The sequence below is a fragment of the Gopherus flavomarginatus genome, chromosome 12, assembly GCF_025201925.1.
Source record: "Gopherus flavomarginatus isolate rGopFla2 chromosome 12, rGopFla2.mat.asm, whole genome shotgun sequence".
NCBI lineage: Eukaryota > Metazoa > Chordata > Testudines > Testudinidae > Gopherus > Gopherus flavomarginatus.
Window position 1 is genome coordinate 17,787,278 of NC_066628.1, and position 72,089 is coordinate 17,859,366.

At 42.4% G+C, this 72,089-nt stretch overlaps 3 protein-coding genes across 3 annotated transcripts; all 3 read right to left on the bottom strand.

The window, feature by feature from the left end:
* Positions 1-11,987: 11,987 nt before the first annotated feature.
* LOC127032544 (olfactory receptor 5V1-like) lies at positions 11,988-12,920 on the bottom strand. The gene has a single exon (XM_050919848.1). It carries the CDS (start codon positions 12,918-12,920, stop codon positions 11,988-11,990), a length of 933 nt encoding a protein of 310 aa, XP_050775805.1.
* A 13,296-nt stretch (positions 12,921-26,216) lies between these two features.
* On the bottom strand, positions 26,217-27,170 carry LOC127032104 (olfactory receptor 10A7-like). The gene has a single exon (XM_050919140.1). It carries the CDS (start codon positions 27,168-27,170, stop codon positions 26,217-26,219), a length of 954 nt encoding a protein of 317 aa, XP_050775097.1.
* Positions 27,171-46,815: 19,645 nt separating this feature from the next.
* LOC127032539 (olfactory receptor 5V1-like) lies at positions 46,816-47,748 on the bottom strand. The gene has a single exon (XM_050919843.1). It carries the CDS (start codon positions 47,746-47,748, stop codon positions 46,816-46,818), a length of 933 nt encoding a protein of 310 aa, XP_050775800.1.
* Between the last annotated feature and the right edge of the window lie 24,341 nt (positions 47,749-72,089).

Sequence of the window (72,089 nt, forward strand, 5' to 3'; positions counted from 1 at the left end):
AGTAACATTTTTTCTCTCTGTACTCCTGTGATGCTTTTAGTACCATAAAATGGAGAAGATATTTCACTCCAAAGGGGTCTGTTTGGGCTGTAGGGGAATATGCTCTTGCCAATACTTGCCTAATACTTTACATTTTGTGTGTGTCTACACAGTCAGGTGGGGGTATGATTCCTAGCTCACACAGACGTACCCATGGTAGCTCTTTTTCAGGTAGCTGACTCAAAATAGTAATGTAGCTGCTGTAGTACAGGACGTGGCATATGTCGGCATGAACTAGGTGTGCCAAACCTTCGGATAGAGTTCAGGCCAATTTTTTGTCAGTGAAACTAGTCTGTGCCTCTGATACTACTGCTACACTGCTAATTTCGTAATGCTAGCTCCAGGAACTGGGAATCACATCTCTAGCTCATAGTGCAGACACAGCCATTAACAGTCAATGTGTTAAAGGCTGTAGCTTTCTGTACTTGAGGAGCACTGGAACCAGTATTAACAGGCTGGATCACACTGAGGGAACCATATACAGACACACAGGAGAATCTGAGCAGTCCAATGGAATGCAAATCAGACAGATTCTGTCCCTGTAATTTAAGAGTGAAGCCAAACTAATTTAGCTTCTAGTGAAGTATGAGATTAAGTATGTGTGCGCGGCTCTTGTAGGAGCTGTCCAACAAGTACCAAAGGGTTTTTCTCTGGTTTCCAAGTCATCACATCACAGCTCAGACCAAGGTCATCGCCTGATTCTGAGTCATTGTTTTCTCCAGTTTGACTCTTTAAAGAGACCTTGACTAGGTAATCAGCCAGAGAATGGCTATCTGCTCAAAGTGTAGCTTCAAAAGGGATGGATTCTAGGTGGGTCATTTGCATAATATTCACTCCCATGAATTTCCTTGAAAATCCACTTCTCATGAATTATCCCCAAAAGTCCTTTGAAGTCCCCAATATCTCCCAGCAATTGCCTTCCTTTTAAGGAAGCTCCACACAATCCTACAACAGTACACAAACATCTGCATTTTTAATACAATGATGTCATAAACAGATAAGAAAAGTTAATAGCACAGAAGTACTTTATATCTCTTTGACTGTAAATGGTTAACAAGTTCAGTGTGCCTGGCTGTCACCTGACTAGAGGACCAATCAGAGGACAGGATACTTTCAAATCTTAAGGGAGGGAAGTTTTTGTGCTGTGCTGTTACTTTTGGTTGTTGTTCACTCTGGGGGCTCAGAGGGATCAGATGTGCAACCAGGTTTCTCTCCAATCTCTCCAATACAGGCTCTTATAAGTTCAGACTAGTGAGTACTAGGTAGATAAAGTGAGTTAGGCTTATGGTTGTTTTCTTTATTTGCAAACATGTATTTTGTTGGAAGAAGTTCAAATGTGTATTTGGCTGAAAGGAGTTCAGATTGGTATTTTGCTGAAAGGATTTTAATTTGTACTTGTATACTTAGGCTGGGAGGGTGTTCCCTGTGTCTATAGCTGAAAGACCCTGTACCTATTCCATTTTTAAAAAATTTATAAAGATAATTTTTACTGTTTTTTCTTTCTTTAATTAAAAGCTTTTCTTGTTTAAGAACCTGATTGTTTTTTTTAATTCTGGTGTGAGACCCCGGGGGACTGGGTCTGGATCCATCAGGGAACTGGTGGGGAGAAAGGAGGGAAGAGGGTGAGAGAGGCTGATTTCTCTCTGTGCCAGGATTACTGTCTCTCTCAGGGAAAATCTGGGAGGGGAAGAGAGAAGGAGGGGGGAAGGTGCATTTTCCTCTCTGTTTTAGATTCAAGGAGTTTGAATCTCAGTGATCTTCCAGAGTAACCCAGGGAGGGGAAGCCTGGGAGAGGCAACGGTGAGGGAAAGGGTTTACTTTCCTTGTGTTAAGATCCAGAGGGTCTGGGTCTTGGGGTTCCCCGGGCAAGGTTTTGGGGGAACCAGAGTGTACCAGGCACTGGAATTCCTGGTTAGTGGCAGCACTACAGGTCCTAAGCTGGTAATAAAACTTAGAGGAATTCATGCTGGTACCCCATCTCTTGGACGCTAAGGTTCAGAGTGGGGAATTATACCATGATATGGTGTGCAGTCTGTGGGATAGATAGATAGATAGATAGATAGATAAGATAGAATCCAAAAGCCAGTGAGGTTTTTATTTCTCTCCCTGCTAGCTATCTGCAGGCTGACTGAGAGGTTTGGGTTTAGAAGCAAAAGCCAGTAGGATTTTTTCTCTCTCTTTTCTCTCTGCTAGCTATTTGTAAGCAGGAGAGAGGGTTTTTAAAAATAAATAAACAGTCAGATTTTTTTTTCCTTTTCTCCTTTCTGGTTGTGCAGAGAGACTGCCTGAAGGCAGAGGCATTAGAGTTTAACAAGGATCTTTGTTAAACAAAGGGACTCCAGTTGTGAGTCACCATACACCAACAAAACACATTTGCAAATGAAAGGTTTCCTTTTGTTCTAGTTTTATTCGGGAAAGCTTGTTAGAAAGACTCCGTTGCTTGGCAACAGAGCAGGCAGCAGAGGAACAGTAATTCAGACAGTAAACCAGCAGAGAGCACCCCAACACAAGAAAGCAGGAACCATGACTACCAAGGATGCCCTGAAACAGGAGCGAGCAAGATTGGGAGCAGAGGAACAAATTAAAGATGCAGAGCACAAGCGAGATATGGAAAAAAATACAAGAACTAGAGATAAAACAAAAAGCGATGGAGCTAAGAGAAAGAGAAAAGGAGGCTGCCCACAGGAGCAAGTTGGAATTCCTGAGGGAAACCCACCGGCAGGCCCTGGAATTAGAAAAGGCTAAGCAACAGAACCCAGCCAATCCTAACAACCCTTCGCCAATAATTGTTCCGCAGCACAAGAAATTTCTCACCTACAAGGCAGGTGATGACACTGAGGCCTTCTTAGAAAATTTTGAAAGAGCCTGCCTTGGGTACATCTCTGAAGACCAGTACATGGTAGAATTGAGGCCACTGCTCAGTGGACCCTTAGCAGAGGTGGCGGCTGAAATGCCTAAGGAGAAAATGAACGATTATAAACTTTTTCAAACCAAGGTCCGATACAGAATGGGGATAACACCAGAACATGCCCGTCGGCGGTTCAGAGCCCTAAAATGGAAACCATATGTGTCATTCCCCCGACACGCCTACCACATTGCAAAGAATTATGAAGCCTGGATATCAGGAACAAAGGTTAACAATCTGGATGAGCTCCACCTCCTGATACAAATGGAGCAGTTCTTAGATGGTGTTCCTGAAGAAATAGAAAGGTACATCCTAGATGGGAAACCCAAAACGGTAACTGAGGCGGGGGAGATTGGAGTCAAATGGATGGAAGTGGCAGAAAAGAAAAAAGCTACTACAAGGGGAGCGACTACCCCATGGGGCACACCGACAATAAACCCTATCACCGAGGGCAACCCAGGACCCCACCTATAACCCAAGGAAAGCTGCCGATGCCCTATTCTCTCACTTCACCAATCTCCAGTAACCCACCTCGGCCCAGTGACCAGTCAGCTGGGCGATGCTTCAAGTGTAATGAACTGGGACATATAAAAGGCCAACTGCCCTAAGAACCCCAACCGAGTGCAGTTCATTATATCTCCATCACTCCAAAGATCCCCAGGCCCAGATGCCTCTCAAACACCCTCGGAGCGAAGGGAAATTTTGAGAGTGGCGGAAAGAAGGTTATCGCGTGGAGAGACACGGGGGCACAACTGTCAGTATCCACCAATCCTTGGTGGACCCCAAATTCATCAACCCAAAGGCTCAAGTGACAATTTTCCCCTTCATGTCCAAAGCGGTAAACTTGCCTACAGCTAAACTGCCTGTCCAATACAAAGCCTGGTCAAGAATGTGGACATTTGCAGTCTACGACAATTATCACATCCCCATGCTACTGGGGGAAGACTTGGCCAATCAGGTAAAGTGGGCCAAGAGGGTGGGAATGGTTACACGCAGCCAATCCAGGCAAGCTTCCAGACCCATCCCTGTTCCTGAGCCATCCACAGGGGCCCTGTCTGTGTTAGCAGAGACCCAGACAGAGGTAGCGGACCCGGATCCCCTGCCAATGACTGCAACAGCCACAGTACTTCCAGTCCCAGACCTGGACCTGGAAACACAACCAGCACCAGAACCATTGCCAGCACTGATGCCAGCGCTTGCAAATGCATCTTCAACCCCAATGCCAGAGGGCGCCAGCGAGTCTGAACTGGCAGAAACAGCAGACAACCATACCCAAGAGGCTCAGCCAGAGCTTGAAATACCACCTGGTGCACCAGCGGAGAGCGGTTCACCAGCCACGAAAACAACCTCATCACCTACATCGCTTCCGGAGGGACCAAGCCCAAGTCCACAGTCTGAGGAAGAACTGGTGTCTCCAGGCTCCAGGAAACAGTTCCAGACTGAGCAGGAAGCAGAAACAGATAGCTAAGGGTTAATGTCTCTTTCACCTGAAGCACCTGACCAGAGGACCAATCAGGAAACCGGATTTTTTCAACTTTGGGTGGAGGGAATTGAGTGTCTGAGTCTTTAGTCTTTTGTCTGCCTGCCTGCTTTCTCTGAGCTTTGGAGAAGTAGTTCTACTTTCTAATTTTCTGTTTCTAAATGTAAGGACAAAGAGATCAGATAGTAAGTTATATGGTTTCTTTTCTTTGGTATTTGCATGAATATAAGTGCTGGAGTGCTTTGATTTGTATTCTTTTTGAATAAGGCTGTTTATTCAATATTCTTTTAAGCAATTGACCCTGTGTTGTATCATCTTAATACAGAGAGAACATTTGTACTTATTTTTCTTTCTTTTTATATAAAGCTTCTTTTAAGACCTGTTGGAGTTTTTCTTTACTTCAGGGAAATTGAGTCTGTACTCACCAGGGAATTGGTGGGAGGAAGAAATCAGGGGAAATCTGTGTGTTGGATTGCTAGCCTGATTTTGCATTCCCTCTGGGGGAATAGGAAAGTACTTTTTGTTTCCAGGATTGGGAACGGAGAGGGGGAGTCCCTCTGTGTAGTTTCACAGAGCTTGTGTCTGTGTATCTCTCCAGGAGCACCTGGAGGGGGGAAGGGAAAAAGGATTATTTCCCTTGGTTGTGAGACTCAAGGGATTTGGGTCTTGGGGTCCCCAGGGAAGGTTTTTCAGAGGGACCAGAGTGCCCCAAAACACTCTAATTTTTTGGGTGGTGGCAGCAGGTACCAGGTCCAAGCTGGTAACTAAGCTTGGAGGTTTTTTCATGCTAACCCCCATATTTTGGACGCTAAGGTCCAAATCTGGGACTAGGGTTATTACAACAGCCTTCAGAAAGCTTGGGCGGCGGCACAGAGCACCCCACCGCCTCTCAGCTCTTCTAACCGATCCCAGTTTGTTATAGAACAAGGACTTTTATATAAGGAGACTCTTTCTGATGGATACCGGGAAGACTGGCATCCACAAAAACAGTTGGTGGTTCCAACTAAGTACAGGGGGAAGCTCTTAAGTTTGGCCCATGATCATCCCAGTGGCCATGCTGGGGTGAACAGAACCAAGGACCGGTTAGGGAAGTCCTTCCACCGGGAGGGGATGGGCAAGGATGTTACCAAGTATGTCTGGTCTTGTGAGGTGTGCCAAAAAGTTGGAAAGCCCCAAGACCAGGTCAAGGCCCCTCTCCAGCCACTCCCCATAATTGAGATCCTATTTCAGCGAGTAGCTGTGGATATTCTGCGTCCTTTCCCAAAAAAGACCCCCAGAGGAAAGTAGTACATACTGACTTTCGTGGACTTTGCTAGCCGATGGCCGGAAGCAGTAGCTCTAGGCAACACCATGGCTAAAACTGTGTGCCAGGCCCTAACAGACATTTTTGCCAGGGTAGGTTGGCCTTCCGACATCCTTACAGATTCAGGGACTAATTTCCTGTCTGGGACCATGAAAGAACTGTGGGAGACTCATAGGGTGAATCACTTGGTTGCCACTCTGTACCACCATCAAACCAATGGCTTGGTTGAAAGGTTTAATGAAACTTTGGGGGCCATGATACATAAATTCGTGAATGAACACTCCAATGACTGGGACCAAGTGTTGCAGCACTTGATCTTTGCTTACAGGGCTGTACCACATCCCAGTTTAGGATTCTCACCGTTTGAGCTTGTGTATGGCCACGAGGTTAAAGGGCCATTACAATTGGTGAAGCAGCAATGGGAGGGGTTTACACCCTCTCCAGGAACTAACATTCTGGATTTTGTAAGCAACCTACAAAACACCGTCCGACACTCTTTAGCCCTTGCTAAAGAAAACCTAAAGGATGCTCAAAAAGAGCAAAAGGCCTGGTACGATAGACATACAAGAGAGCATTCCTTCAAGGTGGGAGACCAGGTTATGGTCTTGAAGGCGCAACGGGCCTATAAGATGGAAACATCATGGGAAGGGCCATTCACAGTCCAAGAGCGCCTGGGAGCTGTTAACTACCTCATACCATTTCCCAATTCCCCCCTAAAGCCCAGAGTGTACCACGTTAATTCTCTCAAGCCCTTTTATTCCAGAGACTTACAGGTTTGTCAGTTTACAGCGCAGGGAGGAGATGACGCTGAGTGGCCTGACGGTGTCTACGATAAAGGGAAAAGTAATGGTGGTGTGAGAGAGGTGACCCTCTCTACAACCGGGAAAGGTCTGCAGTGGCAACAGATCAAGAAGTTGATGCACTCTCCTGTGAAAGTTCCCTAAAATCAGCTGGTTAAAAATTGTCCTCACAATGTGAAAAATCTTGTCGTTTTACTTAATTAGTAGCATATGTAAGGATGCATGTGTTTATTGATCTGTTTATTTTAAAGTTCTAGGGAGAAATCACTGCCAGTGTACTTCTACACTGTCAGCAATTTGGGGGGCGTGTCATAAACAGATAAGAAAAGTTAATAGCACAGAAGTACTTTATATCTCTTTGACTGTAAAGGGTTAACAAGTTCAGTGATCCTGGCTGTCACCTGACCAGAGGACCAATCAGAGGACAGGATACTTTCAAATCTTGAGGGAGGGAAGTTTTTGTGCTGTGCTGTTACTTTTGGTTGTTGTTCACTCTGGGGGCTCAGAGGGATCAGATGTGCAACCAGGTTTTTCTCCAATCTCTCCAATACAGACTCTTATAAATTCAGGCTAGTGAGTACTAGGTAGATAAAGCGAGTTAGGCTTATGGTTGTTTTCTTTATTTGCAAACGGGTACTCGGTTGGGAGAACTTCAAATGTGCATTTTGCTGAAAGGAGTTTAATTGCGTATTTGGCTGAAAGGAGTTCAAATTTGTATTTTTGCTGAAAGGATTTTAATTTGTACTTGTATACTTAGGCTGGGAGGGTGTTCCCAGTGTCTATAGCTGAAAGACCCTGTACCTATTCCATTTTTTAAAAATTTATAAAGATAATTTTTACTGTTTTTTTCTTTCTTTATTTAAAAGCTTTTCTTGTTTAAGAACCTGATTGTTTTTTTTTAATTCTGGTGTGAGACCCCAGGGGATGGGATCTGGATCCATCAGGGAATTGGTGGGGAGAAAGGAGGGAAGAGGGAGAGAGAGGCTGATTTCTCTCTGTGCCAGGATTACTGTCTCTCTCAGGGAAAATCTGGGAGGGGAAGAGAGAAGGAGGGGGGAAGGTGCATTTTCCTCTCTGTTTTAGGTTCAAGGAGTTTGAATCTCATTGATCTTCCAGGGTAACCCAGGGAGGGGAAGCCTGGGAGAGGCAACAGTGAGGGAAAGAGTTTACTTTCCTTGTGTTAAGATCCAGAGGGTCTGGGTCTTGGGGTTCCCCGGGCAAGGTTTTGGGGGAACCAGAGTGTACCAGGCACTGGAATTCCTGGTTAGTGGCAGCGCTACAGGTCCTAAGCTGGTAATCAAACTTAGAGGAATTCATGCTGGTACCCCATCTCTTGGACGCTAAGGTTCAGAGTGGGGAATTATACCATGTCAAATGAACTGCAAAGAGATGAAACATAATTCAGTTAGATATGTTCAGGATGTTACAGGACCTTGTCATATCTGTCACAAGGCCACTCTTGTAATATAGTGAGTGTCTGAACCTCTTGCTGCGCTTACTCAACTCCCATCTTTTTACAACCTTATTCCCATCTACATGGGGTTGACTGTTTGCATCCTTCTTTTCCATTCCAGTCTGTCTTGAATGCTATTCTTTTTAAAACTCTGCAGCTAATCGTATGACATCTATCCATCTAAGTTCTGGGTCTGCGAACCCTTCCCTTACCCTCCATTTCTAAGCTAAACTCCCTGTTTCCTATATAGTCTGATTTTCTTTTCACATGGCCAAACCATCTATTCCTGGACTCCCTCAGCTTTTCTATAACTTTTAGCATCTTCACATTTCCCTTACTTCATTCATTCCAAACATGGTCAATCCATGTAACTCCAAGCACCCATGTTTACATTTTCATTTCCATTGTATTCAAGATGTGCTCCTGTCTGTTCCTCAGTGCCCAGAATTCAGAGTCCTCTGAAAGTGCAGGCCTAATTAACATCTTGCTGATCTCACTTTTCAATTTGGTAGGTTTAGTGAAATTACAAATGTGCATATAAATAGGCATATAACACCCAATCCAGCAAAAGCTTTTACTCCTGTGAATGTTGTAAACATGAATAATTTTATTGAAATTAAGTATGAGTATGGACTATTAGCATGAGTGTAAATCTGTCTGCAGATTTGAGACTTTGACATGTTAGATGACAGAAATCCTCTGGTGGCTGCCACCTGATGTGCCAAGACTACTTCTACCCCTGTCTTCCCCACCAGCCTGGGACCCCAGCACCCTGTCTCATTGAGCCAGACATGCCCGTCTGCTCCAACACAGACCCAGGGTCTGAATTATTTGCCCCAAAGCTCCAGGTCTACCTGAAAGCAGCTTAGAAAAGTCTTCTTGCTTTTAACACTCAGATGCCCAACTCCCAATGGAGTCTAAACCCAAATAAATCCATTTTACCCTGTATAAAGCTTATACAGGGTAAACTCTTAAATTGTTCGCCCTCTATAACACCGATAGAGAGATATGCATGCTGTTTGCCCACCCAGGTATTAACACATTCTCTGAGTTAATTAATAAGTAAAAAGTGAGTTTATTAAATACAGACAGTAGAATTTAAGTGGTTCCAAGTAGTAACAGACAAAACCAAACCATCAAGCAAAATGAAATTAAGCCCACAAATCTATGTCTAATCAAACTGAATGCAGATAATCTCACCCCCAGAGATGCTTCAGTAAGTTTTTTCCTAAAACTGGACACCTTCCAGGCCTGGGCACAATTCTTTCCCTTGGTACAGCTCTTGTTCCAGCTCAGGTGGTAGAGGATCCTTCATGATGGCTCCACTTTTTCCTGTTCCACCCATTTATGTATCTTTTGCATAAGGCAGGAATCCTTTGTCCCTCTGGGTTCCCATCTCTCCTCACAATGGAAAAACACCAGGTTAAAGATGGAATCCAGTTCATGTGTCATTATCACATGTCACCATAAGACCCCAAGCCTTCCTTCCTCCCAGCCTGGCTCACAGGAAGGCTTGCCTACAAATAGAGCCATCTACAGTCAATTGTCCTGGTTAACGGGAGCCATTAAGATTCCAAACTACCATTAATGGCCCACGCTTTGCATAATTACAATAGGCCCTCAGAGTTATATTTCATATTTCTAGTTTCAGATACAAGAGTGATACCTTTATACAAATAGGATGACCACACTCAGTAGACAATAAGCTTTGTAACAATACCTTTTGCATGAAGCATATTCCAGTTACTTGATATTCACCCATTAGCATATTTTTATAAAATCATATAGACTGCAATGTCACAGGGATCATACAGAATGTAGATTAGTTTCAGGTGCTCTATAAGTGGAAGTTTTGTAAGCCTCAGTTGGAGGTCTGAATGCAGACAGGATGTAGGAGTATGTCCATTTAGTCTAAACATTCAAGTGCATGCAGTATCACGTCTCTAGATCAGACGAGATTCACAAAAACAGAGAAACGAAGAAGCCCATTCAGTGGAGACCTCCTTCTTTCTCTCTGTAGGATTTTCGTAAGGTGAGGGTGATGGTTTGGACTAAGCGACTCTTGGGAGGGTGTTCTTTGCATGTACTGATGGCATGAAGATGGCAAAATTAGACAGTGAAACTTTTTTTCCTACACATTACATTTTTTATCTTAATGTAGCGAAATTTAGAAAAGGTTTAGATACAAATATTTTGGGTTACTATAATTCATTCTGAAAACATATTCTAAAGGGATATTAAACATGTTTTAGACATTAAGCCAATGTCTATTTATATACAATTCTACTGTGAGGAGCTGAATATACCACAGCTCTCTACTGTGAAACTTTCTGATCCTCTGGTTCTAGTCACTGTTAGAAACAGGATACTGAGCTAGATATGGCTGTCAGCTTGGTCTCAGTTCTTATGTTCCCATAACACAGAATGTCAGAATTGAGCAATTCTCTTCAGCAACATCTGTGACCCACGAAGATCCCAAAGTAGTTTCTGTGTATTAATTTGGATCCATAAACAGGCCCAAAGTATCCGTATAACTCAGTCAATATCCCACATTAAACTGTTTTAAACAAGGTTCAGAGTTTGGTATGCAGAGACATCACTCTTCTTAGTACCTTGCCAAACATATCATTAAAAATCCCATTTTATAACCTTTTATTAAAAATACAGACAAAGGCTGCAAAACAGTTAAAGCATTTGAAATGTAAAATATAAAATTGGGCTTTCATTTTAACTTCACTTGTTCCCTTTTTCTTCTGCTGAAGACAGTTTTTTTTTAAAAAAAAAGAATTAGATAAATTCACGTAGGATAGGTCCATCAATGGCTTTTAGTCCAGATGGCCAGAGAGGCAACCCCCTGCTCTGGATGTCTCTAAACCTCTGACTTCCAGAAGCTGGGATTTGACAACAGGGGGTGGATCACTCAATAATTGCCTGTTCTGTTCATTTTTCCCTGTGAAGAATCTGGCACTAGCCCCTGTCAGAAACAGGATACTGTGCAAGATGGACCACTGGTCTGATTGACAATTTGACCTGGAATGGTATACCATTTGTTCTTGTGTCCTAACGTCATGATAGGTGATTCCCTAGCCAATGGGAGAGGATGAGGAGAAGGGTGTGTTCTAAACCTCACCTCTGTCAGAGTTCAGTCTCCGATGTCCCCTGGAGCAAGACACCTCCTTCTGTTTAGAGGGTTCCCAGGTGGGAATCCTCTAACTGCCCTTAAGGCATTTTTTAACAAAAAACTGGGGTAGGGAAAGGAAGAAGGAATTAGATAGAGGAGATTACTCAACTTTTATCCCAATGTTCAGGGTAATCACCTGGGATGTGGGAGGGCCATGCTTCAAGTGCCTGATAAAGAGACAGGATTTAAACAGGGGATCTCTCCCCACCCATGTGAGTGCTCTAACCATGGGGATATGAGATATGCTCATAGGGGTCTCTCTCTTGCTCTCCTGTTCAAACCTATGTTCTTTTGTGGATCTAGTCCTACTGAAAAATAAAGCTATTGGCTCCACTATTTATTATAATTAATTATTGAAAAAAAAATCCATGAGATTTTAATAGGGTAAAGTACAATAAGATAGCTATTTAATATCAGTTGTTTCAACAAATTAGTCAAAAACAAACCCCTGAGAAATCAATAGATAAAGAGATTATTATAAAATTGGCCAGATGCTCAGCTGGTATAAATTGGTCATAGCTCCCCTGAATTCAGTGGGCCAGATTAAACAGATATGGGAAAAGGAGAGAGAAAGAGAAATGTGTGAATGACTTCATGGTCTGGTGCTCAGAGCACTCACTCTGGATGGAGGAGTCCCCTGTGCTCCATTGACTCTTGTACAACTTGTCCCAATAACTTTCATGGAGCCACACTGATTTAAAGCAGCTGAGGTTATCACAATGTGACCATCAGTTACCTGACTTGAGAATGTCTCAAACACAAATTAGCCACAGTTCTCTGCTCTTGGATTTAAAAAAAATATATATTTAATTTAAGATCATCAGCACTACTTGAGAAACTTCAATTTCCCCAACGTTTTACCCAGTGCTATTTTCACCTCCTTGTTTTTCAGGCTGTAGATGATGGGGTTTAACATGGGGGTCAAGATGCTGTACTGGATGGAGACTATTTCATCCAGAACCACAGAAGAGACTGAGCTGGGTTTTGTGTACTGGAGAAAACCTGTCAGGTACAACAAGCCAACCACAATCAAGTGGGAGGTGCAGGTGGAGAAGGCTTTACGCCTGCCCTCTGCAGATTGTATCCTCAGGATGGTAGAGATGATGTAAATGTAGGAGATCAGCGTGAGAAGGAAGGAGCTTGACCCAAATATCAAAACAGAAGTAAGAAGCACCACTTGATTGGTGAGGGTGTCAGTGCAGGACAGTTGTAACAGAGGAGGGAGCTCACAGCTGAAATGGTTGATTTGATTGGGCCCACAGAAATGCAACTTGAGGGCAAAAACTGTGTTCAGAAGGGCATAGAGGAAGCCCATGGTCCATGAACCACTTACCAGCTGAACACAGATCCCTTTGCTCATTGTCTGCAAGTAATGTAATGGATCACAGATGGCAACATAGCGGTCATAAGCCATGGCTGAGAGAATGAAAATTTCAGCACCAACCAAGAGGATAAAAAGAAATATCTGGGCAATGCAGCCATTGACAGAAATAGTTTTGTGCTCCGCTAGGAAGTTCATCAGCATATTAGGCACCGTGACTGAGGAATAGCAGATATCAACAAAGGATAAATGGAAGAGAAAGAAGTACATTCGGGTGTTAAGATGAGAGTCAGTTCTTATCACCACCATGATCACTATGTTACTACCCAGAGTGATTAGGTAAATAATTAAAAACATTGAGAAGAGGAAAATCTGCATCTGTGGGTCACTGGAAAGTTTCCGGAGAATAAATTCGGTCACTGTGGTTTGATTTTCCATTGATATTTTTTTGGGAAAACTGTAACCTGTAAGACTAATAAATGAATAAATTTAATATAACACAACATAAGTGAACTAAAATTGCATGCGGATATTATCTGTTCAGTTGGACGAATGCAAAGAGAGCCCTATTCTATCCTGTACAATATATATATATGAGTAAATTTTAAGATTTTAAAATTTTGAGAAATAGACAGCAATGAACTGGTTGGAATTTGTATGTTATACAGAGACAAAATATGCCAGATAGGGGCCCAAGTCCTCTTGTGTAACTGCCTCTTTAAGCCCCTAAACAGAATCAGGCCCGACAGGTATTTACAAAATCCCTGCCAAGCTATGACTAAGGGACAGCCTGATGCAGGCCTCGCTTAGGGTCTCCTGTTGAATCTGTTCCACTGTGGTTAAATATTAAAAGTCATTGAAGAAAGGGGACTTGATCTCCTGCATCCAGGATGAGGGTCGTAACAAGCAGACTATAAAGTCCTTTGCTCACTTACTGTTTCTCTCTGGCCTAATAACTCTTTCATCTGTCCCTCTAACATCAGCACAGATACAGCTGTTTTTACTCCAGTTGGGGATCTTGCCCCTTTACTCCAATGGAGCAATGGCTCAGTCACACCCACTGGGGATCTAGCCAATTCTATAAGTATCTCTTTGTCTATTATTATATTTTGTAATTTTTTTACAGCAGTGGTTTTTGTCCTTTTTCATTTGTAGACCCCTAAAAAATTTAAATGGAGGTTTTCACCTCTTTGAAAATCTTAGACATGGTCTACGTACCTCCAGGTTCAAAACCACTGTTGTAGAGTATTTAATATCTATAGTACATAATTGGATTCATCCCTATTATAATATTTAGGATTTCTATAATACATAAATAAATAAATAAATAAATAAACAAACAAACAAACCCCAGAGACCTAGAAATACTGGTTTCAGACTCAGCGTATTGTATAGACTGACAACTCAGCCAAATGGAGAGAATACGGGCAACTTGATAATTATTCTGAATGCCATAGAAGGGGCCTACAAAAGCTTAGCTGTATGACAGGCTCCTCCATTGACAAGGTGTATTGTGTGGAAGCAGGTAACCTCAAGTGGATATCATGCAGCTGTTCAGACTATCCAAGGAAACCAGAGATAGTTTTCAACAAAAGAGCGAAAAGAACTCAGTGCAAACCAAGACATGATCTAAGTTGGATTTTGTCAAAATCAGAACAGAGAGCCTGGAGAAAAATGAATGCTCCAATAATGAAAGGAAAGAAAAATCGAGAAAATAATGACTGAACATATACTCAATGGACAACAGCAGAGCTTAATTGCAAGGAGGAATATTTACAGAAATGGAGATTGAAAGTCTGAAAAGGGGGATGAGTCATGCTCACCCACCTGCAAATATTTTGGTAGAAGGAAATGATACAGGATTAACAGAAAACACAAATGGAAGAGAAATTGAGGACAAATATGAGTGTAGCGGCTCCCAAAGAAAGTACAGGAAATATGAAGGATTTGTTGATTTATATTATATTACATTTAAAGAGCAGCACAGAGCCTGGAGATGAAATATCAGCTAATGAAAGGATGTGAGAGTTATGAAGGAACAATGTAAAGAGAAGCTCATCACTTAGTGTCATGGACTCGAAAGATTTCCCACAAAGTTCTTAGTATCAAGAGAAGAGTCACTGCAGAGGACCTAGGAGATTTTGATCTGATTAATGTTAAAAGCAGAATAGGAAAACTAGAGAGCCAATAAATGACATGGGAGAGTTTCAGCACTACTGGAAGAAAATTTGGTCTGAGGATGTGCAATATAATCTGACAGCAGACTGGATTAAAAAAGTGAGAAATAATTATAAAGCCACAGCACAGAGGAATACACGAAGACCAAAGAAAGAAAAAGATGAAGTACTGAGAAGAATAAAAAATGGAAAGCCACCCAGACCAGATGGGATGCATGGATTCTGGCTGAAATGCCTTACAACACAGATTGATTGTTTGCTTGAACAACTTAATAAATGTCTGAAGAACAGATTTCCAAGATGGATAGTAACAGAAACAACATTCCCTGTACCAAAACAATAAAAGGAGGAGGAGGAAGCGGCCGCAGTAATCTATGAATTATAGACCAAACACGGTTGGTTGACCAACTATATGGAAATTCCTATCAACAAATCTGGCAAAGAAGATCTGGATAGAGCTAGCTTGCAATGCAATGCTGCCTCCTGAGCAAAAAGCTCAGTAAATATGAATGGGACAAAAACCAACTCAGGCTTTCCAAGAAGGTCACAGAAAAGGTTAGATGGTCTCATTCTTTGTTTTGTATCTTTACTGATCCATGAATATGGGACTCTCCACACAAGTAAAGTGTCCAAGGTTCATCCAAAAATCATCTCCTTTCTACAGCAATCTATGCTTAACTGGAACACTTGACTGTACCTAGAAGGGACTCTTCGATGAGATCCAAATTAGAAGAGAAATATTTCAAGAGTATTCCTTAGCACCAGTGCCATTTGTGGTAGCAATGCTGCCGCTGACATGGATACTTGTTGAGATAAATTGTGATTGTCATATCAGCAAAGATCAACAGCCAGTTAATTTGTTAGACATGAGCAAACTGAAACTACAGAAAAAGTCACAAAAAGGAGCTACAGAGATTGATGATGTGTGGGAAAGCTTGTTGAAGATATAAAGCTACAGGTTGGCTTTGCTAAGTGTGTGTCAGTATCTGTAAAGATGGCCAGACTGGAACAATCTGATGACATACAAGTTACAATGAAGGGACTGTCCATGATATCTCTGCCTGTCCAGTACAGATATCCTGGAATAAGGTAAACTCTCAGAGATACTACATAAGAAACTGAATGAAAAATTGAAGAAAGAATATTGCAGATGTATAGGAACTACTCTATGGACAAAACTTAAGTCTAAGAATTTGATCTGAGTCATTAATATGTGGGGGATTCCAGTTGTACAGAATAGTGCTGGAGTGATCAAGTGGAATCAAGATGAGATTAAAAAAATTGACATCCAAAGAAGACAACTGCTGGTGATGTCTAGCGAATTGCATAGCAATCAAGAATTGACAGAACAAACCTCCCACAATGTGATGAAGGAAAACTCTGCTATCTGTGGAAGAAGCTATTGATAATGAAGACTATAACATCAATATATGAGGAGTCAACCTGAGTAAAGATCATCCGGTTACAATAAGAAGCCATGACTGATCTGCATCCAAACCCACGAAAGCATGAAAGAAAAGAGAAATCAAATTGCTGAAAAATAAATAAATAAATAAACAAACAAACAAACAAACAAACAAATAAATAAATAAATAAATAAAAGACTTGAAAGATTTACAGTGAAAGGAATCCATTGACAGTGGTCAATAGAGATCGAAACTATTGGTGACAGAAGATTATTAAATTAATGGCTTGCAGAAGGATCTCTCATATAGAGAGACAGAGCCTCATTATGAGGGGACAATGAAAGTTGTTAAGGCTTTATTATGTAAGAAGTAAAATGGACTGACAGAACTATTCTGCAAGCCACAGAATGTGTTGTAAAAAGGAAGAGGTGGTGGAGCATGTGTCGAGCAACTGCTGGAGACTATCTGAGAGAGTATATATGAACAGACACAGTGAGGTTGCCAAGTGTCTGCACTGGAGACTCTGTACAAATTTATGCTTGCCACAAACAATGTGCTATTACGAACACCAAAGTGGAAGTGCTCTAGAGAATGAAGAGGTTAAGATTTATGGTATCTGGCAATTGTCACAGACCAAATGGTGTGGTCAAAGAGGCCACACATAGTTGTAGATAAGACAGCAAACAAGCCCAAGTTAATTGATGGTGCCTCATCATTAGACAGAAACATAAAAAAGAAACAAGGAGAGAAGATGGGGAAGTATGAAGAACTCTGCCTTGAAGGGGAGCAGTTATGGCAAACTAGAACATAGACAACCCCAGCAGGGCATGAAGAAGCAGCTCAAGAACATTACATCATGGCTAGTGACCTCCAGAAGACAATGTTCTTAGGCACTGTGATAACGTGAAGGAAAGTCAAAGGAGCCTGGATGAATTTGAGCACCTGAAATGCAGGAATTCTGTAGAGGGTTTAACAAGACTCCTGACTACCCAAACCTACAGAGTCTGTTCAGCCAGGATTTATTGGTGACACGTGGGGATACATTTTAAACAACAGCTTTTTTCTTTTAAAGCTTAAAGATTTAGTATGTTGTGAAAGCTATTTCTTTCTTCTTTTCTAAAACCCACCCAATGTGATACTGAGAGAAATTAATAATGATCGTAATAAAGGAATGTGCCCAGAAATCTCTCTAGGCATGCTGACATAATTTGAAAAAGGGTCTGATTGAAAATTAATGGGACTTTTGCGTCTAAAAATCTGTAAAGTTCCTTTGAAAGTCTGATCTAATGGGGCTTTTGACTTAGTGTTCTGCAAGTCTGAATATCTGGCTGCTCATACATAAGAAAATCTGTGCTGCCCTCTTGGAAGTGAGTGGCTATTTTGACATTGATTTTTATTGGAAATGGAAATGGAGCCAGTGCTCTGTGCAATACCAAATCAATAGTTAAACCCAAATGTCTGCCAGAGAGCAACTGAATCTTTTGCCCATTATCGGTTCATCAGACTAATGCCCAAGCAAAGGAATCTTGCACTAGAACCTGAATGTCACTGGCAGATTCTGTGCAAAGTGAACTCCAAAGCTAAGGGCCATCTCCAGAGAATCTCCTGCCCCCAATCTCACCACCCCCTAACAAACACACACTATTGCTAACATGCACCAACTGATCTCATTTGTCTCAGTGCTGTTGCAAGCAAGTAGAGTGACCAGATGCCAGGATTTTATAGGGACAGTGCCGATTTTTGGGTCCTATTACCACCCACCCCCTGTCTGATTTTTCATACTTGCTGTCTGGTCACTCTTAAAGCAAGGGGGAGAGCTGGGTGATTCATATTGTAGCTAGCTTGCCAGCCACAACCTCTGTATTGTAACAAACTGTGTGAGCAGAAGTCAATGGGACTCTGCAGAAAGCCCTACTGCAATGTAAGTGGAGCAGAATTTGGACCTTTTAAATTGAAAGATTAAAATGAATAAGAATATGAATTAACTCACCTGCCTTTTAAACAGAGATTATAGATATGGAGAGATCATTCTGACTTGTGATTTTCTCGGTTTTCTTCGTCAAATCATTAAGTAGGTAGGTAGACTATCTAGTCTATCTGCATCTGGAATAGAGCATCTCAAGACATCCAATGAGTCTATGGATGTGATCCTTGGACCCTTTACCCGGAGCAGTGAAAGCACTCAAGGTGTGTAGGGTTATCTGTGGTAGTGGAACAAAGAGCCTTTCCTGAGCTGCCTCCAAGATTAAAGCTGATTTCTTGAGAATGGTTTAAATGCTGTTTTGTTCCCCTGGGGACTAGATCCCTGAAGTTCACTTTCTGTAACAAGCTACCAGTAACACTGGGCTGGGTCAGCACTCAAGCAATTCTCTCTAGTTCCGACAAATGAGAGCAATGAGACTATTCACGTAGCTGAAGATGTATAACTTGGATCGATGCTGCCTCCTCCTCTGCTCCCCCGCCCAGTGTAGATTAGTCTTTAGGCACTGAACTCCCTGGGAGTGACAGGACTTAGCACTTCTTGGCTTAGCATCTCCCACTAGCTAGTTTAGGAGGCTCCGCGCCTTCCATGCTGGCTTTTGTGCATCCCCTGCTTAGGTATCTCTCTCTCCAACCTGTCATTGTGTAGGCAGCTGCGGGGCAAGGTCAGGCTTTGTGAAGGGCAATGATTTTCCCAAGTGCCTAAAAGTTAGGTGCAGCAACACTCAGCATCCCAATGTCTAAGTTCTTCATGAATCGAGCCCTGTGAATCTATCCAGAAAAGCAGGACGCATGATGGATCAGGCCCTTAAAGTTTACTATTTAAACTTAGAAGTTGTTATTTTGCAATAAGCAGAGCAGTTGGTTAAAAGGCAGATTTCCTGAGGTTAGAAGTTTCCCTCTCAGGCCCATTGAGCATACATCCTGTTTCTGGATCCCCACCTCCACCCATTTCCCCCCAGTTACAGATGATTGGGGGGCCCTGTGAGCTCAGGGTCCTTGTCCATTTGTCCCCTCTTTCCCCTCTTCTCATCAGCTTGACCCTCTGTTAGCTTTTTTCCTCTCTGAGGTCTAAAATTTAACTCTATTAACTTGGTTTCTTTAATTTCTAAGAATATATATATGTATAATTAACTTTTCCTTGCCAAGGAGATCTGATCTTCTCGTGCAAGGCATAAATCAGGTTCACTTTTGGCAATGGATCTCCGACACAGTGAACCAAGTGGGCGAGCAGAATTGGGGTGTCCTCATAGACAAATACAGGTCTCTTTAATGAGAGAACTGAGGTGGGTGAGGTGGAGAGAGAGAGAGCTGCAAGATAGATGGCAGAATCCATATCCCACTCCCCGAAATCCTGAATGAAGAGGTCATGTCAGAGATTCCAACTTGTCATACACCATCACACAGATCAATGGATCCTTGTTTCCCCTCCACTCATTTTCATTCAAACAAAATTAAGTTATAAATAAGAAAATGCTGCATTATCTCATCTCATCCTTCTTCCACCTTCCTAATGCTGGGTTACACAACACCTACAACCCAGGCACTTTGTGAGTAGCAATGAATTAAGCTGCATGGATCACTCTGAAGATGAAAAGCCCCAGGGCTCCAATCCTGTGCAAGTGAAGTCCATGGGAGTGTTACTATTTAGTATAGTTGGGAACGAATGCCAAAGACATAAATGGACAGTCAGGTGCCCAAATCCCTCATAAGTCAATGAGAGTTGGTCACTAAATTCCCATTTACAGCTTTGAAAATATCTCCTGCCAGGTTTTCTTTAGTTCACTTTAGACCAGCCTTCTGTTTGAAGCTCAGATCTTCTGAGAGTTATTTGTGGACCACACTGTGATACCTTAATTCCCAGTAAATAATATTTTGCACTGTTTATTTCAATGGAGCTACTAGTGGAATAAGTTATTACTTTGATAGCAAGGTCCTTGCAGAATCTGTTAAATATTTAATGGTGGCAGGGGGTTGGGGGCTCTTGCACACTAATTAGTGTATATTTTGGCCAAGATTGTCAAACGTGACTGTTGATTTCAGATGACAAATTTGAGAGGACGTAAGGGCCCTGAAGTACTGAGCACGCTTCTTTTGAAAACTGGGCCAATTTAATGTGTCTCAAACTGGACAACTAAGAATGGAGGCATGCAAATTCATGAGTCATGATTATGAAATTTTGACCTCTCTCTCTCTCTTAAAACTAGGGCCCTTCATTCTTGTTGTTTACCGAAAGACTCCAAAAAATCCCCGGGTTTTGATTTCTACCAGGATTTTCTACTTCCTCTCACTCCCTTGATCCAGGTCCCTGCTTGTAGACTCCCAGCCAGACAGCACAGCGCACTTGTGCAGGGGAGTGTAACTGGGGTTGATAGCTGATGCAACCACACAGAGGGGGAGTGAGGTGGGCAGAGTACCTGTGGAGACCACCAACTGTTGTAGGGAGTGGGAGGCTGCACACGTGAGTATTGCCCCCCTCCTGAAAAGGGTCCCCAGGAGTTCTGGGTAACCCCTCTGCCCCTTCCCCCTCACCCTGTGATACGTCCCTGAACCCAGCTTCTCACAGGGCTGTCACTGCCTGGAGAGGAGCCCCAGGGAGCAATGCTGTCAGGTGCATGGTGTGGGCTGGAGGCTAGTGAAACCGCTTAGTTCAAGTGTAAGCCATGCCTGCTCAGTGTGACACTCTGTCCCCCTCTACCTGTGGTTAGGCTAGCTACAGTGTGATGAGTCTGCTACAGCACTGGCTGAGAGAGGGAGGGAGAGGGGGCTTATTTAGCTCCGGCAGGAGAGGCTCATGTATTAAGGTCCAGAGGACCAAGCTTGATCTCTGATGCTGATGACAAACCCGAGGGTGTCAGTGTTGCAAGTGGTGGCCTGTATAGAGAACCAAACTGCGAAGTCTGTGATCTCGGGATGGGCTTCTCTGGCCAGGGTAATTCTGGAAGTGTCAGCACTACCTGCTCAAGCTGATGGTCTGGCCTCTGCTACTGGTGACTAGGCCAGCTACAGATTGATGTGCCTGCTACACCACTAGCCAAGAAAGCTGCATCTTTTCGGCTCAGGTGTTTCCATCCAGAGATCCCAGGTCTGAGCCATGTTTGTGTTATGCAAATATAATTGTACAAGTCATCCACAGTAAAGTGTCTAGTTTTTAAAAGAAGATGCTTTATGTTTGTAATAGTGGCTCTAGATAATGGTTTTATTAACATATATATATATATCACCTCTGACATTTCTTGATTTGGTGCATCACTGACAATTTTAATATCAAGATTGGATATTTTTCCACCTGCTTCTCTCACTTTATTGTGGTTACCATGTTTATAGGACTTTAATTATTGTGTATATCAGGCCCGCACAACTCGTAAAGCAATGAGGGCCATATTACTCCAAGGAAAACAGCTGAGGGCAGAACTCCCACCGGCCCTACTGATCCCCCTCCCCAGCGCTGCTATGCCCTCCCGAAACAACACCCCCTCCAGCACTGCACAGCCCCCCCCAAACACTCCCCCTTCCAGGGCCGCCTAGCTCCCCTGAAATACTTCCCCCCCCAGCACCACCCACCCAACGGAAACAAACCCTCCTTCCTCAGCGCTGCCCCACCGAAAAAGCGGTATTGACCCTTGGTAACATGTTATAGCGGGCCCCTAAGGTAGTATAATGAAGGTAAAAGAAAAATGTCTTTTTGCTAGAAGTAGATAAGATCTTCCCCCACTTTGTAATCAATTACCCTGTTGAATGAATGAGGTGTAAATGAGGAAGGCGTGGAAGGCAGGAACCTCCAGACAGCTGCACCCCTTGGAGAGGGGATGGGAGCCAGACCAGATCAGTAGAACAGGTCAGCCACTGATTCCTCACTCGCCTCCTCAGCCATCCACCCCCTCAGCTCACCTACTCAGCCCCCACCACTGCCCGCCTGCCCGTGGACTCCTCAACCCCTCCTCCCCCGCTGCCAGCTCACCTGCCCCTCCCACTGCCCACCTGCTTTCCTCCTAAGCCCCCACCCCCTCTGAATTGCCTCACCTCCCACCACTGCCCACCCACCTCTTCAGCTCCCCTGACTCGCTGCTTGCCTATTCACCCCCCACGGGCCGCAGAATGTGTCCACCTACTCATCTCCTGCGGGCTGCACAGTGAGCCCACACAGGCCGCATGCGGCCCTCGGGCCGCACATTGTGCAGGCCTGATGTAGATAGTAACACAAACCACTGCACTGCGAGGTCTGAACAATGCAGTTACATCAACCTAATTTCCCAGTGTAAACCTGGCCTTGCCTTGGAGTGATTTCTGGTTCTGCCCTGGGGTGTTCACAATTCAGCTGCAGTGTATATCTGATTTTTTTTTTGTCCCTCTCACAGAGTCACAATATTCAATGTATTTAGCTGGCCTCCATCAATGAGTACGGAAAAAATTCCTAAGGCGGGTAGATTGATACATATACAAACATGTTGGTTTGTTAATTGTCTATTCTAACACAGAAATTTGCACTATGCAGAATCACAGTATTTCTGCTGTCTGGCAAACAAATGTGTCTGCAAGATTACTCTCTGTTATTTTTTTGTGTGTATGCAAAGGGAAGAAAATAAGAAAGGAAATTTATGCCCCTGAGAGAGCAAGAAATACTGGGCCATGTTGCAATTTTATTTACACCATTGGTAAACATGGAGTAACTTTATTGAAGCTAATGATGTTACTCCAGATTTGCACAAGGTTAACTGGAGGTTAAAATCTGGTCTGTTATTCCTAATGGTGAGTTTTAATTGCCTGTTAATTTCCAAATCAGTTGTCTAGTGCTGTTTGAGATGATAATACTTCACAACCCTGCTTCCTTCCACCTACTGAATATGAAATAAATGGGCCATTGTGTCTCAGCATTTTCACTTGCTAGCCTCAGTGCCAGAATAGCCTGAATATGTTCCACTGTAATCTGATTGTTCATTGTAAGTAAGAACACAAAATGGTTAACACAACTGATACAAACTTCTTACTAAGGTCAAACAAGGCTAACATCTATAGAGATGGGAGAATAATTTAGAGCAAGTGATGCATACAGTGATTTTTTTTCCATTTTTTTCCACAAAGAACCACACAATGTTCACAAATGCACTCATTCAAAATTATTGAAAGAATTTCAATAAATATTTGACCACAGGTGGCTCACAAGCAGCCTGGGTTTATTACATTTTTATTCATTGTGGGGATTTTTTTTAAAGTGCTTCAGTGGCTAAGGAGCATAACTTTGGAATAATGAGATCCAAGGGCAAGAAACTCAAATTGAAATGAATAATTTGGCACATCTTTTTAACAGTGATTGTGATTAACTATCAGAACCAAATCAGACTGGGTGCTTTCCTGGAGGATAGGATTTAGTCAAACGTAAGTTATTAGACTCACTCCAGGGGCAACTGGGTGAAATTTAATGGTCCCTGTTATACAGGAGGTCAGAATAGAAGATCTAATGATCCTTTCTGGGCTTAAAAATCGATGAATCTAGGTGCCATAGAAAATTAATAGGAGTTAAGCTTCCAAGTCATTTGGGCATTTTGATCTATCTCTATCTCTATTCTAATCTCTCTCTCCTGTGTCACTGACCACATGGCAGAGAAAAGAGAAAAGCATCTTACCCCTGCAACTACTTCTAGGCAAATGCCAGCAAATCCAGGGTCAGCCAGCCAGCATGAGTCAACCTATGCCTCTTGGTTGAGCCAATCAGGAGCTGTTCTATAGCAACATCCTAGAATATATTTCCCTGACCCAATCACAACATCCCAAGGGGCATGGCTTTTGACCAGTGGTCTGTTTAAAAAAATGCAGCTCTTTAAACAAAGGAATGAAAAGTCAAACACTATAAATAACACAAGTTGTTTTAGTAATATACCAGCGTTTAGGTTACTTTTTAAATCTTGCTGGAAGAAAAACTGCTGTAAAAAAAGCTTTAAATTTACACACTTTATACAAAGCACATGCACAAGCTAACTTAAAAGAAAAACTAGCTTATGTAAAACAGTTAACACTTTATACCAGAGATTAGAAGGCTTTCCCCCAGGCCCTGACTCTTTTTCTTCTTTTTTTTATTCAAAACACAGTTAAATCAAGTAAAGTTTTAACAAATTTTTAAAATGCCAATCAAAAGAACATATCTGTAGATAGCTTTATTTACCAAATTTATATAAATTTAGCAAACATCCTTATTTGTTTTTAGTTTTGTAGCAGAAGCTATGTTATCTTTTTTTACATTATGCCTTTACCCTTGGTCTTTAAAAATGGAAGAAAGACCCTCATGAAAGTTATGGCTAACCTTTACATCAATTTCTCTTATTCCATCTGCTTACAGTAATGCGTTTTGATAGTCTTTACATTTATTGGAAATTAGCACCCATTGACTTTAGCTGCAAGAAGGCCTTTTAATTTAAATTTGTAACACCACTTTACAGGATATCCTTTGTAAAGTGTGAAGATTTTAGGGTGAATGTAATGTTCCCACCATTTACAATAAAAGCTTAAAAAGACAAAAGCCATGTGTCACGGAGTGTGGGGGAGTCCGGCCCTGCACCCCTCTTCCTGGGACCCACAGTGACTCTTAGCCAGCCAGTAAAACAGAAGGTTTATTGAACAACAGGAACATAGGTTACAGCAGGGCTTGCAGGCACAGTTAGGACCCCTTCACCGAGTCCTTCTGGGCTTTCAGGGTGCTTGGATCCTAGCTAGGATACCCTGAATTCCGCCCACACAACCCCAAGCCCAAACTCAAACTGCTTCCCTCCTGCCACTCCCTTCCTTTGTCCCCTTCCCGGGTAAAGGTGTTGACCTTTCCCCTCCCTTACCTAGCTTAGCTTACAGGCTCTGGCATTGTTCATCCCCTGGAGTCCTCCCCTGCTCTCCCACTCCCCACACAGACAGTACCTACTGCATCACACCATGTGGCTTGAGTAATTAAAACAAGGAGTAAGGTGCTGTCCCCCTCACCCTTATTATTTGAAACAGTTAACTTCTGCAACAAAATATTTTTGTTATTAGAAATAAAGTCATGTTGGTATGCATTTCTATTGCATCTAAACATGACACTAGGCAAGCAACATTTTGCAACAAAGAGACAGTCCTGTGTCATGAAGCTTTTCTAACTGTAGGAACGTGTAAGGTAAAGATATCTCCCACTCACTCCTGTTATCTGAAGAAACATAACCCCCACCCCTATTTAAAAAATGGTTACCTTTTGCAGTGAAAGATATTTTAATCACAGGATTACAGTTAAATAAAGTGATTAAAAGCAATACTATCACAAATTTTACAAGTAATGTAAGCATGTTTTTTACATTTACATTTTTACATTTTAACTTCCATAACTAAATAACTATCATCTCTAGCTTACAGAAATGTAAATTGTGAAGACACAAGTTTCCAGGGAATAGCAATATTGTACAAAACCCACATGTAAAGAAGGTTTGTACAATAATAAAATAAAACATAAAAAATACATGTTATAGCTATCTAAATGTTTAAAAATAATATTAGCTTGCTTTTAAGAGTTTTGCTTAAACAAATTGACCAGAATATAAAAGAGAATCCAAGAAAACTGCTCTGCCTTAAATTGTTGAGAAATCCAAGGTGCAGTGAAAAAAAACAAAACACATAATTGATTGTTTTTTATTATTATTATTATTGTGTGTGTGTGTGTGTGTGTGTGTGTGTGTGTGTGTGTGTGTGTGTATATATATATATATATACATATTAAAAGACAAAAGTCACAACTCGAGTTAAACTCAAGTTGGGCCTCGAGCTAGTGTGGCAGTTAGGGGTATGCCTGCACTGCAATCGCATGATGTTACTGCAGCTCGCAGAGACACACCTGAGTCAGCTTTAATCTAGCTAGCTCAGGTACCGGAGCAATGGAGCTGCAGCAGCCTGTGCTTGAGCCTGGGCTGTAGCAGCCCACTTGGAATCCCGTGAACTTACTTGCTTGGCTAGTCTCAGCTGAAGCATACGCTGCCTCAGCTTTAATGCTCCACTGCTTAGTAACTACAGTAAAGCTTGCTGGGGCCTGTCTACACCAGGTGAATTCACACTCTTTGATTGCAAGGTAGACTGACCCAAAGACAAGCCCATAAATTCAACCCCAAATGTGCAAACTTAATGAGACTGGTGTGAAAAAAATGAGGAGAATGGTTTAAAACTCATGAGATATTAATATACACATTTACTGGCATTTTTTTTCTCAGAGCCTCTTTCATCTCTTTGTTTCTCAGGCTGTATATGAAGGGATTGGCAAAAGGGGTCATAATTGTGTAGAAGACAGAGAACACTTTACTGAGGTCTCTAAGTGTGTTGGTTTTTGGTAGCAGATACACAATGATCAGGATCTCATAGAAAATTTTCACTATGATGAGGTGAGAGGAGGAGGTAGAATATGCCTTTTGCCTCCCGGTGGTGGAAGGGATTCGCAGGATGGTGGAGATGATACACAGGTAAGATGTCCCAGTTAAAGCAAATGGGGGCAGGGTGAATAAAGAAGACAGAATGGAAATTAAAAGCTCCACCTGGTAGATATCGTTGTGGCAGAGATTTATTATTTGTGTAAATTCACAGAAGAAATGATCAATTTCGTTGGAGCCGCAGAAAGTTAATTGTAACATCATACCAGTTACTACGGAGCTAACTAGCAACTCACTTATCCAAGACACAGTTGCTAGTTGCAGGCAGAAACTGCCATTCATAAGGGTTGCATAATGCAGTGGTTTGCATATCGCTAGGTACCAATCATAAGACATCGCTGCCAGGAGATAACACTCAATGGCTGCAAAGAAGCCAAAAAAGTAACCTTGTGTGATGCAACCACCAACAGAAATGGTCTTGTCCTCAGTCAGGAAACTGGCCAGCATCCTGGGGAGGATGGTTGAGGTGTAACAGATCTCCAAGCAAGACAAGTTCCCCAGGAAGAAGTACACAGGGGTGTGAAGGTGCTCATCAGTCATAACTAGCACAACAATGAGGATGTTTCCGGCCATGGTCACAATGTAAGTCACAAGGAACAGCAGAAAGAGAAGGATCTGCAGTTCAGGGACAGACCCAAATCCCAGGAGAATGAATTCTGTGAGGGAGGTTTGATTTCCCTGTTCTGCATCTGCCATGGTGGAAATGAGCCAAACTCTACAAGAGAACAAGTATGATATTTAATAAATATCAGTATCACATTATTAATTTAAATGCATTAATTTTCAAATGCTCCCTTTCCTTCTGGTCTCCCACACAAATACTGGGCTGAGAACACAGGCTGTGGGCTTGGAGACATATAATGGAGGCTTATGACATCTGAGAGTGAATGAGAAAAACTGAGACACAAACTCGCTGCTAAGGAAAGCTCAGATTTGTGAACCCTAGTTTTTCTGATTGGCAACAGAATAAGCTTTGCTCCCTTCATTCTGCTCCCAAGAGCTGATACTAGTGGTGTGTAGTGGGAAAAGCAGATGATCAGGACACAGAGCCATATCTAAGGATTTTTGCTCCTGGGGCAAGGGTCAGGGGCAGTACATTTGGCTCTTCGGCGGCAGGTTCCTCTCGGAGGAATTGTGCCATTCTTTGGCAGCAATTCGGCAGCAGGTCCTTCCCTCCAAGAGGGACTAGGGGATCCGTCACCGAATTTCTGCCAGAGTCGAACATGCCACCCCCTCCCTTGCTGATGACCGGTGACAATTTGACGACAAGTCCCTCAGTTCCTCTCGGAGGGAAGGACTTGCAGCCAAATTGCTGCCACAGGAGAGACTTTCTGCACACCTCACCTTCCGCGCCCGAGGCAAGTGCCTCACTCACCTGGCCCTTGTTAGGTCTCTGCCAGGAGGAGTCTGACACTAGTGGTGTACAGTGGGAAAGCCAGATCACCAGAAGGAGTCTGGCAAATGAAGGTGTAGGCACTGGATTCCCTGAATTCTCGAAGCCTCTTTTGGGCTGGTAAAACACCCCACAATTTTGCTGGCTATGAATCGGCTTGGTTTGGACTTCAGAAGCTTCCATTGTCCAGAACAGAAACCAACTCACCATCAATGTGTTTGTGCCAGTCCAAACCCTCACCTCCTAGGCCTTTTTAGGTGGTCATCATTTGCTTTCATTTGTGCTGTACCATGTAGATCAGTTTTTATTCTGCTTTGTCATCACATATTAACTTTTAAATTTCTCTGCCAAAGGATATTGTTGATTCAAACTCCTTAATGACATTCTGAAAATTGAATGATCTTCTCGGTATTGATTTCAAAGGCCCTGAATACAGGGATGAGGAAGTGACCTCTGGGGTTTTCGTCTAGAATGTGAGGGGTTTAGGGACCTGAAGTTGGTGCTTTGGGTGACAGCATCTCAAAGAGTTTTCCTCTGCCTAGACCATCACATAAGGAATTCTCTGGGCCTGATTTTAGTGGAAATCAGACAACTGGAAGCATCTCACCTCCCCATCATTATTGCAGTCATCAGCCAGAGAGTCATTTAGAGAGGAAATATCAAGTCTCTTTATATGGTCAAGCACTCACTGAGGATAATTAAAGTCTATTACTAGGGATAATCTGGATAAAAGATAATACTGAGATACATAAAGTGGGATTCTAGTTGAAGCCCACACCTTGGCTAGATGCCGATTGAAAATTTTCTGATGGAAATGTTGATTTATCAAAATCAAAACTTTCTACTGGGATGTGACATTTTCTGTGACATTTAGTTTTACAAATACATCAAAATTATAAAATATATTAAAAAGAAATAAAACACTATACAATTATAGAAAAGTAAAATAAAACAAACCAAAATGATGTAAAATTACAATAAATGCTATAAAAATAAAAAAAACTATAAACATAACAATGAAATATAAAATGCAATAAATAAAAATATAAATATATTAAAAAGAAAAAATATATCAAAATATTTTTCAAAATGGATAATTAAAAAAATAAAATTAAAAAAATAGCCTTTGAAAGTAAATAAAATAGAAGAGTATAAAAAGAAACAGTCATAAATGAAGTGAAATATGCTGGGAGAGAGTCAAGGATCAGTTAGTCCCTGATTCTGTGATCAAGAATAATCTTGGCAAACATCTTAGAGAGAGAATGCTTGATGCCACCTCAGAGGCCTGGCCCGCCCCATCGAAAGTTCCATCTCTAGCTGCAGCCATCCCTGATGCTTCAGAGGAAGGAGACCAAAAAAATCCCTCCAAAATAAAATCCCTCCCAGAATACATTCCCAGAGGATGTAAACCCTGAAGCATGAGCTTTAGGAACCTAAGACATAAACCAAAAATGAAGCCCAGGGCTGCTAAACCGTGCACCCCCACATCTCAGAAAATGCAATCATACAGTTGCACTCACAAATTTACCAAGCTCTTTCTTAAAACTAATTAAATTGTGTGTCCCTACAGCTCCTGTTGGAAGGTTGTTCCAGAATCTCACCCCTATGTTGGTAAGAAACCTTCTTCTAATTTCCAGGCTCCTTTTGTTCATAGCCAGTTACATAAATTTATTTTTGTCCAACAAGAAGAGGGAATTAGTCAGAGGAGCTTCACCATAACTTTTATCCCAGTGGTTATGGTGCTCATCTCAGATATGGGAGACCCCTACTTCAAGTGTCTGATGAGGAGAAATGGTTGAAATTGCTAGGATTTTTAAAGAAAATGAAACTAGTGTGCCTGGAAAACATTCTCCTGTCACAATGACATACTTTTAAAAAGAACCTGATGGAAAATTAGTGTGACTTCTGTTCCTAAGTCATTTAAACTCCTTTGAAAATCTGACTGAATGAGACTTTAGCTCTTTGTTCTGCACATCTGAAAGTCAGGCTCTACATATATACAAGAGTTTATCCTGCCCTCATGAAAGCGAGTGGCTATTTTGACATCAATTTTTAATAGAAATGGGAATGAAGCCAATGTTGTCTCCAATATCCAATCTATGTTTGTCCCCATATGACCCTGTAGAGAAACTAAACCTTTCCTCCATTATCAGCCCATGAAGCAAATATCTAAGCAAAGAGATGGAACTTGTACCAGAACCTAACTTTCAACATAGTCAGATTCTGTGCAAAGGAAAATTTCTGAATAGAGACAGGTAAATAGCTCAGTTTCTCAAGAGGCAGTGTTGCTTAACGTATTAATAAATGATGTAAGAAAAGGAGTAAATAGTGAAGTGGAAAAAATTACACACTACACAAAATTATTCAGATAATTAAATCCAAAGCAGACTATGAAGAGTTACAAAAGGGATCTCAAAAACCTGAGTAACTGAGCAAGAAAATGGCAGATGAAATTCAAGACTGATAAATGCAAAGTAAAGCACATTGGAAAGCATAATCCCAGCTGTACACACAAGATGATGAGGTCTAAATTAGCTGTTACCATTCAAGAAAGATCTTAGAGTCACCATGCGTAGTTCTCTGAGAAGATCTGCTCAATGTTCACCAGCAGTCAAGAAAACTAACAGAATGCTAGCATTAGGAAAGGGACAGATAAGAAGACAGAGAATATCATAATGCCACTATGTAAATCCATGGTACACCTACATCATGAATACAATGTGCAGTTCTGATCACCACATCTGAAAAATGATATATCTGAACTGGAAAAAGTACAGAGAAGGGCAACAAAAATGATTATGGGTATGGAACAGCTTCCATATGAGGAGAGATTAAAAAGACAGGGACTGTTTGGCTTGGAAAAGAGAAGAGTAAGAGAGGATATGAAATCATGAATCATGTGGGGAAAGTGAATAAGGTAGTATTATTTCTATTTTCTCAAAACACATGAACCAGGAGTCACCCACTGAAATTAATAGGCAGCAGGTTTAATACAAACGAAAGGAAGTATTTCTTCACACAATGCACAATCAAGCTGTAGAACTTGTTGCCAGGGGATGTTGTGAAGGCCAAAAGTATAACTGGGTACAAAAAGAAATACATCATTTCATGGAGGAATTGGTCCATCAATGGCTATTAGCCAAGACAGTCAGAGTCTCATCCCCACTCTTGGGGAGTCCATAAACCTCTGGCAGCTAGAAGCTGTGACTGGACAACAGAGGATGGATAACTCAACAAATTACTCTATTCTGTTCACTCCTTCTTAAGCCTCTGACACTGGCCACTGATGGAAAACAGGATACTGGATACAAGGACCATTGGTCTGACCAGGTATGGCCATACTTACATTCTTATTAAAACTAAGTGTCTTCTCCAGAGAATGCCCCACCCCGAACCTCCCCATAAAACACACACACACTCTCCAAAAAAAGAAACTACAGCTAACATGCACCAAATGAACTCTGTATTCTCAGTGCTGCCTTCAGAAATAGAGAGAGATGAGTGATTCCAGTAGTAGCTGGGTTCCCAGCCACAACCCCTTTGTTGCAATTCATTCAGTGTGAGCATGCAGTGCAATTGTAGCTGTCTCTGTCCCAGGATATTCGAGAGACAAGGCAGGGGTGAGATAATACCTTTTATTTTACCAACTTCAGTTGGTGAGAGAGAAGAACTCTGTCTGGCTCAAAAACTTGTCTCTCTCACCAACCCAAACTGGTCCAGTAAAAGATATTACCTCACCTACCTTGCCTCTGTCTGAGCAGACTGCTGCATCCTTGCAGAAGTCAATGGAATCCTGTTGAGAGACACACCCCTAGATAAGGAGGAAGGGGGAATCGGGTCATGTGTAAAGGAAAGGATAAAATAAAATTAACAAGGAATAAAAATATGAATCAACTCACCTGCCTTTTAAATGTGGATCATAAAAATGGTGAGATCCTTCTGACCTGTGGTTTTCTGTTGTCTTAGTCTGTTTATCTACATACTTACTGACTTGTCTGTCTAATCTCTCTATCTGCCTCTACAATACATGTCACGATATCAACTCTTCTTTGCTCCACTGCAAAGGATATCCCTACCTACCTTGTCAGATGTGACTGTCTGGAGTAAAGAGCCTTTCCTCACCTGACTCCAAGACTAAGAACTGATTTTTGAGAGTTGTTTAAATGCTGTCTTGTTCCCCTGGGACAATATCCCTGCAGACCCCTCTCTGAAACAAGCTACTTGTAACACTGATCTGGGTCAGTCCTTAAGCACAATTTACCATAAATAAGAATTAGAGTATTGAAGCTTGGATTGCCAAAAGAACCTTATGGATTTAGGTATCCAATCTCAGTGACAGGTTTGGATTTTAAAAGCTAGACCCTCAAACAGCAAACCATTTCATCTCCCATATGCTCCATTGACGATGCTACCCATAATGTGAATGGAGCAAATAGACTGCATGACAGGGTAGGGAAAAAGTAGGAGATGAGAGTGGCGATGTGGAGGGAACAAAAACAAACAAACAAAACCCCCTAAGCAGTATTGCTTGACCCTATGCTATTTGTAAACTTGACACCTATTCACCAAATATTTTCATGCATAGGAAAAGAAAGTCTAATTTGACAATCCAGCATACGGAAGCATCCCCTATACCATTAACCTATTGGTTGGGGTACTTGAATGTGAGGGAAACTCATTCGCTTCTCACTTCTGCCTGCTGTGGAGAAGAGCTTTGAAGTTAAGGCTCCTATCTCTCAGGAAAGTGCTCTAATCTCTGGGCTATAAGGTATTTTAGGGTCGGGCTTTCTAAGGCTCTCCTGATGAAGCTGTTCACATTGTAGAAATCAGCAGCACATCGGCAACAGCAGATAATAGATACATCCATGGTGGCATGTAGAATAGATTTCCATCTTAGATTCACCCTTGCAAGTTTTCTTTCTTCCACAAGGGTTTTTATGGGAGAATTTAGCTTTCTTAAATTCCTCAAAATTGCATATTCCAATCTTATTCATGGTCACTTTTATGCTCTTCTTCCTTTGACCTCAGATTAATAAGGCTTCAGTAAAAAAGTGAGCCCACCACTGCAGCCATCTTCTTCTCAACTGATATGAGACTGCAACTAGCTGGGATCATCTAAGTATGTCCTCACTTGTGAAAAAATCAAAGTGTGACACTCTGTACTTTGAGGGAGTGCCCCATAATCCCCATCTTTATCATTTGTATCTAGTTGTGATATTTCATATAAGGTTTGCCATGTAAAGTATTATGAAAAGGTTATGACCTGCTGAAACCCATTGTTCTACCTAAATAGGTATATCTTGAGTGCATATGAAGTTATGAGATTGTGCTCTATGGTTGTCATTGAAATATGCTGTACGTTTGCGAGTCACAATAAGAGAGGTGACCAAGTGCCCAGGGGTGTGTGAAATTGGCCATCAGCCACTATTGTCCAACAAGGGAGGTACAATTCAATGACTTATCTGCACAATACCACACCTGTGACTCAGCAATGCCCCAGCCATGCCTGAACTTTATTTTTTTCCATGTGCATGGACTAAGAGTACAAAGTAGAACATAGGACTAAGCACGTAGCCCCCTTTTCCTCTCCCCCACACCTGTGTTGAAGGCAACAAGAATGCTGGAGCTGAGGAGACTGGTCCCAGGCCTAATAGGGAAGGCCCGTGTATCAAAGACTGTACCCAACCTGCAATATCCAGTGGGGTGAGAAAATCTGCTTGAACTAGATTTTGCCCAAGTCTAATGAGGCTGAGAATTTAGACAGTGTGTTTATCTTTTATTTTCTTTTGGTAACTTCTCTGAATTTTTGTCTATCACTTATATTCTACCTTTTGCAGTCAAACTTATTTTTACGTTTGTCCTTACCAGGGAGTTTGTCTGAAGTGTTTGGTAAATCTACTCAGGTTACAAAGGTTGGTGCATGGTCACTTTCCCCTGAAGAAGTGGCGAACTAATTAATAAATTGGCATTGCTCAAGAAAGGTTCTTGACCAATGCAAGACAGTATATTTCTGAGGAACAAGGCTGGGATAGGGCGGGATTTGGCTGGTGCCTTTCTCTGTGTGTTTTGTAAGTGGCTATGGGAGCATTTATGCAATCTAGCTGGGCATGGAGCTCCACATGCTGCTGGACTGAGTGATAATAGCACCTGGAGGGGTTTGATGCCTTTCACTAGCTAGCACTGTGAGATACAACCCAGGCTAGTGAATTCAGGGGGCATTGCAGTCCCATAGTCCCAGGTTGCAGCCAAGGGCTCCCGTCCCACAAACGAACAGATTTTTAAAATCTGTCTAATTTCCTCCTCAGCTATTGTTAATGGATATATTTCTGCTCTGTATAACACAGATGCCATGGCTACCACATTGAACACTCATCTCTTAGCTGTCACATAGATATTCTGCCACCCAGACTGAGGCATTTGAAGATGCTGAAATGACACCAATGCAAGACTGATCATATATGTGACCTCCTTCAGCTATAGAACCTCCTGCTGTCAACCCACTACCCACATAGATACAACTATTCACCCATTCAAAACCATTGACATGTACATGCACAGCGCCAGGCCATTCATTTCCATTTTATAGGAGGCATTCATGGCTTTGGTTTTATCATCATTGATTATGTTATTTTTCTCAACTGTTGGTCAGTAGTCACTCCAAGTAAGGCAAAACCAACTTCATATTCAAGATATACTCAAGATGAATCTCTAAATAATACATCTCCTACCTGGGCCTCAATCAGTCTGTGACACTCTGTGTCTTGCAGCAGGACCCTGCCCCAGCATAGTCACACTGCCATACACTTATGATATATTTTGTACAAAGTAGATCATGTAAAGTAGTAATGGAAAAGTTACAATCTATCAAGTATGATCATTCTTTGTGTATTCATGTATTATCTTTGTATCTACAGTTATGAATATTAGGTACGTAACAGTATTTCAGATGTTTGCTACTGGGGGTGACACCCAACAGGGATTTACATATTGTCTGACCAACACATTGTGAACGGACTATTCAAGTTAATGGCCCATTACTGAACACTTAACTTTCACAATGGACCATAGAAGATACCTGTCCCCACCTGTGGCTCCTTCCTGTAATCTTTCTAGCTGAAGTATGGGAGATGGCTGCTATTGTGCTAAGTATGTAAAGGAATGTGACTCGCTCATGTAACCCTGACTCTATCTTGTAAAGTGTATTTTTTCACAAACTCGGCTGGGGGCTGTGTTTGAAACTGTAAAACTCCACCCGGCAGAGGAAGCTATAGAAGAAGGAGAGTGACATCATGACTTGTTCTTTCTCCCACCACAACTCAACACCTGAAGGAACATCTGAAAAACAAAGACTCTGAACTGGAGAGAGGGTCCCAGGCTGAAAGGATTTCTTGCCTGCATACTAAAGAACTATTTGTATGATCAATCAGGGTGAGACATTGCTTGATTCAAATCTTGTTCAGTTATGAGAACCCAGACTGCGATTTTATTGTATTTCTTAAACTAACTTTGATCTATATGCTTACTACTTGTAATTACTTAAAATCTATCTTTTGCAGGCAATAAACTTACTTTTATGTTTATTCTTACTAGCGAATTTGTCTGAAGTGTTTGATAAATCTACTCAGTTTGCAAAGGCTGTCCATATCCACTCTCCTTAAAGAAGCGTCAGATCAATTAATACATTTTCATTGTTCGAGACATGATCTTGAGCAGTGCAAGACAGTATATCCCTGAGGCACAAGGCTGGGAGGATCTGGTTGGTGCCTTTCTCTCTGAGATTTCATGAGTGGCTCTGAAAGCATTCATGCAATCTAGCTGCATGTGGGACTTCACATGCTGCTGGACTGAGTGAAAACAGAAGCTGGAGAGAGGTTTGTTGCTTGTAGCAGAGCATTTTGAGACACACTCCAGGCTGGTGAATTCTGGGGGCACAGCTGTTCCACAGTCTCAGGTTGCACCCTGTCACATCATCCAATAGTCTATTCTAACATTAAATACTCTAAAGCATACCTGAAAGCATAACTGTCTCACCTCTGATTCAACAGAATGCCAGCCTGCAATACAACTGTTGTCCCTCACATAAATCAATGTATCATGGTACTATTCCTCTATGTAGCACAGTGGTGAAGCCATATACACAGCACTAATTGATGCAGTAAGTCAAACCCCGGGTGTAAATTCTATAAACACAATGGTACCATCCTTTGGTCACTCTAGTAATTTTTCAGTAACATTTTTTCTCTCTCTACTACTGTGATGCTTTTAGTACCATATAATGGAAAGGATATTTCACTCCAAAGGGGTCTGTTTGGGCTGTAGGGGAAGAGGCTCTTTCCAATACTTGCCTAATACTTTACATTTTATAAGCCATAGACAGTCAGTTGTCCTGGTTAATGGGACCCATTAAGATTCCAAACCACCATTAATGGCCCACACTTTGCATATTTACAATAGGCCTTCAGAGTTATATTTCATATTTCTAGTTTCAGATACAAGAGTGATACCTTTATACAAATAGGATGACCACACTCAGTAAACAATAAGCTTTATAACAATACCTTTTGCATGAAGCATATTCCAGTTACTTGATATTCTCCCATTAGTGTATTTTTATAAAATCATATAGACTGCAAAGTCACAGGGATCAAACAGAATGTAGATTCTCAGCTCACACAGACGTACTCACGGTAGCTCTCTTTGAGGTAGCTGACTCAAAATAGTAATGTAGCTGCTGTAGTACAGGACTTGGCATATGTTGGCATGAGCTAGGTGTGCCAAACCTACGGATAGGGTTCAGGCAGATTTTCATTCAGTGAAACTAGTCTGTGCCTCTACTCACTGCTGCCCATGATACTACTGCTACACTGCTAATTTTGGAATGCTAGCTCCAGGAACTGGGTATCCCACCTCTAGCTCATAGTGCAGACACAGCCATTAACAGTCAATGTGTTAAAGGCTATAGCTTTCTGTACTTGAGGAGCACTGGAACCAGTTTGAACAGGCTGGATCACACTGGGGGAACCATACACAGACACACAGGAGAATCTGAGTAGGCCAAGAGAATGCAAATCAGACAGATTCTGTCCCTGTAATTTAAGAGTGAAGCTAAACTAATTTAGCTTCTAGTGAAGTATGAGATTAAGTATGTGTTCAGGGCTCTTGTAGGAGCTGTCCAACAAGTCCCAAAGGATTTTCGTCTGGTTTCCAGTTCATCACATCTCAGCTCAGACCAAGGTCATCGCCCGATTCTGAGTCATTGTTTTCTCCAGTTTGACTCTTTAAAGAGACTTTGACTAGATAATCAGCCAGATAATGGCTATCTGCTCAAAGTGTAGCTTCAAAAGGGGTGGATTCTAGGTGGGTCATTTGAATAATCTTCACCCACATGAATTTCCTTGAAAATCCACTTCTCATGTATTATCCCCAAAAGTCCTTTGAATTCCCCATATCTCCCAGTAATTGGCTTCCTTTTAAAGACGCTCCACACAATCCTACAATAGTACACAAACATATGCATTTTTAATACAATGAACTCCAAAGAGATGAAACATAATTCAGTCAGGTTTGTCCAGGATGTTACAGGACCTTGTCATATCTGTCACAAGGCCACTCTTGTAATATAGTGTTTGAACAACTTGCAGCGCTTACTCATCTCCCATCTTTTTACAGCCTTACTCCCATCTACATGGGGTTGATTTTTCGTGTCCTTCTTTTCCTTTCAAGTCTATCTTGAATGCTATTCTTTGGAAACTCTGCAGCTAATTGTATGACATCTATCCATCTAAGTTCTGGGTCTGCCAACCCTTCCCTTACCCTCCATTTCTAAGTTGAACTCCCTGTTTCCTATATAGTCTTTTGATTTTCTTTTCACATGGCCAAATCATCTATTCCTGGACTCCCTCAGCTTTTCTATAACTTTTAGCATCTTCACATTTCCCTTCATTCATTCCAAACATGGTCAATCCATGTAACTCCAAGCACCCATCTTTCCATTTTCATTTCCATTGTATTCAAGATCTGCTCCTGTCTGTTCCTCAGTGCTCAGAATACAGAGTCCTCTGAAAGTGCAGGCCTAATTAACATCTTGCAGATCTCACTTTTCAATTTGGTAGGTTTAGTGAAAATACAAATGCTCATATTACCAGGCATATAACGCCCAATCCAGCAAAACTTACTCCTGTGAATGTTGTAAACATGAATAATTTTATTGAAATTAAGTGTGACTACAGACTATTAGCATGAGTGTAAATCTGTTTGCAGGTTTGGGACTATGATGGGTTAGGTGACAGAAACCCTCTGGTAGCTGCCACTTGATGTGCCAAGACTACTTCTACCCCTGTCTTCCCCACCAGCCTGGGACCCCAGCATCCTGTCTTGCTGAACCAGACATGCCCGTCTGCTCCAACACAGACCCAGGGTCTGAATTATTTGCCCCAAAGCTGCAGGTTTACCTGAAAGCAGCTTAGAGAAGTGTTCCTGCCTTTAACACTCAGATGCCCAACTCCCAATGGAGTCTAAATCCAAATAAATCCATTTTTCCCTGTAAAAAGCTTATACAGGGTAAACTCATAAATTGTTCACCCTCTATAACACCGATAGAGAGATATGCATGGCTGTTTGCCCACCCAGGTATTAACAAATTCTCTGAGTTAATTAATAAGTAAAAAGTGAGTTTATTTAATACATACAGTAGGATTTAAGTGATTCCAAGTAGTAACAATTGTCAAAGTTAGAATCAGGACTCACAATTTGTCAGACCACTCTGTTTATTAGCGCAGCGCTCCGCCAATAACATTCAGAATATGTGAGCGGCCATGCAAGGCCAAAACAGTCTTATTTATACAGATAAAAGAGCGGGAATCAGACAAAGGAACAAAGAAAGCAAAACTGTAAAATTCACCTGGGGCACAGCATGCATATCCTACTTCCTTACTAACTCTTTATGGATCTGAGGCTAATGCTTCACCAATTGCCCTTAAACAGTGCAATTGTTCTATGTTAATGTCTGTATTCCTGACACCTGGTTGCAACATTCCAATATCTTTGCTTAAAGATACAGACAACATTTCTTTAATCCTTTCTATTTTCACAATATAATTCATTCTACTTTCACAATCCCTCCTTTTGGTCAAGCGCACGCCATGACCAACAATTACTGGGTTCCACAAATTAACCGTTCCTTATCTCTTTGTTCATCAGTGATATTCAAAATCATCATATTAGCACTCTGTTTTGGGGCAGTCATCTGGGTGACACAATTCTGGATACAACGGATTAACTGAAAGCATACAAAAATCACTAAGATTTCAAACAGGATAGTTAGGGCTCCCTGAAACAACCAGTTTCCTATGCCAGAGAAATTGAACAGGTTACTTAGCCACTTCCATAAAGAACTCAGCTCTTCATGAGGAAGATATGCGATTTGTTCTAAGTGGCTATAGCGATCTATTACCTTATTGGTATTGTATAAACATACAACATTGTTTTCCAGTGAGAGCACAGGTCCCTCCTTTGGCCATCAGCACTATGTCTAATGCCTGACGGTTTTGGAGGGCAACCTGTCTGATCGCCCCTGTTTCTTTGGCCAGGGTTTTTAAACTTTCTCCGGTTTCATTTGCCATTATTTAACTACTTAGGAGCCTTTTTGCCTGGTGTATTGCTCCCCCAAGTGGGGTAAAGGAACTGCCAATAGCCTCTTCCCAGGTGTCATTACTGTTCCATATTGTGTTAAACAGACAAGGTCCTCCAGTGAGGTCTGGGGAATTGAGTGGGATAGCCAGGACAGGAACACCAGTTTGAGAGTGGGCTGGGATGTGGCTGCAGACCCAGCATTTAGAAATAATAAGGGTATGAGCTATCCACACTTGCTGCTGGATAAAAGAATTGTCATTGTGTGCACCCCAGACCTTAAGATACCAGCAGCTGAGGAACAGGCGCTACCAGAGCTGCATGTTGGAGGCAGGGCCCTTCTGGTTCTGACAACCTCAACTGAGGGAACTGCACTCACAGTTTTATGTCCACCAGGCAGCAGGCGCTCGGCTCACTACTGCTTCTTCTTGGGCCTTGCTTTATGTAGTCATCTGCTTCTGGCAACCCTTACGAGAGCGTAGATTGTAAGGTATTGCAGGCTGTTCCTCTACGTCTTCTTCTGGAGTCAAAAAAATTGACTCTGCGTGGTCCTGAGGTGGTGATTGGTTCACTGGGGTCTGTGCATTCTTACACTGTGAAGCATGTATCCACTCTGAGATGCCAGACAGTTTAACAGCCGTCCCTTGACTCTGGCTGTAACAATGGCCTTCACACCTTATCTTTTCCTGATGCATTCATTCCTCATTCACACAAATAGATTTGAGAATACAAACAGTAGTATTTTATATTGAACAAAAAAAACATTGCAAATTAAACCTTGCTAAGTTTTACAATTGATAACTAAGACAATTTACATTGAGACCCAGGCCTTCAATGTTTCTCTAATTTACTTAACACAGACACAATAGAGAATCCTGTCTCTTACTACCTAAATCTTAAAACAAAGAGTTAGAGAGGGCCCAATTTGTAATGCATATGGGAAAACAGAATCTTATAGTCCCAGGGGGTCAGTTCTTTCTGCTATTTAAAAAAAAAATGGCTAGCAGAATGAAATCAAATTATACTTTAGTTCTTATGGGACATTATAAAATCCTGCTCCTACATATCCCCCTTTTGACACTAAGATTATTAATCGCCAGTGTCACTTCTTATTTAGTCCACGTAATAGAAAATACTGGGAGGTGATTTGGGCCTGTGGCTTTAGCTTTACATACATTTGTTTTATTTACCAGCACATTTTAAACATTTCAATTAAACACATACAATTTAAAACCAAAAACAATTAGGGGTAGTAACATTAGTATGCCAGTAGTTGTGGGAGACCATCCAGAAAATATGTTATACCAATGGTAACCTGTTTTTTTTGTTTTTTTTTTTTTTTTTTTTGCAGTGGCAATTCTTAACATGTCCCCATTTGTGTGTATAATATGAATAACCCAGTTTTCCATGGTTTTTTTTTTATTTTTATTTTTTTAGGAACCATGTTACCTTTTTACCTTTTAAACAGATGATTGGTAACTGTTTGCCATTTAATGCCAAGATTGATAGAGAACTCAGCTAAATCAGTGCTTTTAAGTAAGCTGAGACTCTTTTGTTGTTGTTGTGGCAAATAGTAAATGTGATTATTGGTAAACACAGTACTTACATTATATTTACATTTGTCTTCTGGTGGGTTGCTAACATTTTTTAAACACTTTTCCCCAAGAATTAACACATACACATAGCCCATTATACAGTACTCTGGATTATCTGAAAGACAAAAAGAACAATTTTCTACCCCTTTTTACAATATACACCGCACATGTCCGAGGGAAAATGCACATTCCTTCTATACTATAACTTTTTTAAAACATTAGCCATATCAATTTTTACATAAGGTGTAACTGCTTCTTTTGTTCTTACAGAGTTTTCATGTATCCTTATCAAAGTGACAGTCTGATTCTACAGAGCCATTTTAAGGCTCAGTGTTTTTAACATTACTTCTTTTTGTTTTGTGCACCTCACCTCTGTTGTTGCTTCAGAGGGTCACTGTTAACTTCTTATTCTGTCATTATAGCTCTTATCTGCTATTGTTACAAAAAAAACAAACCAAACAAACAAAAAGACTCCAGAATCTCTACCTATTCTCCTGATTCTGACTGCCCTATTGCAGCCATGACTTGGTCTTTATTTAAAAACATTTTAATTTTTGTAAAGAATCAAGTTACCCCTTAAGGGTTAAATGCTAAATCCCAAAGCCAAACAACACTAATTACCTGTGTCTTGCAAAAAGGTCTGTCAGTTTTGCAACTTTGAATCAAAGAGTCAAATGAATTTTTAGTGGCATTAAAAACAAAAACAAAATCAATTTATCTTACACCTACAAAACAGTAGTTTTACAAACCAGATGTGTTGGTTTAGATTCTTAGAACTTTACATGCACAGACAAATAGATACATACACATTTTCTTTTCCTTAACATTTTTTTTTACACTGCTTTGTTTTTGCATAGCTTTATATATATATAAGGATTATTTACAGGCACTCTTCTGGAAAAGGGCCCATTTTCCCTTCAGAATGTCTGCAAAGAAACCAAGAATTCTCTCTCTTTAACATGGTCCTTTTTAACATTTTCCACAAAGTTTAACTGCTTAATTCTCTCCAGCCTCTATAGTTAACTTTTCACTCTCTTTTCTTAAATCACTTGTTTATGTTCCAAAATGACACCTTTATCACCTTAGATTTCACCCTTTTAAGTATTGTTCCAGGGGTTCATGCCTGCACTTACTACTTTTTTTACTCCTGACACTATTCCCTTAGGGCTTTCAACCTGTTTCTTTTCTGTTGCTTGCCTGCTTGTCTGGGCCCGATCCTGCTTTTTTTCAATGAACCGTTTGTGAATGATATTGTGGTCATTTCACAATTTTGAAAGAAATGTTCAAGGAAAGGGACCAGGAAGGGTGGGGGCTAGTTGAGGAGTCCCCCCGCCCCCAACCTTGCTGAATTGGTAGTGGGACACTATAAAGAATCAGTTTCTGAGGCAGACAAACAAAGGGGAACAGAACAAGGGACTTTTTGTCCTTTTTACAATGAGATGGGAGTATGAAGGGGTTTGGATCGCTCCGGGGTTTGGAGAACAGGGTAAAGGGGAGCGCTCGGTCTAGTGGTGGGAGAGGAGGCTTTTAATAAAGCTTTTAACTTATTATTTGAATAAGTGAGAGAGGCCAGTTTTGATTTTGTCCACCTATGATTTGCCTCTTCCCACCACTGCATGAAACAATTAACCTCTCCTTTAGCCAATTTAGTTTTAGGTTGGCCGAGTTTGTCCTTTAAGACGTCCACTCAGTCTTTGTTCCAAGATTTTAACAGTGGCCACTGAGTTTTGGGATCCCCCTGAGTTAGCCTAGACCATTTTCCCAGAAATTTACAGGAGTCTTGACCCTTTTTACAGTAGTCTGGACCCATCCTAAATACATAAAATGAGCCGGCGTTCATTTAGGGAACTGTCCCGACTTAGACGTCTGGTTACCAGTACAGGAGGACTTTCACACACCAATCACACAAGAAGGAAATTCAGGTTCGTCAGAGCGATGCCTGCTGCAACACATAAAAGGAGCCCACAGGCTACTGCCTCAATTGCCCTTGCTTTCACACTAAGGGTTTTACCAAAGGTGTGGTGCGGCTGCAATTGTGCAGATTTCACTCACTCAGACCGCGGGGACAGGAACCCCTTGGTCGGCCGATCCCCAGACAGAGACGGCACCCAGACTCAAACACTCCACAAGAGGACAGATAGACACAGAGACAGGACAGTCCTCAGTCCGGACAAAACACAGAAATAATTACCTGACCAGATTCCTGATGTCAGATCCCGGGATCCCTACCAGAACAGAGTGGGAACCAACAGGTTCGATGGCGTAGACCTCACTGTGGTTGTGCGCCTTTCCGCTCTAGTGGGGGACCGCTTGGGCCAAACGCCCAGGTGCCGGCTGCCACGGTCATCCCACAAAAACAGTCAGGAATCACACAGCCCCAGTGAAGACGGTTGCCATCTCGGTGGAACCTCCAAATTGTCAAAGTTAGAATCAGGACTCACAATTTGTCAGACCACTCTGTTTATTAGCGCAGCGCTCCGCCAATAACATTCAGAATATGTGAGCGGCCATGCAAGGCCAAAACAGTCTTATTTATACAGATAAAAGAGCGGGAATCAGACAAAGGAACAAAGAAAGCAAAACTGTAAAATTCACCTGGGGCACAGCATGCATATCCTACTTCCTTACTAACTCTTTATGGATCTGAGGCTAATGCTTCACCAATTGCCCTTAAACAGTGCAATTGTTCTATGTTAATGTCTGTATTCCTGACACCTGGTTGCAACATTCCAATATCTTTGCTTAAAGATACAGACAACATTTCTTTAATCCTTTCTATTTTCACAATATAATTCATTCTACTTTCACACAGACAAAACAAAACCACCAAGCAAAATAAAATTAAACTCGCAAATCTATCTCTAATCAAACTGAATGCAGATAATCTCTCCCTCAGAGATGCTTCAGTAAGTTTTTTTCCTCAGACTGGACACCTTCCTAGCCTGGGCACAATTATTTCCCCTGGTACAGCTCTTGTTCCAGCTCAGGTGGTAGCTAGGGGATTCTTCATGATGGCTCCACTTTTTCCTATTCCACCCATTTATATATCTTTTGCATAAGGCGGGAATCCTTTGTCCCTCTGGGTTCCCTTCCCTCCTCACAATGGAAAAACACCAGGTTAAAGATGGAATCCAATTCATGTGCCATTATCTCATGTCACCGTGAGAACCCAAGCCTTCATTCCTCCCAGGCTGGCTCACAGGAAGGCTTGCCTACAAATAGAGCCATCGACAGACAATTATCCTGTTTAATAGGAGTCATTAAGATTCCAAACCACCATTAATGGCCCACACTTTGCATATTTACAATAGGCCCTCAGAGTTAAATTTCATATTTCTAGTTTCAGATACAAGAGTGATATCTTTATACAAATAGGATGATCATACTCAGTAGACAATAAGCTGTGTAGCAATACCTTTTGAATGAAGCATATTCCAGTTACTTGATATTCACCCATTAGCATATTTTTATAAAATCATATGGACTGCAACGTCACAGGAATCATACAGAATGTAAGTTAGTTTCAGGTGCTCTAGAAGTGGAAGTTTTGTAAGCCTCAGTTAGAGGTCTGAATGCAGACAGGCTGTAGGAGTATGTCCATTTAGTCTAAACATTCAAGTGCATGCAGTGTCACATCTCTAGATCAGACGAGATTCACAAAAACAGAGAAACGAAGAAGCCCATTCAGTGGAGACCTCCTTCTTTCTCTCTGTAGGATTTTCATAAGGTGAGGGTGATGGTTTGGACTGAGCGACTCTTGGAAGGGTGTTCTTTGCATGTACTGATGGCATGAAGATGACAAAATTAGATAGTGGAAGATTTTTTGCTACACATTCCATTTTTTATCTTAATGTAGCGAAATTCAGTAAAGGTTTAGATACAAATATTTTGGGCTATTTTAATTAACTCTGAAAACATATTTTAAAGGGATATTAAATATGCTTCAGACATTAAGCCAATGTCTATTTATGTACAATTCTACTGTGAGGAGCTGAATATACCACAGCTCTCTACTGTGAAACTTTCTGATCATCTAGTTCTAGTCACTGTCAGAAACAGGATACTGAGCTAGATATGGCCATCAACTTGGACTCAGTTCTTATGTTCCCATCACACAGAATGTCAGAATTGAGCAGTTCTCTCCAGCAACATCTGTAACCCACAAAGATCCCAAAGTAGTTTCTGTGTATTAATTTGGATCCATAGACAGGCCCAAAATATCCATATAACTCAGTCAGTGTCCCACATTAATCTGTTTTAAACAAGGTTTAGAGTCTGGCATGCAGAGACGTCACTCTTCTTAGTACCTTGGCAAACATACCATTAAAAATCCCATTTTATAACCTTTTATTAAAGATAAAGACAAGGTGGCAAAACAGATAAAGCATTTGAAATGTAAAATATTAAATCAGGCTTTCATTTTAACTTCACTTGTTCCCTTTTTCTTCTACTGAAGACAGATTAAAAAAAAAAGAATTAGATAAATTCATGTAGGATAGGTCCATCAATGGCTTTTAGTCCAGATTGCCAGAGAGGCGACACGCTGCTCCGGATGTCTCTAAACCTCTGACTGCTAGAAACTGGAATTGGACAACAGAGCATGGATCACTCAATAATGGACTGTTTTGCTCATATTGCCCTTTGAAGAATCTGGCACTGGCCCCTGTCAGAAACAGGATACTGTGCAAGATAGACCATTGGTCTGATGGACCATCTGACCTGGGATGGTCTATCATTTGTTCTTATGTCCTAACATCACGATAGATGATTCCTTAGCCAATGGAAGAGGATGAGGAGAAGGGTGTGTTCTAAACCCCATCTCTGTCGGAGTTCAGTCCCCATGTCCTCTAGAGCAAGATACCTCCTTCTGTTTAGAGGGTTCTCAGGTGGAAATCCTCTAACTGCACCTAAGGCATTTTTTAACAAAAAAACGAGTGGGAAAAGGAAGAAGGAATTAGACGGAGGAGACCACTCAACTTTTATCTCAATGATAAGGGTAATCACCTGGGATGTGGGAGGGCCATGCTTCAAGTGCCTGATAAGGAGAAAGGATTAAAACAGGGGATCTCTCCCCACCCATGCGAGTGCCCTAACCATGAGGATATGATATATGCTCATGGGGATCTCTCTCTAACTTTCCTGTTCAAACCTAAGTTCTTTTGTGGATCTAGTCCTACCTGAGAAATAAGGCTATTGGCCTTATTTATTTATTTATTTATTTATTATAATTAATGATTGAAAAAACAATCTATGATATTTTAACAGGGTAAAGTACAATAAGATAACTATTTGATATCAGTTGTTTTAACAAATTAGTCAAAAACAAACCCCTGAGAAATCAATGCATAAAGAAATTTTTATAAAATTGGCCAGATGCTCAGCTGGTATAAATTGGCCATAGCTCCTCTGAAGTCAGTGGGCCAGATTAAACAGATATGGGAAAAGGAGAGAGAGATTCATATGTGTGAATGACTCTCTGGCCTGGTGCTCAGAGCACTCACTATGGATGTAGGACATCCAGGGTCCAGGCCCCTGTGCTCTAGTGACTCTTTTACTACTTGTCCCAACGACTTTATTGGAGCCATACTGATTTAAAGCAGTTGAGGTTATTAAAATGTGGCCATCAGTTACCTGACGTGAGACTGTCTCAAACACAAGTTAGCCATAGTTCTCTGCTCTTGGATTTAAAAAAAATATATATATACTTAATTTAAGATCATCAGCACTACTTGAGAAACTTCAATTTCCCCAACGTTTTCCCTAGTGCTATTTTCACCTCCTTGTTTTTCAGGCTGTAGATGATGGGGTTTAACATGGGGGTCAAGATGCTGTACTGGATGGAGAATATTTCATCCAGAACCACAGAGGAGACTGAGCTCGGTTTTGTGTACTGGAAGAAGGCTGTCAGGTACCATAAACCAACCACAATAAGGTGGGAGCTGCAGGTGGAGAAGGCTTTACGCCTGCCCTCCACAGAGCGTATTCTCAGGATGGTGGACACGATGAAAATGTAGGAGAACAATGTGAGGAGGAAGGAGCTTGACCCAAATATCACAACAGAAGTAAGAAGCACCACTTGATTGGTGAGGGTGTCATTGCAGGATCGTTGTAATAGAGGAGGGAGTTCACAACTGAAATGGTTGATTTGATTGGGCCCACAGAAACGCAACTTGGAGGTAAAAACAGTGTTAAGCAGGGCATGGAAGAAGCCTATTGTCCATGCCCCACTCACCAGCTGAACACAGATCCCTTTACTCATTCTTTCCATGTAACGCAATGGGTCACAGATGGCAGTGTAGCGGTCATAAGCCATGGCCGAGAGAATGAAAATTTCAGCACCAATAGAGAGGAGGATGAAAAACATCTGGACAATGCAGCCATTGACAGAAATAGTTTTGTGCTCTACTAGGAAGTTCATCAGCATATTAGGCACCGTGACTGAGGAATAGCAGATATCAACAAAGGATAAATGGAAGAGAAAGAAGTACATTGGGGTGTTAAGATGAGAATCAGCTCTTATCACCACCATGATCACTATGTTACTACCCAGAGTGATTAGGTAAATAATTAAAAACATTGAGAAGAGGAAAATCTGCATCTGTGGGTCACTGGAAAGTTTCCGGAGAATAAATTCGGTCACTGTGGTTTGATTTTCCATTGATATTTATTTGGGAAAACTGTAACCTGTGAGACCAATAAATAAATAAATTTAATTTAACACAACATAAATGAACTAAATTGGCATGCGGACATTATCTGTTCAGTTGTATGAATGCAAAGAAAGCCCTATTCTATCCTGTACAATATATATCTTTAATTAGATTTTAAGATTTTAAGATTTAGAGAAATAGACAGCAATGAACTGGTTGGAATTTGTGTGTTGTACAGAGACAAAATATGCCAGATAGGGGCCGAATTCCTCTTGCGTAACTGCCACTTTAAGCACCCAAATTGCAGATTCAGGCCCGACAGGTATTCAGAAAATCCCTGCCAGGCTAGGACTAAGGGAAAGCTTGATACAGGCCTCGCTTAGTGTCTCCTGTTGAATCTGTTCCCCTGTGATTAAATAATCAAAGTCATTGAAGAAAGGAGACTTGATCTCCTGCATCCAGGGTGAGGGCCTTAACAAGCAGACTATAAAGTCCTTTGCTCACTTGGTGTCTCTCTGGCCTAATAACTCTTTCATCTGTCCCTCTAACATCAGCACAGACACAACTGTTTTTACTCCAGTTGGGGATCCTGCCCCTTTACTCCAATGGCGCTATGGCTGAGTCACACCCACTGGGGATCTGGTCAATTCTATAAGTATCTCTTTGTCTATTACATTTTGTAATTTTTGTACAGCAGTGGTTTTTCACCTTTTTTCATTTGTGGACCCCTAAAAAATTTGAATAGAGGTTCCGACCCCTTTGAAAATCTTAGACATGGTCTACGTACCTCCAGACCACAGGTTCAAAACCACTGTTGTAAAGTATTTAATATCTATAGTATATAATTGGATTCATCCCTTTTATTATATCTAGGATTTCTAAAATAAATAAATAAATAAATAAACAAACCCCAGGGACCTAGAAATACTGGTTTAAGACCCAGCATATTGTATAGACTGACAACTCAACCAAATAGAGAGAATACAGGCAACTTGGTAATTATTCTGAATGCCATAGAGGGGGCCTCCAAAGATCTTAGCTGTATGACAGGCTCCTCCATTGGCAAGATGTATTGTGTGGAAGCAGGTAACCTCAGGTGGATATCATGCAGTTGTCCAAACTATCCAAGGAAACCAGAGATAGTTTTCAACAAAAGAGTGAAAAGGACTCAGTGCAAATCAAGACGTGATCTAAGGTTGGATTTTGGCAAAACCATAACAGAGAGCCTGGAGAAAAATGAATGCTCCAACACTGGAAGGAAAGAAAAATCAAGAAAATAATGACTGAACATATACTCACTGGACAACAGAGCTTAACTGCAAAGAGGAATATTTACAGAAATGGAGACTGAAAGCCTGAAAAGGGGGATGAGTCATGTTAACCCACCTGCAAACATTTTGGTAGAAATAAGAATACAGGATTAACAGAAACCACAAATGGAAGAGAAAATGAGGACAAATATGATTGTAGCAGCTCCCTAAGAAAGTACAGGAAATATGAAGGATGTATTGATTTATACAATATTATATTTAAAGAGCAGCACACAGCCTGGAGATGAAATATCAGCTGAATGAAAGGATGTGAGAGTTATGAAGAAACAATGTAAGGAGAAGCTCATCACTTAATGTCATGGACTCGAAAGATTTCCCACGAAGTTCTTAGTATCAAGAGAAGAGTCACTTCAGAGACCCTAGGAAATTTTGATCTGATTAATGTTAAAAGCAGAACAGGAAAACTAGAGAGCCAATAAATGATGTGGGAGAGTTTTAGCATTACTGGAAGGAAATCTGGTCTGAGGATGTGCAATATAATCAGACAGCAGACTGGATTAAAAAAGTGATAAAAAATGAGAAAGCCACAGCACAGAGGAATTCACAAAGACCAAAGAAAGAAAAAGATGAAGTACGGAGAAGAATAAAAAATGGAAAGCCACCCAGACGAGATGAGATGCATGTATTCTGGCTGAAATGTCTTACAACACAGATTGATTGTCTGCTTGAACAACTTAATAAATGTCTGAAGAACAGATTTCGAAGATGGATAGTAATAGAGACATCGTTCCTGGTACCAAAACTTTAAAAGAAGGACGAGGAAGCGGCCTCAGTAATCTATGAATTATAGACCAAACATGGTTGGTTGACCAACTACATGGAAATTTCTATCAACAAATCCGGCAAAGAAAATGTGGATAGAGCTAGCTTGCAATGGAATGCTGCCTCCTGAGCAAAAAACTCAGTAAATATGAAAGGGACTAAAGACCAACTCAGACTTTCCAGGAGGATCACAGAAAATGTTAGACGGTCTCATTCTTTGTTTTGTATCTTTTGTGATCCATGAATGTGGGACTCTCCACACAAAGAAAGTGTCCAAAGTTCATCCAAAAATCATCTCCTTTCTACAGCAATCTATGCTTAACTGGAACACTTGACTCTACCTAGAAGAGTATCTTCAATGAGGTCCAAATTAGAAGAGAAATATTTCAAGGGGATTCCTTAGCACCAGTGCCATTTTTTGTAGCGATGCTGCCGCTGACATAGATGCTTGTTGAGATAAACTGTGATTGTCATATCAGCAAAGATCAACAACTGGTTAATTTGTTAGACATGGGTAAGCTGAAACTACAGGAATAGTCACAAACAGGAGCTACAGAGATTGATGATGTGTGGGAAAGTTAGTTGAAGATATAAAGCTACAGGTTGGCTTTGCTACGTGTGTGTCAGCATCTGTAAAGATGGCCAGAGTGGAACAATCTGATGACATACAAGTTACAAGCAAGGAACTATCCATGATATCTCAGCCTCACCCCTACAGATATCCTGGAATGAGGGAAACTGTCAGAGCTACAACATTAGAAACTGAAAAAAAAAAGTGAGGAAAGAATATTACAGATCTATAGGAAGTACTCTATGGACAAAACTCAAGTCTAAGAATTTCATCTGAGCCATTAATATGTGTGGGATGCCAATAGTACAGAACATTGTTGGAGTGATCAAGTGGAATCAAGAGGAGAAGAAAAAAATTGACATCCAAAGAAGACAACTGCTGGTGATGCCTAGCGTATTGCATAGCAATCAAGAATTGACTGAACATACATCCCATGATGTGATGAAGGAAAACTCTGCTATCTGTGAAAGAAGCTATTGATAATGAAGTCTATAACATCAAAATATGAGGAGTCAACCTGAGTAAAGATCATCTAGTTACAATAAGAAGCCATGACTGATCTGCATCCAAACCCACGAAACATGAAAGAAAGGAGAAAGCAAATTGCTGAAAAATAAATAAATAAATAAATAAAAGACTTGAAAGATTTACAGTGAAAGCAATCCTTTGACAGTGGTCAATAGAGATCAAACCTATTGGTGACAGAAGATTAATAAATTAATGGCTTGCAGAAGGATCTCTCATATAGAGAGACAGAGCCTCATTATGAGGGGACAACTAAAGTCTTTAAAGGTTTATTATGTAAGAAGTATAATGTTCTGACAGAACTATTCCGCAAGACACAGAATATGTTGTAAAAAGGAAGAGATGGTGGAGCATGTGTTGAGCAACTGCCAGAGCCTATCTGGGAGAAAATATATGAACAGACACAGTGAGGTTACCAAGTGTCTGCACTGGAGACTGTATAAATCCATGCTTGCCACAAATGATGCGCTATTACTAACACTAAAGTGGAAGCACTCTAGAGAATGAAGAAGGTAAGATTTATGGTATCTGGCAATTGTCACAGACCAAATGGTGTGGTCAAACAGGCCACACATAGTTGTAGAAAAAACAGCAAACAAGCCCATGTTAATTGATGTTGCCTCACCATTAGACAGAAACATAAAAAAGAAACAAGGAGAGAAGATGGGGAAGTATGAAGAACTCCGCCTTGAAGGGGAGCAGTTATGGCAAACTAGAATATAGACAAACCCAGCAGGGCATGAACAAGCAGCTCAAGAACGTGTTAGGAATGAGAGACATCATGGCTAGTGACCTCCAGAAGACAACATACTAAGACCCTGTGATAATGTGAAGGAAAGTCAAAGGAGCCTGAATGAATTTGAGCACCTGAAATGCAGGAATTCTGTAGAGGGTTTAACAAGACTCCTGACTACCCAAACCTACAGAGTCTGTTCAGCCAGGATTTATTGGTGACACATGGGGATGCATTTTAGATAACAGCTTTTTTCTTTTTAAGCTGAAAGATTTAGTATGTTGTGAAAGCTATTTCTTTCTTCTTTTCTAAAATCCACTCTATGTGATACTGAGAGAAATTAATAATGATCATAATAAAGGAATGTGCCCAGAAAACTCTCTAGGCATGCTGACATAATTTGAAAAAGGGTCTGATTGAAAATTAATGGGACTTTGTGTCTAAAAATCTCTAAAGTTCCTTTGAAAGTCTGATCTAATGGGGCTTTTGACTTAGTGTTCTGCAAGTCTGAATATCCGGCTGCTCATACATAAGAAAATCTGTGCTGCCCTCTTGGAAGTGAGTGGCTATTTTGACATTGATTTTTAGTAGAAATAGAAATGGAGCCAGTGTTCTGTGTAATACCAAATCAATAGTTAAACCCAAATGTCTGCCAGGGAGCAACTGAATCAATTCCCCATTATCGACTCATCAGACTAATGCCCAAGCAAAGGAATCTTACACTAGAACCTGAATGCCACAGGCAGATTCTGTGCAAAGTGAACTCCAAAGCTAAGGGCCATCTCCAGAGATTCTCCGGCCCCCAATCTCACCACCCCCTAACAAACACACACTATTGCTAACATGCACCAACTGATCTCATTTGTCTCAGTGCTGTTGCAAGCAAGTAGGGTGACCAGATGTCACGATTTCATAGGGACAGTCCCGATTTTTGGGTCCTGTTACCCACCGCCTCCTGTCTTTCTTTTTCACACTTGCTGTCTGGTCACTCTAAAAGCAAGAGGGAGAGTTGAGTGATTCATATTGTAGCTAGGTTGCCAGCCACGACCTCTGTGTAGTAACAAACTGTGAGAGCAGAAGTCAATGGGACTCTGCAGAGAGACCCACCCCTAGATAAGTGCAGCAGATTCTGGACCTTTTAAATTGAAAGATTAAACCAAAAAAGAATATGAATTAACTCACCTGCCTTTTAAACAGAGATTATATATATGGAGAGATCACTCTGACTTGTGATTTTCTCGGTTTTCTTAGTCAAATCAATAAGTAGGTAGGTAGACTATCTAGTCTATCTGCACCCAGAATAAAGCATCTCAAGATATCCAGTAGGTCTATGGATGTGATCCTTGGACCCTTTATCCGGAGCAGTGAAACCACTCAAGGTGTGTAGGGTTATCTGTGGTAGTGGAACAAAGAGCCTTTCCTGAGCTGCCTCCAAGACTCAAGCTGATTTCTTGAGAATGGTTTAAATGCTGTTTTGTTCCCCTTGGGACAAGATCCCTGATGTTCACTCTCTGTAACAAGCTACCAGTAACACTGGGCTGGGTCAGCACTCAAGCAATCCTCTGTAGTTCCAACAAATGAGAGCAATGAGACTATTCACGTAGCCGAAGATGCATAACTTAGATTGATGCCGTATCCCCCTTTGCTCCCCCTCCCAGTGTAGATCAGGCTTTAAGCCCTGAACTCCCTGGGTGTGGCGGGACTTAGCACTTCTTGGCTTAGCATCTCCCACTAGCTAGTTTAGGTGGCTCCTCGCCTCCCATGCTGGCTTTTGTGGATCCCCTTCTTAGGTATCTCTCTCTCCCATCCATCATTGTGTAGGCAGCTGGGGGGGCAAGCTCAGGCTTTGTGAAGGGCAGTGATTTTTCCAAGTGCCTAAAATTTAAGCGCTGCGACACTCAGCATCCCAATGTCTAATTTCTTTATGAATCGAGCCCCGAGAATCTATCCAGGAGAGCAGGAAGCATGATGGATCGGGCCCTTGAAGTTTACTGTTTAAATTTGGGAGTTGTTATTTTGCAATAAGCAGAGCAGCTGGTTAAGAGGCAGATTTCCTGAGGTTAGAAGTCTCCCTTTCAGGCCAGTCGAGCAGACATCCTGTTTCTGGATTCCCAGCTCCTCCCATTTGACCCCAGTTACAGATGCTCAGGGTGGCCCTGTGAGCTCAGGACCCTTGTCCAACTGTCCTCTCTTTCCCCCCTTCTCATCAGCCTGACTCTCTGTTACCCTTTTTCCCCTCTGAGGTCTAAAGTTTAACTCTATTACATTGATTTTCTTTAATTTCTAAGAAAATATATCTATATATCTATATAGATATATAGATATATATGTATAATTAACTTTTCCTTGCAAGTGATGAAAAAATGTCCATCAGCATATTTGCCAAGGAGACCTCATCTTCTCGTGCGAGGCATAAATCGGGTTCACTTTTGGCAATGGATCTCCAACACAGTGAACCAAATGGGAGAGCAGAATTGGGGTGTCCTCACAGGCAAATACAGGTCTCTTTAATGAGAGAACTGAGGTGGATGAGGGGGAGAGAGAGACAGTGGGAAGACAGATGGGAGAATCGATGTCCCACTCCCTGACATCCTGAATGAAGAGGTCATGTAAGAGATTCCAACTTGTCATACACCATCACACAGATCAATGGATCCTTGTTTCCTCTCCACTCATTTTCATTGAAATAAAATTAAGTTATAAAGAAGAAAATGCTGCATAATCTCGTCTCATCCTTCTTCCACCTTCCTAATGCTGGGTTACACAACACCTACGACCCAGGCAGTTTGTGAGTAGCGATGAATTACGCTGAGTGGATCACTTTGAAGATGAAAAGCCCCAAGGCTCCAATCCTGTGCAAGTGAAGTCCATGGGAGTGTTACTATTTAGTGTGGTTGGGAACAAATGCCAAAGACATAAAGGGGCAGTCAGGTGCCCAAGTCCCTGATGAGTCAATGGGAGTTGGGCACTAAATCCCCATTTACAGCTTTGAAAATGTCTCCTGCCAGGTTTTCTTTAGTAAAACTTTAGACCAGCTTTCTGTTTGAAGCTCAGATCTTCTGAGTGTTATTTATGGACCACACTGCGACACCCTAATTCCAGTAAATAGTATTTTGCACTGTTTATTTCAAAGAAGCTACTGGCGGAATAAGGTATTAGTTTGCTAGCAAGGTCCTTGCAGAATCTGTTAAATATTTAATGGTGGCAGGGGGTTGGGGGCTCTTGCACACTAATTAGTGTATGTTTTGGCCAAGATTGTCAAACGTGACTGTTGATTTCAGATGCCAAATTTGAGATGCCCGTAAGGGCCCTGAAGTGCTGAGCACCCTTCTTTTGAAAACTGGGCCAATTTAATGAGTCATGATTATGAAATATTGACCTCTCTCTCTCTCTTAAAAATAGGGCCCTTCATTTTTGTTGTTTACCGAAAGCCTCCAAAAAATCCGCGGGTTTTGATTTCTACCTGGATTTTCTACCTCCTCTAATTCCCCTGATCCAGGTCCCTGCTTGTAGACTCCTCACCAGACAGCACAGCGCACTTGTGCAGGGAAGGGTAACTGGGGTTGATAGCTGATGCAACCACACAGAGAGGGAATGAGGAGGGCAGAGTGCCTGTGGGGACCACCGACTGCTGTAGGGAGTGAGAGGGTGCATGCATGAGTATTGTCCCCCCTCCTGAAAATGGTTCCCGTGAGTTCTGAGCAAACCCTCTGTCCTGTCCGCTTCCCCCGTGATATGTCCCTGAGCCCAGCTTCTCACAGGGCTGTCACTGCCTGGAGAGGAGCCCCAGGGAGCAATGCTGTCAGGTGCATGGTATGGGCTGGAGGCTACTAAAACAGCTTCATTCAAGTGTAAGCCATGCCTGCTCAGTGTGACACTCTGTCCCCCTCTACCCGTGGCTAGGCCAGCTACAGTGTGAGGAGTCTGCTACAGCACTGGCTGAGAGAGGGAGAGAGAGGGGGCTTATTTAGCTCTACAGGAGAGGCTCATGTAATAAGGTCCAGAGGACCAAGTTTGATCTCTGATGCTGATGACCAACCCAAGGGTGTCAGCGTTGCAAGTGGTGGCCTGTATGGAGAACCGAATTGCGAAGTCTGTGATCTTGGGATGGGCTTCTCTGGCCAGGGTAATTCTGGAAGTATCAGCACTACCTGCTCAAGCTGATGGTCTGACCTCTGCTACTGGTGACTAGGCCAACTACAGATTGATGTGCCTGCTACATCACTAGCCAAGAAAGTTGCGTCTTTTTGGCTCAGGTGTTTCCATCCAGAGATCCCAGGTTTGAGCCATGTTGGTGTTATGCAAATATAATTGTACAAGTCACCCATATATATATATATATATCACCTCTGACTTTTCTTGATTTGGTGCGTCACTGACAATTGTAATATCAAGTTTAGATATTTTTCCACTTACTTCTTTCACTTTATTGTGGTTACCATTTTTACAGGACTTTAATTATTGTGTATATGAGGCCTGCACAACTCGTAAAGCGGCGAGGGCCATATTACTCCAAAGAAAACAGCTCAGGGCCGAGCTCCCCCCGGACCCGCAGATGCCCCTCCCCAGCGCCACCATGCCCCCCTGAAACAACATCCCCTCCAGCACTGCCCAGCCCCACCAAAACACTCTCCCCTCCAGCGCCACCCAGCCCCCCTGAAATACTTCCCCCCCCCACAACCACCCATCCCACAGAAACAAACCCTCCTTCCTCAGCGCTGCTCCACCGAAAAAGTGGTATTGACCTTTGGTAACATGTTATAGCGGGCCCCTAAGGTAGTATAGTGAAGGTAAAAGAAAAATGTCTTTTTGCTAGAAGTAGAATAAGATCTTCCCCCCATTTTGTAATCAATTACCCTGTTGAATGAAGGAGGTGTGAATGAGGAAGGCATGGAAGGCAGGAACCTCCAGACAGCTGCACCCCTTGGAGAGGGGATGGGAGCCACACCAGATCAGTAGAACAGGTCAGCCACTGATTCCTCACTCGCCTCCTCAGCCTTCCACTCCCCCGGCTCACCTACTCAGCCCCCGCCACTGACCGCCCACCCGTGCACCTCCTCAACCCCCTCTGCCCCGCTGCCAGCTCACCTGCCCACCCCACTGCCCACCCGCTCGCCTCCTCTGCCCCCAACCCTCTCCGACTTGCCTTACCCCCCGCCACCGCCCACCCACCTCTTCAGCTCCCCTCACCGGCCGCTTGCCTACTCACCCCCCACGAGCCACACAGTGAGTCCACCTACTCATCCCCTGTGGGCTGCACAGTGAGCCCACACGGGCCACATGCAGCCCCCAGGCTGTCATAAACAGATAGCTAAGGGTTAATGTCTCTTTCACCTGAAGCACCTGACCAGAGGACCAATCAGGAAACCGGATTTTTTCAACTCTGGGTGGAGGGAAGTTGGTGTCTGAGTCTTTTGTCTGTCTGCCTGCTTTCTCTGAGCTTAGGAGAAGTAGTTTCTACTTTCTAGTCTTCTGTTTCTAAGTGTAAGGAGAAAGAGATCAGATAGTAAGTTATATGGTTTCTTTTCTTTGGTATTTGCATGAATATAAGTGCTGGAGTGCTTTGATTTGTATTCTTTTTGAATAAGGCTGTTTATTCAATATTCTTTTAAGCAATTGACCCTGTATTGTATCATCTTAATACAGAGAGACCATTTGTATATATTTTTTCTTTCTTTTTATATAAAGCTTTCTTTTAAGACCTGTTGGAGTTTTTCTTTACTTCAGGGAAATTGAGTCTGTACTCACCAGGGAATTGGTGGGAGGAAGAAATCAGGGGGGGAGATCTGTGTGTGCTGGATTTGCTAGCCTGATTTTGCATTCCCTCTGGAGGAATAGGAAAGTACTTTTTGTTTCCGGGACTGGGAACAGAGAGGGGGGAAGGGAAAAAGGATTATTTCCCTTTGTTGTGAGACTCAAGGGATTTGGGTCTTGGGGTCCCAGGGAAGGTTTTTCAGGGGGACCAGAGTGCCCCAAAACACTCTAATTTTTTGGGTGGTGGCAGCAGGTACCAGGTCCAAGCTGGTAACTAAGCTTGGAGGTTTTCATGCTAACCCCCATATTTTGGACGCTAAGGTCCAAATCTGGGACTAAGGTTATGACATGGTGTAGCAGTGGTGGGATATAGACAGAATCCAGAAGCCAGTAGGAATATTATATTTTTCTTTTCTCTGCTAAGGGCTTTTTAGCAGAGAGAAACAGTTTGGTTTTAAAAAGGGAACCAGAGAGAATTTTTTTTTTCTGCTCTCTCTGGCAGTTTGTGGCTTGCATGTTAAGCGAGAAGCCATTAAGAGACTGTTAAGGGTCTTTTGTCACACAATAGCACTCCCATTGAGAGTCATTACCAGCACTATATAAATGCAAATAAAGTGGTTTTTCAGGTTTACTTAACATTGAAAATTAGCTAAAGGCACTGTTGCTAGGCAGACTTCAGGAGGCAACAGAGAACCTGCAGTGCAGAAGATAAACACCGGAGGGCACCCCAACACAAGAAAACAGGAACCATGACTTCGAAGGCAAAAATTGAGGCCGAAGAACAAATCAAAGAAGCTGAACACAGGCGACAACTGGAAATAAAACAAAAAGAGATGGAGATGAAAGAAAGAGAAGAACAAATCAAACAGGCAGCACACAAAAGAAAACTAGAAGAAGAAGAGTTCGCCCACCGAAGGAAACAAGAAGAAGAAGAGTTGGCCCACCACCGAGAAATGGAAAAAACAACAAAAAGAAAATGAAGAGAAGGAAAAACAGAGAAAACATGAACTGGAGTTGGCAAAAGCTGGGCTGCATGTGCCAGCCAACCCTAACAACCCGGCGCCAATTATTGCTCCACAGCACAGGAAATTTCCCACCTACAAGGCAGGTGATGACACCGAGGCCTTCTTGGAAAATTTTGAAAGAGCCTGTCTTGGGTACAACATCCCCGAAGACCAGTACATGGTAGAATTGAGGTCACAGCTCAGTGGACCTTTAGCAGAGGTGGCAGCTGAAATGCCTAAGCAGCAAATGAATGACTATAAACTTTTTCAAACCAAGGCCAGATACAGAATGGGGATAACCCCAGATCATGCCCGTCGGCGCTTCAGAACCCAAAAGTGGAAACCAGAGGTGTCATTTCCCAAACACGCCTACTACATTGCAAAAAGCTATGAGGCCTGGATAACAGGAAACAACGTTCAAACCTTGGAAGAACTAAACCTCCTCATACAAATGGAGCAGTTCTTGGATGGTGTTCTTGAAGACATCACACGGTACATACAAGATGGAAATCCCAAAGATATCGCTGAGGCGGGGGAGATTGGAGCCAAAAGGATGGAACTGGCAGAAAGCAAGAAAGCTACTGTCAAGGGGAACGATTACCCCAGGGGGCACACAGACCATAAACCCTACAACCGAGGACAGCCAAAGACCCCACATACCACCCAAGTAAAGCCACAGACACCCTACCCTTCCACCTCACCAGTCTCCAGTAACTCACCTCGGCCCAATGACCCATCAGATGGAAGATGCTTTAAGTGTAATGAACTGGGACATATCAAGGCCAACTGTCCAAAGAACACCATGCGAGTGCAATTCATTACACCACCATCACACCAAAGATCCCCAGCCCCGGATGCCTCTCAAATACCCTTGGAGCAAAGGGAAAATTTGAGAGTGGGCGGAAAGAAGGTTACTGCGTGGAGAGACACGGGGGCACAAGTGTCAGCTATCCACCAATCCTTCGTTGACCCCAAATTCATCAACCCAAAGGCCAAAGTTACAATTTACCCCTTCATGTCACAAGCTGTAGACTTGCCTACAGCTCAACTGCCTGTCCAGTACAAAGGCTGGTCAGGAATGTGGACTTTTGCCGTCTATGACAATTATCCTATCCCCATGCTACTGGGGGAAGACTTGGCCAACCAGGTGAGGCGGGCCAAGAGAGTGGGAATGGTTACACGTAGCCAAACCAGGCAAGCTTCCAGACCCATTCCTGTTCCTGAGCCGTCCACAGAGGCCCCGTCTGTGTTACCAGAGACCCAGACAGAGGTAGTGGACCCGGATTCCATGCCAACCACTGAAACAGCCACAGCACCTCCAGTCCCAGGCCCGGAACTGGAACAGCAACCAGCACCAGCAAGTGCAACCCCATCTTCAAACTCAACGCCAGAGGGCGCCAGCGAGCCAGAACTGGCAGAAGCAACAGACAGCCATACCCAAAAGGCTCAGCCAGAGCCTGAAATACCCTCAGGTGCACCAGCGGAAAGTGGTTCACCAGCAACGGAAACAACCCCATCACCTACATCGCTTCCAGAGGGACCAAGCCCAAGTCCACAGTCTGAGGAAGAACTGGTGACCCCAGCCTCAAGGGAACAGTTCCAGACTGAGCAGGAAGCAGATGACAGCCTTCAGAAAGCTTGGGCGGCGGCACGGAACACCCCACCGCCTCTCAGCTCTTCTAATCGATCCCGGTTTGTTATAGACCAAGGACTTTTATACAAGGAAATTCTTTCTGGTGGACACCGGGAAGAATGGCAGCCGCAAAAACAGTTGGTGGTTCCAACTAAGTACCCGGGGAAGCTCTTAAGCTTAGCCCATGATCATCCCAGTGGCCATGCTGGGGTGAACAGAACCAAGTACCGGTTGGGGAAGTCCTTCCACTGGGAGGGGATGGGCAAGGACGTTGCCAAGTATGTCCGGTCTTGTGAAGTATGCCAAAGAGTGGGAAAGCCTCAAGACCAGGTCAAGGCCCCTCTCCAGCCACTCCCCATAATTGAGGTCCCATTTCAGCGTGTAGCTGTGGATATTCTGTCCCCTTTCCCAAAAAAGACGCCCAGAGGAAAGCAGTACGTACTGACTTTAGTGGACTTTGCTACCCGATGGCCGGAAGCAGTAGCTCTAGGCAACACCAGGGCTAACACTGTGTGCCTGGCCTTAACAGACATCTTTGCCAGGGTAGGTTGGCCCTCCGACATCCTTACAGATTCAGGGTCTAATTTCCTGGCAGGGACCATGGAAAAACTGTGGGAAACTCATGGGGTGAATCACTTGGTTGCCACCCCGTACCACCATCAAACCAATGGCCAGGAGGAAAGGTTCAATGGAACTTTGGGGGCCATGATACGAAAATTCATCAACGAATTCTCCAATAATTGGGACCTAGTGTTGCAGCAGTTGCTGTTTGCCTACAGGGCTGTACCACATCCCAGTTTAGGGTTTTCACCGTTTGAACTTGTGTATGGTCACGAGGTTAAGGGGCCATTACAGTTGGTGAAGCAGCAATGGGAGGGGTTTACGCCTTCTCCAGGAACTAACATTCTGGACTTTGTAAGCAATCTGCAAAGCACCCTCCGACACTCTTTAGCCCTTGCTAGAGAGAATCTAAAGGATGCTCAGGAAGAGCAAAAGACCTGGTATGACAGACATGCCAAAGAACGTTCTTTCAAGGTAGGAGACCAGGTTATGGTCTTGAAGGCGCAACAGGCCCATAAGATGGAAGCATCATGGGAAGGGCCATTCACGGTCCAAGAGCGCCTGGGAGCTGTAAACTACCTCATAGCATTTCCCAATTCCTCACTAAAGCCTAAAGTGTACCATGTTAATTCTCTCAAGCCTTTCTATTCCAGAGACTTACAGGTTTGTCAGTTTACAGTCCAGGGAGATGATGCTGAGTGGCCTGACGGTGTCTACTACGACGGGAAAAAAGATGGTGGCGTGGAAGAGGTGAACCTCTCAACCACCCTGGAACATCTGCAGCGGCAACAAATCAAGGAGCTGTGCACTAGCTTTGCCCCATTGTTCTCAGCCACCCCAGGACGGACTGAACGGGCATACCACTCCATTGATACAGGTAATGCTCACCCAATCAGAACCCCACCCTACCGAGTGTCTCCTCATGCCCAAGCTGCTATAGAACGGGAGATCCAGAACATGCTACAGATGGGTATAATCCGCTCATCTACCAGTGCATGGGCATCTCCAGTGGTTCTGGTACCCAAACCAGATGGGGAAATACGCTTTTGCGTGGACTACCGTAAGCTAAATGCTGTAACTCGTCCAGACAACTATCCAATGCCACGTACCGATGAGCTATTGGAGAAGTTGGGACGTGCCCAGTTCATCTCTACAATAGACTTAACCAAGGGGTACTGGCAAGTACCGCTAGATGAACCTGCCAAGGAGAGGTCAGCATTCGTCACCCATGTGGGGGTGTATGAATTCAATGTCCTTCCTTTCGGCCTTCGCAATGCACCCGCCACCTTCCAGAGGCTGGTAGATGGTCTACTAGCTGGACTGGGAGAATTTGCAGTTGCCTACCTCGATGATGTGGCCATTTTTTCAGACTCCTGGCCTGAACACCTACTACACCTGGAAAAGGTCTTTGAGCGCATCAGGCAGGCAGGACTAACTGTTAAGGCCAAAAAGTGTCAAATAGGCCAAAACAGAGTGACTTACCTGGGGCACCAGGTGGGTCGAGGAACCATAAACCCCCTACAGGCCAAGGTGGATGCTATCCAAAAGTGGCCTGTCCCACGGTCCAAGAAGCAGGTCCAATCCTTCTTAGGCTTGGCCGGATACTACAGGCGATTTGTACCACACTACAGCCAAATCGCTGCCCCACTGACCGACCGGACCAAAAAGACCCAGCCAAATGCCGTTAAGTGGACTGATGAGTGTCAAAAGGCCTTTACCCAGCTTAAGGCGATGCTCATGTCTGACCCTGTGCTCAGGGCCCCGGACTTTGACAAGCCATTCCTAGTAACCACAGATGCATCTGAGCGTGGTATAGGAGCAGTGCTCATGCAGGAAGCAACAGATCACAACTTCCATCCTGTCGTGTTTCTCAGTAAGAAACTGTCTGAGAGGGAAAGTCACTGCTCAGTCAGTGAAAAGGAATGCTATGCCATTGTGTACGCCCTGGAAAAGCTACGCCCATATGTTTGGGGACGGCGGTTCCAACTACAAACTGATCATGCTGCACTAAAGTGGCTTCATACTGCCAAGGGGAACAACAAGAAACTTCTTCGTTGGAGTTTAGCTCTCCAAGATTTTGATTTTGAAATTCAACATATCACAGGAGTTTCTAATAAAGTTGCTGATGCACTCTCCCGTGAGAGTTTCCCAGAATTCAGTAGTTAAAAAGTGTTCTTAAAATGTAGAAGTCTGTTAGTTATATACTTAGTAGTATATGTATAGGTGCATGTGTTGTAGTAATCTGTTTATTTTAAAGTTCTAGAAGGAAATTGCCGCCAGTGAGCTTCCCCACTGTCTGCAATTTGGGGGGCGTGTCATAAACAGATAGCTAAGGGTTAATGTCTCTTTCACCTGAAGCACCTGACCAGAGGACCAATCAGGAAACCGGATTTTTTCAACTCTGGGTGGAGGGAAGTTGGTGTCTGAGTCTTTGTTTTCTGTCTGCCTGCTTTCTCTGAGCTTTGGAGAAGTAGTTTCTACTTTCTAGTCTTCTGTTTCTAAGTGTAAGGACAAAGAGATCAGATAGTAAGTTATATGGTTTCTTTTCTTTGGTATTTGCATGAATATAAGTGCTGGAGTGCTTTGATTTGTATTCTTTTTGAATAAGGCTGCTTATTCAATATTCTTTTAAGCAATTGACCCTGTATTGTATCATCTTAATACAGAGAGACCATTTGTATATATTTTTTCTTTCTTTTTATATAAAGCTTTCTTTTAAGACCTGTTGGAGTTTTTCTTTACTTCAGGGAAATTGAGTCTGTACTCACCAGGGAATTGGTGGGAGGAAGAAATCAGGGGGGGAGATCTGTGTGTGCTGGATTTGCTAGCCTGATTTTGCATTCCCTCTGGGGGAATAGGAAAGTACTTTTTGTTTCCGGGACTGGGAACAGAGAGGGGGGAAGGGAAAAAGGATTATTTCCCTTTGTTGTGAGACTCAAGGGATTTGGGTCTTGGGGTCCCAGGGAAGGTTTTTCAGGGGGACCAGAGTGCCCCAAAACACTCTAATTTTTTGGGTGGTGGCAGCTTTACCAGGTCCAAGCTGGTAACTAAGCTTGGAGGTTTTCATGCTAACCCCCATATTTTGGAAGCTTAAGGTCCAAATCTGGGACTAAGGTTATGACACAGGCGGCACGTTGTGCAGGTCTGGTGTATATAGTAACCCAAACCACTGCACTGGGAGGCCTGAACAATGCAGTTATACCAACCTAATTTCCCAATGTAGACCTGGCCTTGCCTTGGAGTGATTTCTGATTCTGCCCTGGGGTGTTCACAATTCAGCTGCAGTGTATATCTGATTTTTTTTTCCCTCTCACAGAGTCGCAATATTCAATGTATTTAGCTGGCCTCCATTGATGAGTACGGAAAAAATTCCTAAGGCATGTAAATTGATACATATACATAAAAGTTGGTTTGTTAATTGTCTATTCTAGCACAGAAATTTGCACTATGCAGAATCACAGTATTTCTGCTGCTTGGCAAACAAATGTGTTTGCAAAATTACTCCTTTTTTTCTAGTGTGCAAAAGGAAGAAAATAAGAAAGGAAATGTATGCCCCGATCAAAGCAAGAGATATTAGGCTATGTTGCAATCTTATTTACACCATTGGTAAACACGGAGAAACTTTTCTGAAGCTGATGGTGTCACTCCAGATTTACACAAGGTTAACTGGAGGTTAAAATCTGGTCTGTTATTCCTAATGGTGAGTTTTAATTGCCTGTTAATTTCCAAAACAGCTGTTTGAGATGATAACACTTCACACCTGCTTGCTTCCATCCACTGAATATTAAATAAATGAGCCATTGTGTCTCAGCATTTTCACTTGCTAGCCTCAGTGCTAGAATAGCCTGAACATATTTTACTGTAATCTGATTGTTCATTGTAAGTAAGAACACAAAATGGTTAACACAACTGATACAAACTTCATACTAAGGTCAAACAAGGCTAACATCTATAGAGATGGGTGAATAATTTAGAGTAGGTGATGCATACAGTGATTTTTTTTCCATTTTTTTCACAAAGAACCACACAATGTTCAAAAATGCACTCATTTAAAATTACTCAAAGAATTTCAATAAATATTTTACCACAGGTGGCTCACAAGCAACCTGGGTTTATTACATTTTTAGTCATTGTGGGGATTTTTTTTTCTAAAGTGCATCAGTGGCTAAGGAGCGTAACCTTGGAATAATGAGATCCAAAGGCAAGAAGCTCAAATTGAAATTAATAATTTGGCACATCTATTTAACAGTGATGGTGATTAACTATCAGAACCAAATCAGACTGGGTTCTTTCCTGCAGGATAGGATTTAGTTAAACATAAGTTATTAGACTCATTCCAGGGGCAGCTGGGTGAAATTTAATGGTCCTTGTTATACAAGAGGTCAGAATAGAAGATCTAATGATCCTTTCTGGGCTTAAAAATCTAGGTGCCATAGAAAATTAATGGGAGTTAAACTTCAAAGTCACTTGGGCACTTTTGATCTATCTCTATCTCTATTCTAATCTCTCTCTCCTGTGTCACTGACCACATGGCAGAGAAAAGAGAAAAGCCTCTTACCCCTGCAGCTACTTCTAGGCAGCAAATCCAGGGTCAGCCAGCCAGCCTGAGGCAACCTATGCCTCTTGGTTGAGCCAATCAGGAGCTGTTCCATAGCAACATCATAGAATATATTTCCCTGACCCAATCACAACATCCCAAGGGGCATGGCTTTTGACCAGTGGTCTATTTTAAAAAATGCAGCTCTTTAAACAAAGGAATGAAAAGTCAAACCCTGTAAATAACACAAATTGTTTTAGTAATATACCAGCCTTTAGGTTGCTTTTTAAATCTTGCTGAAAGAAAAACTGCTGTAAAAAAAGCTTTAAATTTACACGCTTTATAAAGCACATGCACAAGCTATCTTAAAATAAAAATTAGCTGATGTAAAACAGTTAACACTTTATACCAGAGATTAGAAGTCTTTCCCCCAGCTCCCGACTCTTTTTCTTCTTTTTTTTTTAATCAAAACACAGTTAAATCAAGTAAATTTTAAACAAATTTTTAAAACGACCATCAAAAGAACATATCTGTAGACAGCTTTATTGACCAAATTTATATAAATTTAGCAAACATCCTTATTTGTTTTCAGTTTTGTAGCAGAAGTTATGTTGTCTCTTTTTACATTATGTCTTTACCCTTGGTCTTTAAAAATGGAAGAAAGACCCTCATGAAAGTTATGGCTAATCTTTATATCAATTTCTCTTATTCCATCTATTTAAAGTCATGTGTTCTGATAATCTTTACATTTATTGGGAATTAGCACCCATAGACTTTAGCTGCAAAGAGGCCTTTTAATTTAAACTTTGTAAGATCACTTTACAGGATATCTTTTGTAAAGTGTGAAGATTTTAGGGTGAATGTAATGTTCCCACCATTTACAATACAAGCTTAACAAGACAAAAACCATGTGGCTTGAGTAATTGCATAAAGGAGTAAGATGCTGCCCCCTCTCACTCTTGTTATTTGAAGCAGTTAACTTCTGCAACAAAATATTGTTTTAATTAGAAATAAAGTTATGTTCACATGCTTTTCTATTGCATCTAAACATGACACTAGGCAAGCGACATTTTGCAACAGACACCCTTATGTCATGAAGCTTTTCTAACTATATGAAAGAGTAAGGTAAAGACAGCCCCCACTCACCCCTGTTATGTGAAGAAACATACCTCCTATCCCCTTTCTTAAAAAAAAATGGTTATATTTTTCAGGGAAAGGTTTTTTAATCACAGGATTACAATTAAATAAAGTGATTAAAAGCTATACTATCACAAATTTTACAAATAACATAAACATGTTTTTACATTTTAAAAAGATGCAGTTTATTCAACTTCCATAAGAAGTTAACTATTATAGAATATCAGCATTGGAAGGGGTCTCAGGAGGTCATCTAGTCCAACCCCCTGCTCAAAGCAGGATCAATCCCCAGACAGATTTTTGCCCCACATCTCTCAGAGGCCTCCTCAAGGATAAGAACATAAGAACAGCCCTACTGGGTCAGACCAAAGGTCCATCTAGCCCAGTATCTGTCTACAGACAGTAGCCAATGCCAGGTGCCCCAGAGGGAGGGAAGCTAACAGGCAATGATAAAGTGATCTCTCTCCTGCAATCCATCTCTATCCTCTGATGAACAGAGGCTAGGGACACCATTCTTTACCCTTCCTGGTTAATAGTCATTTATGGACTTAACTTCCATGAATTTATCCAGTTCCCTTTTAAACATTGTTATAGTCCCAGCCTTCACAACCTCTTCAGGTAAGGAGTTCCACAAGTTGACTGTGCACTGCGTGAAGAAGAACTTCCTTTTATTTGTTTTAAACTTGCTACCTATTAATTTCATTTGGTGACCCTTAGTTCTTGTATTATGGGAATAAGTAAATAACTTTTCCTTATCCACTTTCTCAATATCACTCATGATTTTATATACCTCTATCATATCCCCCCTTAGTCTCCTCTTTTCCAAGCTGAACAGGCCTAGCCTCTTTAATCTTTCCTCATATGGAACGCTCTCCAAACCCCTAATCATTTTAGTTGCCCTTTTCTGAACCTTTTCTAGTACTAGAATATCTTTTTTGAGGTGAGGAGACCACATCTGTACACAGTATTTGAAATGTGGGCTTACCACAGATTAATATAAGGGCAATAATATATTCTAAGTCTTATTCTCTTTCCCCTTTTTAATGATTCCTAACAACTTGTTTGCTTTTTTGACCGCCGCTGCACACTGCGTGGACATCTTCAGAGAACTATCCACAATGACGCCAAGATCTTTTTCCTGATTCGTTGTAGTTAAATTAGCCCTCATCATATTGTATGTATAGTTGGGGTTATTTTTTCCAATGTGCATTACTTTACATTTATCCACATTAAATTTCATTTGCCATTTTGTTGCCCAAACACTTATTTTTGTGAGATCTTTTTGAAGTTCTTCACAATCTGCTTTGGTCTTAACTATCTTGAGTAGTTTAGTATCATCTGCAAACTTTACCACCTCACTGTTTACTCCTTTCTCCAGATCATTTATGAATAAATTGAATAGGATTGGTCCTAAGACTGACCTTGGGGAACACCACTAGTTACCCCTCTCCATTCTGAGAATTTACCATTAATTCCTACCCTTTGTTCCCTGTCTTTTAGCCAGTTCTCAATCCATGAAAGGACCTTCCCTTTTATCCCATGACAGCTTAATTTGCATAAGAGCCTTTGGTGAGGGATCTTGTCAAAGGCCTTCTGGAAATCTAAGTACACTAAGTCCATTGGATCCCCTTTGTCCACATGCTTGTTGACCCCTTCAAAGAACTCTAATAGTTTAGTAAGACATAATTTCCCTTTAGAGAAACCATGTTGACTATTGCTCAACAGTTTATGTATTTCTATGTGTCTGACAATTTTATTCTTAACTATTTTTTCGACTAATTTACCCGGTACTGACGTTAGACTTACCGGTCTGTAATTGCCGGGATCACCTCTAGAGCCCTTTTTTAGTATTTGCGTTACATTAGCTAACTTCCAGTGATTGGGTACCGAAGCTGATTTAAAGGACAGGTTACAAACTTTAGTTAACAGTTCTGCAACTTCACATTTGAGTTCTTTCAGAACTCTTGGGTGAATGCCATCTGGTCCCGGTGACTTGTTAATGTTGAGTTCAGGGCCAGCTTTAGGCCGATTTGCCCGATTCCCCCGAATCGGGCCCCGCCCCTGAAGGGGGCCCCGTGCTGGCCGGCTGTCTCCCGGAAGCAAAGTTCTGCATCTCCCAGAAGCAGCAACTGTTGCTGCTAGGCAATGAGAGAGGCTGGCCAGCAGAAGGCTGAGGCAGAGACGGCCGCTGGGTATTGAAGGTCAGGAGGGGGGACGGGGGAGAAAGCACATGTGCTTGCAGCCTTCCTCCTGTCCCCTCCCCTCTCCTCCCCCCAGCAGTCACCTGGAGCCTGGAGGAGACGCCGAGGGAGCTTCTGGTCTGGTGGGATACACAGGAATCTCTGCAGTGGACCTCACTCACCTGAACAGCTGCTTGGGCTTCCAACGGTGAGTGTTTGACCCTGTCATTCCCCCTAGGTTTGTAATATTGGGTTGGTGTTGTGGTTTTCGGGGTGTTGCTGTTTGAGGGTGAGTTTGTGCCTGCCTGTGTCTGTTTCAGAACTAAAGTTGGGATCAAGTCATGTAACCCAGGAAAAAGGCCCCCAGCCAGTACTTAGTGCTGTAAACTCCAGGTGAGAGAGAGAGAGAAGGAGGTTTGGAGGAGGAAATCAAATATATCAAGAGGGGAGAATGCGAAAGGTCTGCAACATGGCACGGCAGGCTGAGACTTTTATCTCCCCCCCCATCTCCCTGCAGAAGGGGAAACTGAGGCACAGCATGATCTGATTCCCTTTCCAAATTATTTTGCAAAGGAAGGGGACTGGAGCTCCTATCCAAACCAGTTCCCTTCCAATCAACTCTGTTTTCCCTGCTGCAAGACCACTGTAGGGGCTGAATATTTCCATTAAACTATGGCTTCTTCATTTGCCATGCAACAATAAAATAGACCTGCTGGGGGGGGGAATAGCACCCCCAAAGCTGTGTGGATATTAAGTTTTTTTTTGGGGGGCATGATAATATTCTAGTTCAATCAAATGCCCAGCTCAGCTTTCTAGCCATCCAGCAGCTCTAGGGCAGGGAAGGAAGGTGCTCTTGGTGCAGAGCGGTCGCAAAACAGGGGTGAATTTAGTGGGGGGTTGAGGGGTCCGCTTGAAATCCCACCCGATGCAGCCACACAGAATCACTGGTAGCGCTGGGAAAGGCCAGGAGTGGAAGCAGGTGGCCTGGGGTTGGAGGGACATTGCCCTCAGTCCTGGGCTCTGGGATGGACTAGGCTGGGTGGTGGGTTCAGTCTAGTCGTCCAGCCTGCTGTTCTCACTGGGGTTTGTGGTTTTCATCTGGCTCCACCGAAAAGCTCAAACAAGTCCAGTAGAAAAGGGGAGTGAGAGAGGCGGGAAGGAGTTTGTAAGGGGTTTAAGTGGCCCATCAGTGAAAGAGTAAAACTAGAGTTTGACTGGGTTTCCCCCCAGCCACCACTCCTACAAACACTGGGGAAGGGGCAGCTCCATCCCCCACTGAAGCTATGGTGAGGAGCATCAGGGGAGGAAGGAAGCCACATGGCAGTCCCTTCCCCCCAGTATCCTCCTCCAGCCCCCAAACTTGTCCCAAAGCCTGCCTGGCACCCACCCCTCCGCACTCCCTCCCAGAGCCTGCACCCCTCCACCCTTCCTGCACCCCACCCCGTGCCCCAGCCCAGAGACTGCACCCAGCACCCAAACTCCCTCACACTCAGCCCTGGGCAAAGCTGCTTGGTCTGGCTCCCAGCCCCTCTCCAAGGGTTGCAGCTGTCTGGAGGTGCCTGCCTTCCACACCTTCCTCATTCACATCTCATTCATTCAATAGGGCAATTGATTACAAAGTGGAGGAAAGATCTCATTCTACTTCTAGCAAAAAGACGTTTTTCTTTTACCTTAATTATACTACCTTGGGGCCCACTATAATATATTACCAAGGTTCAATACAAAGTCATGTAAAAGTTATACAAAAATGCATAATGCAGAGATTTATCTACAACTGCATTGATTGATTGCTGTGTGCAATAATAAAGTGACCCCTGGGTCTTTGAATGAGGCTATATACTCGTGGGGTGCAGCAGCAAGTCGGGGGAAAGCGAGTGGGCAAGCGGCAGGTGAACAAAGAGGCGAGCAGTGAGCCAGCAGTGGTTCTAGGGGAGGCATAGGGGTTTCTGGCAGGGGAGGGAGAAAATGAAAGGAAGCAAGTGGTGGGTGGGGGACTGACTAGAAGGGATGCAGTAAGTCAGTGGGGGACTAGGGGGTGAAGAGGGTGTGATGGTGGGGCCAAGCAGGGAGGGGGTGGGTCCTATTTTACTGCTGTGATCTGGTCACCCTATTTGTGCCAGGTTTCAGAGTAGCAGCCGTGTTAGTCTATATCTGCAAAAAGAACAGGAGCACTTGTGGCACCTTAGAGACTAACAAATTTATTTCAACATAAGCTTTCATCGGCTACAGCCCACTTTTTCAGATGCATAGAATGGAATATTTCTTTTGCCTATGTGTGCCGTTTCTCCTCCCCCCCCCAAACTTTCCTCTTTGGCCCACAGCTGTTTCGATGGGGTGGCACTGAGGAAGGAGGGTTTGTTTCTGCAAGGCGAGCTGTGCTGGGAGTGGGGGCAGTGTTTTCACGGGGCCGGACGGTGCTGGGGGAAATGAGGGGGCATAAAATAAACATTATTGAAGAAAATCAGTTGTACAACTATCAAAACATAAATTATTTTCATAATATGAAAGTGAATATCTATAATTAATATTCTTTTAGAATGTGGTGACTTCTATCAACATGGGCAAGAGATCAAGAGATATTGGTAGAAACTACCCAAGTGGGAGTAAGAAAAGAGCCATATACAAGGCAAAGGCAGTTGAAAGACAGAAGCAAAAGGATGCTTTAAGCAAGTATTTTAGCAGACCTGATTCTACTGTTGAGCCAGAAGAGCTCAGTGAAGATGCAGATATGGTTGAAAATCCTCCAGTAGAACATATGACACAGACAGAGAACGACAGCAGTGACAAAGAATTTGAAGAGCCAAATCAGTCTGAAGAAGACACTCAAGACAGTCACAGTGAAGAGAAGACTACAGAAAGGGTTGTAACTGATGCTGAAGGTACTGAAGGTCAAGAATGCTTTTCTGCTAATAAAGATGTGACTGGTTTAGATCCAGAGCAGAAAGGCAACTTCAACTCTGCTGACCAGATGGAAATATCTGATGATCCTGCAACTTGGCCAGAATACATAAGCCAGTGTATCAGGGAGTATTTAATAAAACAAGGGCCACCTAAAATTACTGTAAAAGATTTCCCTAAAAATAAGATTGGGAAACACTTTTCAAAATTTCACTGCAAAAGGAAACTTTCAAATTGTGAAATTGTACCTCGTCCATGGGTTATATACTCAGTGTCAGCCAACAAGATCTTTTGTTATTACTATAAGATTTTGTGCAATAATGTGACAAGTTCATTAGCATCTAATGGTTTTAATGACTGGTCTAATATTCATACGAGATTGTCCGAGCACGAAAACTCAAAAGGACATTTAAAAGCTATGCTTAGTTGCTGCGACCTTCTGCAAAGGTTATCTGCTCAAAAAACCATTGACTCAATACAACAAAAACTTATTGACCAAGAAGCAAGATGCTAGTATCAAGTTTTTGAGAGACTAGTTGCTGTCGTTCAGTTGCTAGCAGAATGAAACTTATCATTTCTTGGGTCTGATGAATGGCTGGGAACATCAGACAGTGGAAATTTTCTTGGAGTTATTGAATTACTGGGAAAGTTTGACCCAGTGATGCAGGAACATTTACGAAGAATCAAGAACAAAGAAATACATGACCATTATTTAGGAAAAAA

Excerpts from the sequence above, each read along its gene's own strand:
- LOC127032544 (XM_050919848.1), bottom strand. The coding sequence starts at position 12,920 with ATGGAAAATCAAACCACAGTGACCGAATTTATTCTCCGGAAACTTTCC.
- LOC127032104 (XM_050919140.1), bottom strand. The coding sequence starts at position 27,170 with ATGGCAGATGCAGAACAGGGAAATCAAACCTCCCTCACAGAATTCATT.
- LOC127032539 (XM_050919843.1), bottom strand. The coding sequence starts at position 47,748 with ATGGAAAATCAAACCACAGTGACCGAATTTATTCTCCGGAAACTTTCC.